The sequence below is a fragment of the Megascapheus bottae genome, chromosome 29 (genome assembly GCF_031878675.1).
Source record: "Megascapheus bottae isolate mThoBot1 chromosome 29, mThoBot2.hap1, whole genome shotgun sequence".
NCBI lineage: Eukaryota > Metazoa > Chordata > Mammalia > Rodentia > Geomyidae > Megascapheus > Megascapheus bottae.
The window spans coordinates 488,153-549,100 of record NC_143537.1 but is presented as its reverse complement, the minus strand read 5'-3'; the positions used below and the strand labels follow the sequence as shown (position 1 = coordinate 549,100).

The following is a 60,948-nucleotide window of genomic DNA, read 5'->3' as shown; positions in this document are numbered from 1 at the left end:
GCCACTCAAAAGCTGCAGCTTCAACCCAGGCACCATGCCGTGTGGATGATGATGGAGGCGGGGCTGTCACCATGCTGTGTGGATGGTGATGGAGGCGGGGCTGTCACCGTGCCCTGTGGATGGTGATGGAGGCGGGGCTGTCTCTGTGCTGTGTGGATGATGATGGAGGCGGGGCTATCTCTGTGCTGTGTGGATGGTGATGGAGGGGGGGCTGTCACCTTGCTGTGTGGATGGTGATGGAGGCGGGGCTGTCACCATGCTGTTTGGATGGTGATGGAGGCAGGGCTGTCACCATGCTGTGTGGATGGTGATGGAGGAGGGGCTGTCACCATGCCCTGTGGATGATGATGGAGGCGGGGCTGTCACCCTGCTGTGTGGATGGTGATGGAGGCGGGGCTGTCTCTGTGCTGTGTGGATGGTGATGGAGGCGGGGCTGTCACCCTGCCGTGTGGATGATGATGGAGGCGGGGCTGTCACCATGCTATGTGGATGATGATGGAGGTGGGGCTGTCTCTGTGCTGTGTGGATGATGATGGAGGTGGGGCTGTCACCATGCCCTGTGGATGATGATGGAGGCGGGCTGTCACCATGCTGTGTGGATGATGATGGAGGCGGGGCTGTCTCTGTGCTGTGTGGATGATGATGGAGGCGGGGCTGTCACCATGCCGTGTGGATGATGATGGAGGCGGGGCTGTCACCATGCCATGTGGATGATGATGGAGGCGGGGCTGTCTCTGTGCTGTGTGGATGATGATGGAGGCGGGGCTGTCTCTGTGCTGTGTGGATGATGATGGAGGCGGGGCTGTTACCATGCCGTGTGGATGATGATGGAGGCGGGGCGGCTGTCACCATGCCATGTGGATGATGATGGAGGCGGGGCTGTCACCATGCCATGTGGATGATGATGGAGGCGGGGCTGTCACCATGCCGTGTGGATGATGATGGAGGCGGGGCTGTCACCATGCTTTGTGGATGGTGATGGAGGCAGGGCTGTCACCATGCCATGTGGATGATGATGGAGGCGGGGCTGTCACCATGCCATGTGGATGATGATGGAGGAGGGGCTGTCGCTATGCTGTGTGGATGAGGATGGAGGCGGAGCTGTCACCATGCTGTGAGGCGTCACTTCTGGGCCTGTTGCTGGCCTGACCTCTTTAGTGCCTGTGTCTCAGGTAAGCCAGATGGGGTTTTCCAGTGGACTGATGCCCAGCAGACGTTCCTGGAGCCCGTAGGGCAGGGCCGCACTGACAGGTGCCTCCGTGGATGGCCATGGTTGTTCTAAATAACTTCTGGTAAGGCCTGGCACAGCATTGCAGAGGCAGGAGTGGGCTCCGGCGTCCCCCAGTCAACTCTGCACCCTGTCCACCGTCACACCCAGGGCTCGCGGGGTCCTCTCTGCACTGCACAAAGAACCCTCACACCAAGAATGCTCAGAAGCGGAGGCCCTGGAGGCCGTGGGCCATTGTCACGCACGGTGCAGTCACCACAGCCCAGCTCAGAAGCCCTGTCCTTCTGTTTGAACTTGGCCCACTACAATTCTGGTTTTTGGTCATCTGGGTTGGAAAGCAGGATCTGGAGCATCCTGAGCAGCACAGGAATGGGTCCCAAATCCCAGACTCCCAGGAACATCCCTCCCCAGACAGGCTGAGGCCTGATTTGCACAGCCCACACTGCTGCCCTCCTGGGACTGCTTAGTCCCTCTCAGCTCCCCTTAACTGCACTTTTGGCACACAGATTGGAGTGGCAAGGAAAGCCTGGGCTAGCTTGGTGGCTCTGTCACCCTGTGACTGGGTCTGGGTCTGGGCTTGGCAGGTCTGTTCACCCCGTGACTGGCTCTGGGTCTGGGCCTGGCCTGGTGGGTCTGTCACCCTGTGACTGGGTCTGGGTCTGGGCCTGGTGGGTCTGTCCACCCCGTGACTGGGTCTCGGCCTGGCCTAGTGGGTCTGTCACCCCGTGACTGGGTCTGGGTCTGGGCTTGGCAGGTCTGTTCACCCCGTGACTGGGCCTGGGCCTGGCCTGGTGAGTCTGTCCACCCCATGACTGGGTCTGGGTCTGGGCCTGGTGGGTCTGTCCACCCTGTGACTGGGTCTGGGCCTGGCCTGGTGGGTCTGTCCACCCTGTGACTGGGTCTGGGTCTGGGTCTGGGCCTGGTGGGTGTGTCCACCCTGTGACTGGGTCTGGGTCTGGGCCTGGCCTGGTGTATCTGTCGCCCCTGTGACTAGGTCTGGGTCTGGGTCTGGTGGGTCTGTCCACCCCGTGACTGGGTCTGGGCCTGGCCTGGTGGGTCTGTCCACCCTGTGACTGGGTCTGGGCCTGGCCTGGTGGGTCTGTCCACCCCGTGACTGGGTCTGGGCCTGGCCTGGTGGGTCTGTCCACCCTGTGACTGGGTCTGGGCCTGGGCCTGATGAGTCTGTCCACCCCGTGACTGGCCCTGGGCCTGGCCTGGTGGGTCTGTCCACCCCGTGACTGGGTCTGGGCCTGGGCCTGATGAGTCTGTCCACCCCGTGACTGGCCCTGGGCCTGGCCTGGTGGGTCTGTCCACCCCGTGACTGGGTCTGGGCCTGGCCTGGTGGGTCTGTCCACCCCGTGACTGGGTCTGGGCCTGGCCTGGCCTGGTGTATCTGTCCACCCTGTGACTGGGTCTGGGTCTGGATCTGGGCCTGGTGCGTCTGTCCACCCTGTGACTGGCCCTGGGCCTGGCCTGGCGGGTCTGTCCACCCTGTGGCTGGGTGACACCTGGCTCCGGCCGGGAGGCCTGGTGCTCATTTACTCTGTAAGTGAAAAGGATATTTGCCCATTAATTTCAACTCCTGTGCTGCGGGCCCATGCAAGGCACAGCTAATATAATCTCACTGCCGACGACACTCAGAGGAGCAGAAAGGCAGTTTGTGGGGGGAGCAGGGTGGGAGGTAGGCACATTGAAGGGGATGTTAATATTCACTTTCTGCTGCTTGTCTGGTAGTCACTAAGTGGGGATTACATCTTCAATTAAGTAGCGGTAGAGGGGGAGTTGGTGATGTTTCACAGAGGAAAACTGCCGAAATCATACTTTAAAGAGAATAATTTTTTTTAAAAGCTACCAAAAAATTGAAAGAAAAGCCCAAGGGAAAAAAATAGAGGGAACATTTCTGTTCAGGGAATCCTAATATTTTGGCTGAACACATTATGTAAAATTAAATACTATTTTAAACCAAGGAGATATAATATCTAATTAAGTTTTTGTGGTTGATGGGCTTGGAGAGGATTGTGAATGTTACATCCATTGAACTGAAAGAAGCAGAAAAATTAAATAACGCTGTTCTATAGTGACTTTCAGCCAGACATGCAAGCAGATTTCCATGTTCTATATCCAGTCTGCCCCTACCTACAGCTCACTGAAGACATGCAGGAGAAAATGAGAATGTGCTCCATGAACTCATTATGCCTTAGAACCACCCCAAGGAACAGGTTTCAAGAGTTGACAGTCTCATTTCCGAGCTGTAACCACAGGCTCTGAGAGGCTCAGGGACTGTCACCCAGGGTCACCAGAGAGAAGAGTCATAAGAGCCATGGTCTTCAGGCGACCTGGAATGCTGGCCCCAGAATCCTCTCTGCAGTGAGACCAATGCTGGACTCTGAAAGAGGTACTGGGAATCGCCTCCCCCCCACCCCAGTGGCACCAACATGTTAAGGCTCTTTGGAATTTTAAGACTGTCCGTGGGAGGTACACACAAACCCTAGAAAGAAGATAACTTTTAAAAGAACATTTTTTATTAAAGAATTTATTAACATTGATTTTTATAAGAACATTGTTTTTTAAGGTTATCATATAAAAATATTTGAATGCACTTTATACGGCAATGTTTAAAGAGAAAGAAATCAAGAAACTTACTATATGCTAGGTATTGGTAGTGTGCCTGTAGTCTCAGCTATCTGGAAGGTGGAAGCAGAACTATCACCTGAGCCTACCAGTTTGGAATCATCCTGGGCAACATCACAAAATTCCATTAAAAAAAAAAAGAAAAAAGGAAAAAAGAAGAAAAAGAAAATCAGTGGGCAGACTGTTTGTTTGCTGGTACCCTGGCTTGAACTCGGGGCCCGGGCTCTGTCTCTGAGCCTCTCTGCACTCAAGTCTAGTGCTCTACCACTTTGAGCCACAGTGCCACTTCCAGCTTGTTCTGGATAGTTAATTGGAGATAAGAGTCTCACAGGCTTTCCTACCCCGGCTGCTGGCTTTGAACCAGGATGCTCAGATCTCAGATTCTTGAGTGGCTAGGATGACAGATGCCACTGCTCCTGGGATCAGAGGGCAGTTTGTTTTAAACCAATTATATCAAGAAGAACGTGAGTAAACCTAAAATACCCACAAGCAGCCACAGCAATACAGATGAAAGGGAAGACTTAAGATTCCTGTCATGTTTCCTTGGCTTTTCCCTTCAATGTCTGCAAGGGGCTATGCAGAGGAACAGCTACCCACTGCTTAAGACAAATTAAACTTCCATAATATCTACTTTGGTCCACAGCTTCTGACATTAAATAAAAAGAACTCCCCTGACATCTTCATACAGAGTGAAAAGAAATTTGGTCTAAAGGTTATTCAAAATGACAGTATTCAAATTATAATTTGGCAATAAGGAAGTGGTTTAAATAATTCAAAATGAAGCATGAGCTTCAAGAAGTTGTTCTTTGGTGGTCGCTTTTGTTTCAATCGCCACAAGCAAAAAGTCGATTTTAAAAATGGATCAGGGGCAGTGCTAGTGTTTCTGACAGGCATTTGCAGGCAGGATTCTAGAAATTGCAATCATTTAACAAAGTGTGCCATTAAAAGTCATAATAGGTCTAAGAGCCATTCTTGAAAGAACTTACTAAGTAATTTGACCTACATAATCATCTTGTTAAATTCATTTGATATCATGAGACAGTTTGTGAAATATGCATAGTACATTATATTAAAGAGAAAAGTACCCTTCAATTGGTATCTGATGTGCACTTTGCAATCACAGCTATTAGTTGTCTATAAAACTCCTAGACATGATTTGATTTGATTACTATTATATCATTTTACTTTGTAATGTATAGGGGGTGGAGATTGCTGGTCTGTTTTTGCTTACTAGGAAATACTTAATGAAGAATGTTTTATTTATGAACTTAAAGAGACACAGTAAATTGTTAGTGGCTAAACTGATGATTCTGCTGCCATACTTGTCAAAAATATAGCTTTACTTCAATAGCAGGGCGACTGTGGGTCTGTGAGTTGTATTTCCACAAGAAGTAAATACAGAAGAATCCTCAGAACAGAGCAAAGGAAGAAAGACACGAGCATTAAGAGAGTGCCTTCTGCCTACCAGGCTTTGGGTTCACAATACCACAGGCTGCACAAATACCACACGGCTATCTCGCTGAGTCCCACATAAAGCTGGACGTGACAGAAGAAAGCGGCCTGGGCTGCTAGGCTGAACACCCGGTTTCTGTCTAGCACTTTGCTTCCTCTGGGCCTCACCTCTGACGTCCTGGCAGCCACAGGCCACCACAGAGTCCATGCTTTCTCTAGTTTTAACCCTTTGAAGGGTATACTTGACCAGAATTTTACTGTGTATCCTGAGGCATAAAAACAATGGTCCTGGGGCCAGGAGTTTGGCCTACTGGTAGAGTGCGTGCCTAGCATGCATGAAGACCCCGGTTCGATTCCTTGGTACCACATACATAGAAAAAAGCTGGAAAGTGGTGCTGAGGCTCAAGTGGTAGAGCTCTATTTAGCATTTGTATTTGTATTATTTGCATTTCAGTTATATTTGCATTTTCTGATATTTCATGGTCAAATACTGAAGGTTCTAATTTAGGTTGCAGATGGAGCTATGGTTCGGGTGCTTCCTTTATTATTATTATTATTATTATTATTATTATTAATGTTAATCTGGGCACTGTCCCTAAGCTTTTTGCTCAAGGCTAGTGTTCTTCCTCTTAGAGTCACAGCTCCACTTCTGTTTTCTGGTGGTTAATTGGAGATAAGAATCTAACAGATTTTCCTGCCAGGGCTGGCTTACAGCTGTGATCCTAAGATCTCAGCTTCCAGAGTAGAAAGGGCGACAGGTGTGAGCCACGCCAGCTCTGCCCACCAGCCCTGGGCTTCCTTATTTTAATGCTTTGTAAGTTAGCGGATCTCAAACCTGGCAGAGCAGCTTGCTCGACAGTGCCCCCTGCTGTTGCTTGGTGAGTTTATCACTCCACTCCAAACAGCACGAACCAGGGCCTGAGCCGACCGTCAGCTTTTAGGGCTCTGAAATGAATGCAAGCAGACTGGTGCTCCCTGAACAGAACCCCAGGACTTCTCCTCCCACCTCCACTCCTTCTGGGCTCCCGGGAGGGCCTCTAGACAGCAACTGACCTCCTGTCCTCATGGGTCTAGGCACACCAGGTCCTGTCTTCCAGCCCCGTGCTGGGTGAACGGCTGGCCCTCCCTGGCTCAGCCGCTGACTCCAGGAGCAGCCTCCTCACTCGACCAGGAGTACTAACTCACCTCAGAACATGCCACCACTCACACTCCCCATGGCAGCCCTGCAAAGGCACAGGGCAGTGCCAGTGTGCGCCCCTGGCCCGCCTTCAGCCAGGGCTTCTTAGGTGTAATCCCATTCCCTCCCCAGGTCTTCAGGGCCCACGGCTCTGGCCTCTGCAGGGCAGCTGTTCTGCCCCAGGCCCAACATTCTGCAGCCTGGAGTACTCAGCTCAGGGCACCAGGAACGGAGTGTCTTACTAGACCACTCACTGTGGGCCATCTTCCCCTCCTCGAGTGACGCTCAGCCATCCACCGTTAGCTCTTAAACATGCTAATTAAAATATGCTTCAAGTACTTTCTAATTATCTCAGTTCCGTTCAGTTCAATTAGATTTTTTTTTTTTTGGTCAGTCCTAGAGCTTGAACTCAGGGCCTGAGCATTGTCCCTGAGCTTCTTATGCTCCAGGCTAGAATTCTACCACTTGAATCACGGCACCACTTCTGCTTTTTCTGCTTATGTGGTACTGAGTGAGGACCTAGGGCTTCATGCATGCAAGGCAAGCACTCTACCACTAAGCCATGCTCCCAGCCCTAGATACTAATCTTTTAAAATTATACACAGCACACATACTGACAGCCTACCAAATTAAAAAAAAACCACACTGAAAATATAGCTCAGTGGTAGAACATTGTGTACCTTTGGGAGGTTCTGAGTTCCACTCCTGCCCCCTTTCCCTCATCTCCCCAAACAAACAAAAACCCTTAGACTAATAGTACCTGCCAATCAAAGAAACTTTTAGTGTAACTTCGTGTCTTTCTTACGAGACCCTGGTAAGGCTCTTGTGAGCTTCTCTGTCTACCTTCCGCGTCTTTTTAAGATCTTCATTGAGGTTGGCAAGTTTAAAGACGTATCTATCTATCTGTAGTATACCACTTGACAATCTCATCAACATTTGCACTGAAGTGGATCAAGTGAGTTCACCTATCACTCACCCATCCCACTTACAGGGGGGTGTGCATGTACATGCGTGTATGCGTGATGTGCATGCAGTCACCGGGACTCAGTGACCTTCCTAGGAGAAAGCTCGCACCCTTTGGTCAGCATCTCCCCTCCACCTGTGGCTGCTGGTCCACTCCCTGCTTCTGTGCGATTCTGTGGTGTCCACTGTGTTGGATTCTTCTGCACGTGAAGGAAGCTTGTGCAGTATGTTGGTGTCTTCACACTGCTGCAAGAGGCAGGACTTCCTTCTCCTTAAAGGATGATTCTCCATTGTTTATTCACATCTCAGTTCATCCACTCCTGTTCCACACCTCAAATGACCTATCGAAAATTGTCTTTCAGATCCCATGCGAATATTTATCTTGGCCAATTTTAGCCCGGGCTTTCGGGAAGGCGACTCCAGAGGACACAGCTCCAGTGTTCCCAGCTCAGGGACTGGTAAAGCCCCGGGGGCTCCTCCGGCTCTGGGGACTGTCCCGACCTTCCAGATGAAGGCAACAGCGAGATGATGCCCGTGGCGGACGCATGAAAAGGCCTTAGATGTCTGTCACCGTGATCCACTGGTCACCAGCCACTCCAAAGCCCAGGATCAAGGCTGCGTGTTCTGGGGAAGTTCTTAGAGCAGAGCCTGCGAGGGGCTCTCCCCATCTGCAGGGAGATGGGACAAGATTCCTGCGGCGCCATTACTTTACCTGAGTGTCGGCCATGAGTGGGGAAGTGAGCAGTTCAAGGATAACAGATCCAGGTGGGCTTCTATCTGCGGTGCCCCCTCTCCTGGCCTTGGGGTGGGGTTCTACATCTACAGGGGGACCCCCATGTCCCCCGGCCTCGGGGTGGGGTTCTACCTCTCCGGGGGGGATCTCCCATGTCCCCTGGCCTCGGGGTGGGGTTCTACCTACCTCTCCGGGGAGGGGGTCACCCATGTCCCCCGGCCTCGGGGTGGGGTTCTACCTCTCCGGAGCGGGTCCTCCATGTCCCCCGGCCTCGGGGTGGGGTTCTACCTCTCCAGGGAGGGGGTCCCCATGTCCCCTGGCCTCGGGGTGGGGTTCTACTTCTACAGGGGGGTCCCCCATGTCCCCCGGCCTCGGGGTGGGGTTCTACCTCTCCGGGGAGGGGGTCCCTCATGTCCCCCGGCCTCGGGGTGGGGTTCTACCTCTCCAGGGAGGGGGTCCCCCATGTCCCCAGCCTCGGGGTGGGGTTCTACTTCTACAGGGGGGTCCCCCATGTCCTCCGGCCTCGGGGTGGAGTTCTACCTCTCCAGGGAGGGGGTCCCCCATGTCCCCCGGCCTCGGGGTGGGGTTCTACCTCTCCAGGGAGGGGGTCCCCCATGTCCCCCGGCCTCGGGGTGAGGTTCTACCTCTCCAGGGAGGGGGTCCCCCATGTCCTCAGCCTCGGGGTGGGGTTCTACCTCTCCAGGGAGGGGGTCCCCCATGTCCCCTGGCCTCGGGGTGAGGTTCTACCTCTCCAGGGAGGGGGTCCCCCATGTCCCCCGGCCTCGGAGTGGGGTTCTACCTCTCCGGGGAGGGGATCCCCCATGTCCCCCAGCCTCGGGGTGGGGTTCTACCTCTCCAGGGAGGGGGTCCCCATGTCCCCTGGCCTCGGGGTGGGGTTCTACTTCTACAGGGGGGTCCCCCATGTCCCCCGGCCTCGGGGTGGGGTTCTACCTCTCCGGGGAGGGGGTCCCTCATGTCCCCCGGCCTCGGGGTGGGGTTCTACCTCTCCAGGGAGGGGGTCCCTCATGTCCCCCGGCCTCGGGGTGGGGTTCTACCTCTCCAGGGAGGGGGTCCCCCATGTCCCCAGCCTCGGGGTGGGGTTCTACTTCTACAGGGGGGTCCCCCATGTCCTCCGGCCTCGGGGTGGAGTTCTACCTCTCCAGGGAGGGGGTCCCCCATGTCCCCCGGCCTCGGGGTGGGGTTCTACCTCTCCAGGGAGGGGGTCCCCCATGTCCCCCGGCCTCGGGGTGGGGTTCTACCTCTCCAGGGAGGGGGTCCCCCATGTCCCCCGGCCTCGGGGTGGGGTTCTACCTCTCCAGGGAGGGGGTCCCCCATGTCCCCCGGCCTCGGGGTGGGGTTCTACCTCTCTGGTGGGGGTCCCCCATGTCCCCCGGCCCGGTTGGAGGTGGGGTTCTGCCTCTCCCCGTCACAGCGGACTGGCCAGCAGCCGGGCGCGGGCCGAGGGCCGTGGCGGCCGAGCACCCCGCCCCGCGCGGGCTCGGCCCAGGCCCCGCAGGCCCCGCAGGCCCCGCAGGCCCCGCGCGCACGCGCACGCGCACGCGCACGCGGACGTGGACGTGGACCGGCCGGGGTCCCGGGCGCGCGGCGCCGGAGGGGTGTGGCCAGGGCGCGTGCGCGCGTGCGCAGAGGGAGATGCGGGGGTATCCGGGGGTGGGGGGGCGGCGGCGGGGAGGAAGTGCGCCTGCGCCGGCGCGCGGCGGGCCGCGGACCGGGCCCTCGGGAGCACGCGCGGGGGGGCGGGGCCGGGCCGGCTCTCGCGAGAGGTGCGCCGCCTTATAAAGGCGCAGGCAGCCCGCGTCCTTTCCTTGGCGTGATTCCGTCCTGCGTCTCGGCTAGTCCGCGGAGCCCGCTTCCCCGTCCGCCCTCGCCGCGCGCCGCCCATGGAGGACTCGATGGACATGGACATGAGCCCGCTGCGGCCCCAGAACTACCTGTTCGGTACCTGCCGGTGGCGGGCGGACGGCGCGGGGCCCGCGCTGCGGCCTGCGGTCGCGGGGCCCGGCTGGGGCCCGGCTGGGGCCTCCGGGCGCTCGGGCCTAGGCCGCGGGGAGCCGGGATGGGGCTTCAGGCCGCCGGGACTCGGGTTTGCGCGCTGCCTGAGGCCGGGCCCGCGCGGGAGCCCGCGGCGGCGCGGCTCCGCCGGGCAGGGAGCGCGCCCTCGGGTCCCGCCTCGGCCTCCAGGTCCTCCAGATCCGTGGCCGGGCCTTGCCCGAGGCCCCGAGCCTCCCCCGGGGCCCGGACGCCCGGGCGGCCGCGGGGAGGCGGGCGCGGCGGGGGGCCCGCGGCGCGGACCACGTGGGTGCCACGTGGTTGGGGGCAGGGAAGGGGGTGTGGGCTCCGCATCCGGGCCTCCACGCGCCCCGCCACCCCCGGAGGCGGGGGCCGTGGCTGGACGGAGGCTCCCGGGAGGCCGGGGCCTTTGTCCGGGCTGCGGACGGCCGAGGCCCTGCGCTGGGTGCCCGGGTCGCTTCGGCGCCTCGAAGCTGGGCCTCTGCACTAGAAGTCAGGGGCCACCCCTGCCCCCACTTTCTGTGCTAACTGAGCAGAGGCCTTCCTCTGCACCGGTACCTGAGCGGGCCACGGAATGGGTGTGTTTTAATGCTGGGTCTTCCATTCGCGGTGCCCTCGGGCCGCTTGGGTCAGAACTTACCCGTCAGCTGACGCGAATAACGAATAACCCTTCTTAGTAAAGTCTATTTTACGTTAAGGCATAGTGTTTAGTTCATGGAACCCGTTTCTGAGGCATCATTAGAAAGTTCAAGGCCATCTGTGTTGAGTTATTCTTACTTTTTTTGTGAAACAGGTTGTGAACTGAAGGCTGACAAAGATTATCACTTTAAGGTCGATAATGATGAAAATGAGCACCAGTTATCACTAAGAACGGTAAGTTCTAAAGGAAACATAAGCATTCTTTTTTTCTGTAACTGGGTGCCAGCTATACCTTATTTATGCACTCCTGACAGAGGTTGGCTTACAAATTGGCAATTGTTAAATCCAGTCAGTTGAAACTACAAAGCCCCCTAGTGTCAGGTGAGAACTGTTATTTATACATTGTTTAGTACAAGGCAGTGCTGGGATTGAACTAATGCTGTTTTTTTGTTCAGGTTAGTTTAGGGGCTGGTGCAAAAGATGAGTTACATATCGTCGAAGCAGAAGCGATGAATTATGAGGGAAGTCCAATTAAAGTTACACTGGCAACGTTGAAAATGTCTGTACAGCCAACGGTAAGAACACTTTGGGATTTTTGATGCTTTAGATCTCCTGAAATTGGTGCTAGTTGGGTTACGTACAGGTGGCAAAGGGGCTAGCGTGGTCTTTGTTCCAGTGCTCAGAGCTGCCCTGTGAGGGGAACAGGCACCACCTAGCGTGGTTTCTAGTGCTCTTTAGGGATGGTAAATAGGTTCTTGGAGTAGTTGAGGAGGTTTGCTGAGAAGTGCTTGTTACAGCATTTTCACCATGCTTACAATATTCTTTTAGGTTTCCCTGGGGGGCTTTGAAATAACACCACCTGTGGTGCTGAGGCTGAAGTGTGGCTCAGGACCTGTGCACATCAGTGGACAGCACTTGGTTGCTGTGGAGGAGGAAGCAGAGTCAGAAGAAGAGGAGGAAGAGGATGTGAAACTCCTGAGTGTGTCTGGAAAGCGGTCTGCCCCTGGAGGTGGCAGCAAGGTTCCACAGGTACAGATGTGTGCTACTGTCCCAGATTATGTTGTCGTCTTCCCTTTGGTGGTAACAACCGCTCTTACTCAAGTATGTTTGTCTTTAAGAAAAAGGTAAAACTTGCCGAGGAAGATGAGGATGATGATGAAGAAGATGATGATGAGGAGGAGGAGTAAGTAAAACAATCTTAACATATATTAAGTTAGACCTGGTAGCTACCTCCATTTCTGGGCCTTGGAAAATTTTTCTCTGAGAATTTAAAGTGTCATATTTGTGTTCTCCAGCTTATATGTAAAGCTTCAGGAATCAAGATCAAATCTATGCAGGGGGCAATGGTGGGTCCTTCTGGTCCCTCATAGCCAGCAGTTTACTACTTGAGCTATACCTCCAGCACAGCCGCCTTTTTTTTTTTTTTTTTTGCCAGTCCTGGGCTTCAGCTCAAGACTGGAAGCCTCAGCACCACTTCTGACTTTCCTATATATGTGGTACGCGAGGAATTGAGCCTTGGTCTTGGTGCATGCTAGGCAAGCAATCTACCACTAGGCCAAACTCCCAGCCGAACCTTTTTTTTTTTAATGGTGCTAGTTAGGATTGGCCTGAGCCTCACAGGATTCTCCAGAGTAGCGGAGGTTACAGGTTTGAGCCATTGGTTCCAAAGTAAGTTCAATATAAGGAGGTGTCTCGTCAGGGAGTCAAGTCAGGCCATAGAGGCCTGTGGGGGTACAGGTGTTAGCTGGAGTCTGTCCATTGAGACAAAGTGAGGAAAGACATACGGTAGCTCTGCCACCCACTCCGTCATTCTTCTCATTTTCCGTCATTCTTCTCATTTTCCCCTCTCCCATGCTTACCTTCAGGTTTCATAGTTTAATTTTTTGCATAATGCACACAGAAAGAGAAAGTGTTCCTTTTTTTTGCCCATTTCTGGGCCTTGAATTCGATCTGGCCACTGTCCTTGAGCACTTTTCCACAAGGCTGGCACTCTGCCACATGAGCCATGGTACCATTTCTGGCTTTTTCTGTGTATGAGGTACCAAGGAATAGAACCCAGGAGTCCATGCTACTAGGCAAGCACTCTTAAGCCATATTCCAGGCTGTAATCTTTTTTTTAAGGCTTAGACATCTATCATGGTCTGTTCCATAAGTCGTAATTCAAGATTCTAATTTCTGTTGGTACTGGGGAAATCAGGAGTTGGGTTTAGCAGGCGATGCTGTTGAGGGAGGCCATGTAATTTTGGTCTATAGTTTTCTTAATCCTGTGCAGATGTGCATATACATTTAGTCTTGTGTCAGGTGTACATCCGAGTTTGGCCACATGGACCGAATTGCTTACAGACTTCACTGTTTATATTTGCACTACCAGTACCGTGTTTTGTTTATTTTATTTGCAGTGATGATGATGATTTTGATGATGAGGAAGCAGAAGAAAAAGTTCCAGTGAAGAAAGTGAGTACATGTTACAGGTTTTGAAAAATAGCAAAAAGAAATGTACATGGTAAAAACTGGCTTAGGACATGCTAGACATTGATTTCTGAGGTTTGATTAAGACTTTTCTGCAGTATTTTGTCAGAATGAGTGTTTTGGTCATGACATAGGGTAATTTGCTTAAGTTGAGAGGAACTCTGATGATTAATTTCTAATTTCAGTCTATACGAGATACTCCAGCCAAAAATGCACAAAAATCAAACCAGAATGGAAAAGATTCAAAACCAGCAACACCAAGATCAAAAGTAAGTAGCATTACATAAAAAACTTGCTTCTGGTAGGATGTTTGGAGTTCTTTGGAAATGACAGGGCACAGTGGTACCAATCTATAGTCTCGGGAACATAGACTAGGTTATGGTGCAAGTGATAAGAGCCTGATTTAAGCCTCCACTGCCACCAAAAAGGTGACATGCACTTAAGGAAACACTGGGATTCACACCACACATACTGGATAAGAGGCTGTTGGGAATAGGACAATAGGAACTTTATGTGAGTAAATTTTACTGTATGTAGAAAATTATTTGACCTGTCAGATAATCCATTGTTTCTTTGTGAACCTTCTGTTGTATTTTATTAACTGAAATTTGCATTTAAAATTAACTGTAAAGAGGGGCCAGGAGTTTGGCCTGGTGGTAGAGTGCTTGTCTAGCATGTATGAAGACCCGGGTTCAATTCCTTGGTACCACATACATAGAAAAAAGCCAGGAGTGGTGATGTGGCTCAAGTGGTAGAGGACTAGCCTTGAGAAAGTCTTAAGGACATTGCTCAGGCCCTGAGCCCAAGCCCAGGACTGGTTAAAAAGAAAAATTAACTATAAAGAAAGAAGTCTGTTAATTCTCTTAAGTGCTTTTGTGTTGTGTGTACTTGACTGACTTGAATTCCTGGGGGCTTCCCTGTGTTTTGTTCAAGCTTAACCCTCTACCAATGAGCCATAGCTTGCTTCTGACTTTCTAGTGTTATTATAAGTCCCAGACTTTTCCAGCCAGTCCAGTTAATACATCATTTTCCTAAACAGCTAGGTTTATTGATTTGAGCCACAGGTGGCCCACTAAGAAATTAGTGCAACAATATAATTTATGTCTGGCTGCCATTTATGAATGCCAGGTGAAGAACTATTTTAATGCACTCATGGTAATCTTTTGAATTTTAAATTTTCCAGGGTCAAGAATCCTTCAAAAAACAGGAAAAAACTCCTAAAACACCAAAAGGACCTAGTTCAGTAGAAGACATTAAAGCAAAAATGCAAGCAAGTATAGAAAAAGTGAGTAAAATATTTCAGATAGATCTTTTTCTATTTCAAATTGTGTCAGATAAACCGTTCTTTGTGGTATGTGGCTTTTCCCCAAGTGGATTGCAAGAATTAGCTAATTTGCAATCTTGTGTGTTGGCCTTGCTTTTACATTAAAAGTACCAGCACATCAGGAAAGATAAAATGGAGCTCTGCCTGTTTTGAGCACTGTGGTGCAGAGCCAGCAGGGGGCGCAGGAGGCTAAGTGACTGAGAGAATGAAATGAGCTGTGTTACATAGTTGCAAGATAGACTAAACAAAATTGTTATATTTGCTTTTCCATATCCAAATGCTTCCTAAGTCAGTACTGGAGTCAATACCTTGGGTGCTTGTGTGGCTTACATCTAGTTTCCTTTTGCCTTCTGTATGCTAAGAGGGTTTAGCTTTTGTCTTGCATTTACTTATTTGGGTTCTAAAACTAGTGAAGGCTGGACAGAATACAGAATGATGGATGAGTTTAATGCCTAGAAATAGCAATTGAGAGTTTTGAGTTCTATGAGCACTTCTAGACCCCAGATGGTGAGCATGCGTAAGACAGATTGCCAGCTCTCCACTCCTGCCCCATCAGTGTCCCAGAGCTGTGGCTCTGCCACTTAGAGGGAGCTAGATGCCTTGTGCAGTGAGGAGTGCGTTAGGAACTTAGTACTGCAGTGCATTTGCTTTGCTGCAATGGCTGTTAAATATCACTGATTTATTTTATCCCTTGCATACAGTGCTAAAACGATGCCCCTCTCCCAGTTTTAATGTGGTCCTATCTCCTTGGTTTAATTGCAGGCACATTGAACAGTCCTGGGCACTACTGGTAAATTAAGCCCAAAGATGGGGAAAGAGGAAAAGGAGAAACAGATATAGTCCATACTGAGTATCATCAACAATCCAGACTGAATGAAGTCTTCTCTTAACCTCAGTCCCCTTTCCTGATTTGCCACCCATCCCCTTCCAGGCTGGAAGCAATCTTTTGGTTTCCTAACGCACTTCTGTTGTGACTGCTGTGATTGATTTCATAATCCTTGCGTATTGCTTTCTATTGTGCATATGCGCCATCTTTTTGACCATGCTTTAAGTCCACTTTGTATTTCCGTAGCTGCTCAATAAATGTTTGAATGAATCAAATAAGGATGTATGTGGCAATAATTTTGAAATGGAGATTATAGTGAGGTTTATTTTCTAGGCATTCTCTGGCAGAGGCAAAAATAACATCTATTCCTGGCATTTGGAAGCCATCACAATTTTAAGGTGCATAGACAATGCTAAGGATAGAAAGAAATTAACATTAATTTTAAGCAGGAAAGGTGATTAATATACTAAATGTAATTCCACAGGAATGATGGGTATATCTCAGTATTTACAGTAATTATGTCTTGCATTTTGGTGACAGTCTTAGGTATTGATAATGTGTTTTTTTTAGAGATTATACTGAGTCACTGTCAGTTTGTTCCCTCTTCAGCATGATGCCCCCAAACTTCCCAAACTTGTATTCATAATTAGTGCTCGCTGACGTGGGTAAAAAAAAGTTGCTGTTTTGGCTATTTGTGCATGGATCTCAGAAGGGGAACATATGTTCATTTGAATAGGATTCTGGATGGAGCTGACTTGTTACTTAATGCTACATTTTCATGCCTGGTCTTAAGTTGTTTGTGCAAAACAGCCTCACAGCAAGCAAAACTTAAAACACCATGGCCCTAATGTGCTGTCTAGAAATGTCTTTTAAAGACAGAGTTGGTGGGAATTGCACCATGCTCATTGTGAAGGAATTTCCTAATAGGGTCTGCAGTGTACATTTCTTTGCTTACCCTTAATATTTTTTTCTCAATAGGGTGGTTCTCTCCCCAAAGTGGAAGCCAAGTTCATCAACTACGTGAAGAATTGTTTCCGGATGACTGACCAGGAGGTAACTACATTTTCTGGGACATGACCAAATAAAAATCTCTCATTATGATTTATTATTTTCTCCTAGTCTCTTAAGTTGTTGGCTTCTTTTAAAAGGCTCCTAACCACAGACAATACTTAATATGTGGAAATTCTTAAGAATTTAGCTGGCAGAGACTGAAAAGATAACTTTTTTAGTGCATTTTTTCCCAGGTCTTATAAAGTATCTCTTGGTTACAGGCTTGGTTTTTCTTCTGGGTACTGTTTTGGCTGAAGAAATGGAGCTGTGGTTTTTCCTTGCTGCTCATTTTGGGTTGCTTTTGGCGGCCTTGTCTTTGGTTTTTTGAGCAATGGATAGAGAAGACTGCACAAGGTTAATAGGGAAAAACACTTGGCTGAAGTCAGGCTGAAGGGGTTTGCTTCAAGAGGGCATGTGGTTTACTGTCTGAGTTCAGTGTTGATTCTGTAGATATTACATGCAAAGGGATTTTGGTCCAGTGTCTTCCACAGGCTAGATGAGAGCATTGAGATAAACCCCAACTTCTGCATTATTTCCACTTCCAGACCTGGAGCAGGGTATTACAGTGAGGGTTCTTGTTCTCTGTGGGTTTCCTTTTCAGTGGATTGGGCAATTAGCTGTTAGGGCATGGCATTTTACGTGAGCACTAGATATATATTTCAGTTTCCAAGTTTGGAATCTGAGCAATTTGGTTTTGTGAAGTTGACAAACGTAATGTTTATTTTCTTTGCTATTTTTTTTTAAGATTTTTATCTTTTTTGTCAGTCCTGGGCCTTGAACTCAGGGCCTCAGCACCACTTTGGGCTTTTTTCTATGTATGTGGTTCATGCATGTTAGGCAAGCACTCTACCACTAGGCCGAACTCCCAGCCCTTTGCTATTTTTTGTGTGTGCATTTGGATTCTTAATGTCAAGATTTGCCAAATATGCAGGTTCTTTCATTTCATTGTACAGTTCCATTCCTCAGTACCACCTACACAGAAAAGAGCACCACTCCCAGTCTTTTCTGGACTGCTCCCAGACCCTAAAAAGTTTGATACAGTAAATACTCAACCAGCACGGGGTGGAAGAAGGAAGTAAAAAGCTTTAGTCATGAAGTGTGGTGAGGAGGGTCTTAGTTGATTGACCCCATAGGCTGAATCCTGTACAGAGAATGAATGGTCAAGGAAGGCTGTCACTGGGGAGACTGCCCTCCCCACTGCAAGCGATATTCGGTAAACAAAACCTTGGAGTACAGATGCTCACTCTGACAACCCTGAAGCTGGGTCTCTCTGCCTTGAGATTTAAACCATAGTAGCCCAATATAGTAGTCTTCATCTTTTGTTTAAGCATTAATTAATGCCTGTGTAATTGAAGCATGTCATGGCACTTGTGTATTGAAGTGAGTCAGTTAAATATGCTTTGGAATTCTTAATTATCTGGAGTGGACCTTTAGTGGTTGAATGAAAGGTAGATAAGCTTTATGGTCTCTAAAGTAGGGTTCCTTAACTAACTACTTTTTTCCCTTTTTTTCTTCAGGCTATTCAAGATCTCTGGCAATGGAGGAAGTCTCTTTAAGAAAGTAGTTTGAACAGTTTGTTGAAATTTTCCGTCTTATTTCCTTTCTGTAAGAGTTGATATCTGGCTGTCCTTTTTATAATGCGAAGTGAGAACTTTCCCTACACTGTGTTTAATAAATGTTGTTCAGGCTCTGCTGCCAAGAATGTGTTGTCCAAAATGCCTGTTTAGTTTTTAAAGACGGAACTCCACCCTGAGCTTGGATTTAAGTATGTATGGAATGTTATGATGGGCCATAGTAGAAGTGATGGTCAGATGTGCAGATGGTGGGGATACAAAATGTACATGTGAAATAAACTCAGTATTTTAATAAAGTAGCACTGTTTCTTTTTGTGAAACCATTAAGAGGCAGTGGCCTACCTAGAACACCTCTGCCTGAGGCTAGTGGCACGAGCCCATCTGACTCCTGTCCACTGTAGTAATTAGACTGTTCTCCAAGGCGCCGCTGCACTGTATTCATGGGACATGAATTCAGTCTGGATGCTGTCTGAGCTCTGCAGCTCAGGGCTAGCTAGCACTCTGCCCTTTGAGACAGTGTTTCACTGTGTATCTTAGAGGGATTACAATTACTTGAGTCAGTCAATGAGTACATTCCCTTGTGTGCAGTCTTCTGTTCTCTCATTCTCTTCTAGCCCGCAAGTTGTATAGGTCACTTTCACCGGATGTCTTAGTATGATTTGTTCTAGTTCCAACCATTTCCCTGCAAATGACATTCCAATGTCTACAAATTCAACTGTTAGGGTCCACCCATCTATCATGGGGCATCTGGGTGCTTTGCATATCCTGCCTATTGTAAATAGTGGATGTGCAGGTGTTCTTACAGCCTGGCTCCTGTTAAGGTTGGACACCTAGTAGTCGTGTTTTCCCGGGTGGTGGCCATGGATCTGTTAAAAAAGACTGGGAGTGCTTCCCTGGCTTGGCAATGAAACCCTGAGTTCAATTCCTTTGTTGCCACATACACAGAAAAAGCTGGAAGTGGTGTTATGGCTCAAGTGGTAGAGCGCTAGCCTTGGCAAAGCTCGAGGACTGCCCAGGCCCCGAGGAGATGCAGCACAAGTGCTAGTCCTCCAGCGAGGCCCAGGAACTGCTGGCACAGCAGTGTCGTGAGCCTCAAGGTGGTGCTGTGTTCTTGTGAGAGCTGGTTTGCACACCACTTTGTCCAGACCTTTTGGGAGCCATAGGGAAGCTGAGGGATGGGCAGTGAAGGTGATCCCATGCTCTGCAGGTTGGGCCTCCTTTCTGGGTCAAACCTGTCTTCTCATAGGGAAAAGCTGCCCTTGGTTGTGCTCATACGGTTTTGCCAGAGCTAGAACGCATGCTCAAGATGTTTGCGTTTAGAAGTATCTGGCTGGACGTTGGCTCACAATCACATCTGTAACCCTAGCTACTCAGGTAGCTCAGTCTTCACGACCAGCCCAGGCAGGAAACTCAAAATTTCTTCTCTCAATTGACTAGCTGTGACTCAGAAAGTGGTAGAGCACTAACCTTGAGTAAAAGCTTGGACAGCACCCAGCCCGAGTTCAGGACATCCCTGGGCAGAAAAGTCAGACTCCACCTGGCTCTTTAGCCAGGCTGGTGGCATCGCTCAAGTGGTGCGATGCCAGCTCAGCAAGCAAATGGAGAGCAAGGGCCTGAAATCAAACCCCAGTACTGAAAAATGAGGAAAAAACTTTCAGTCAGAAGACTAAGTTGGGGAACATTTCTGGTCACCTGTCATTTCCTCCCATCTCGGGCTCAGGTACCAGGAGCTTTTCACGAGCCTAGCTGACAACCATGGCATCTACGTGAATCCAGTTCAGTGTCCGGGGGGGTTGCGAGGGTTTCTGGCCGGCTCTGGTTTCCACAGCGGTTTAGCCTGAACTTTGAAAAGCTCCAGCTTGCTTGAATACTGGACTTCATGTCCGCTTGAGGAAGTTGCACGGTGGCCGCCTCTGGCCGGAGTTTCCCCATTCCTGCCTCCTGCACGCGTTCTCAGCTGCTCTCCAGCGAGACCCCCGCGCGCAGCTCCAGTCCAGGGCAGAGCCGGGCTCCGGAGGGGCTGATGGCGAAGGACTCGGGGCCAGCGGGCAGGGCCGGGGGTCCTGGCCCGGGGCCGAGCGGGGCGGCTCGCTTTCCAGGGCACTGGGCCGTCCCGACCAGAGTCCAGCCGGGGACGCCGGGCAGGGGCCGGGGACCTCGGGGCCGGGCCGGGCCGCCGCTAGGTGGCGGCCGCGCGCTGCTGGAGCTGCGGCCGGGACCTGCGGGGCGGCGCGGAGAGGAGAGGAGGAGAGGGCGCACCGCCCTGCGCCGGCCCCGCGCGCCGCGGAAAGCCGCTCGCGGGGAGAGCTCGGGCGGGAGGGGCCCCGGGGTGGGGCCGACCCCACGGCCGCCCCGGCTCCGCCTGACCCCACCGCCCCGCGCCCCGACCCCGAGCCGGGTGGAGCGCCGCCCGCGCCCGGCCCGCGTCCGCTCCCTCTCAGGCCCGGCCCACCCCGCGCCCCGGGCCCGAGCCTACCGCGTCCCGGGGGCCCGCCTTCCGCGGGGCTCGGCCGGCGCCTGCCCCGCGGCACCGTGCGGAGCTCCGACGGCTCGGCGGCCCCGCGGGCTCTGCCCTCCGTTCCGCCCTCGGAGCCGCCCGGGGCGGGGGCGGGAGCCGGAGCGGGAGGCGGCGTGGAGCCCGGCTGCCGCCTTTGATGTGGGCGCGGCGCACCGGGGCGAGCGGAGGAGCCCAGCGCCCGGCCGGCCGCGCCCCGAGGGGGGGCCCGGCCGCATCCTCATTGTGCGCCCGGCCCGGGCCCGCCCCCGGCCCCCGCCCCCCGCCGCCCGCGCGTAGAAAACGCCCCGGCCGCCGCCCGCGGAGGAGGCGGCGATGCGCACGGCCAGGGAGACGCGGAGGAGGAGACATGAGCCGGCGGGCGCCCGGACGGAGCGGCCGTGACGCGTCCGCGCTGCCACCGCGCGCCCCGGCCCCGGCCCCGGCCCCGACCTCGGCCCCGGGGCGCTGACCCCGCCGCGCGGCCCCGGCCCCGGACGCGGAGCGCTGACCCCGGCGCGCATGCCGCCGTCCCCGGACTGAGCCGACGGCCGGCCGCCCGCAGCCCCCGCGCCAGCCCCGCGGGCGCCGCCGATGCTGCAGGGCGCGCCGCGGGGCGCCCCGGAGCAGCCGCAGCAGCAGCCGGCCCGGACGAAGCGGCGGCGGAGGCGGCGGCGGCGGCGGCGGCGGAGGCGTCCGGCCCCGGCCGCGCGGAGAGGACATGTGCAGGAGGGGCTAGGAGCCGCCGCGCCCGCGCCCGCCCGCGCCCCGCCATGTATCCCGCGCCCGCCGCCTGCTCTGGCCTGTAAGCGCCCCGGCCCGCGCCCCGGTCCCCGGTCCCCGCCCGCGCCCCGCGCCCCGGTCCCCGCCCGCGCCCCGCGCCCCGCGCCCCGCGCCCCGCGCCGCCCTCGCCCTGACGCCCCGTCCTCTCCGCAGGTGTCTGCACGTCCTGCTGCTGTGCTTCCAGGTTCAGGTAGGTGGGCTTCGCCCCGCCCCGCCCCTCCGCGGGCTCCGGTCCGCCCCCTGCACCTGTTCCGGGCGGCGGCGGCCGGGCGGGGGCTCGGGGGCTCCGCGGCTCAGGGCTCCGGGGCTCCGGCTGTCCCGCCGGTCCCGCCGGCCACGCCCGCGCCCGGGCGCAGAGCTGGACCTGGAAGTCCGCTGGCCGCCCCTGCCCGCGGCTGAGCCCCAGACAACAAGTCGGGGCGCAGAGGGCGCCAGGTGCAGGGCGAGTGTGGGGTGTAAAAGTGGTGGGAGAGGACGAGGGGGAGAGGGGGAGAGGGAGGGAGAGGGCGAGGACGAGGGGGAGAGGCAGAGAGAGGGAGGGAGAGGGGGAGGACGAGGGGGAGAAGGGGAGAGGGAAACGGGGAGACCGGGAGAGAGGGATGGAGAGAGAGGTGGTGGGGACCCGGTGGTTCAGGCTTGCTCCTCTGCTCTGCTCTGCTCTGCTCTGCTCTGCTCGCCTCTGCTGTCCTCTCCTCTCCTCTGCTCTGCTCTCCTGTCCTTTGCTCTGCTCTCCTCTCCTCTGCTCTGCTCACCTCTCCTCTTCTCTGCCCTGCTCTCCTCTGCTCTCCTCTCCTCTCCTCTCCTCTGCTCTCCTCTCCTCTCCTTTGCTCTCCTCTGCTCTCCTCTCCTCTGCTCTCCTCTGCTCTCCTCTCCTCTGCTCTGCTCACCTCTCCTCTGCTCTGCTGTCCTCTCCTCTCCTCTTGTCTGCTCTGCTCTGCTTTCCTCTCCTCTACTCTCCTCTGCTCTGCTCTCCTCTCCTCTCCTCTGGTCTCCTCTCCTCTCCTCTGCTCTCCTCTCCTCTCCTCGCCTCTCCTCTCCTCTGCTCTCCTCTCCTCTGCTCTCCTCTGCTCTGCTCTGCTCTCCTCTCCTCTCCTCTGCTCTCCTCTCCTCTCCTCGCCTCTCCTCTCCTCTGCTCTGCTCTGCTCTGCTCTGCTCTGCTCTCCTCTGCTCTGCTCTCCACTCCTCTGCTCTCCTCTCCTCTCCTCGCCTCTCCTCTCTACTCTCCTCTGCTCTGCTCTCCTCTCCTCTCCTCTGCTCTCCTCTCCTCTGCTCTCCTCTCCTCTGCTCTCCTCTCCTCTCCTCTGCTCTCCTCTCCTCTGCTCTCCTCTCCTCTGCTCTGCTCTCCTCTCCTCTCCTCTCCTCTGCTCTCCTCTCCTCTGCTCCGTTCTCCTCTGCTCTGCTCTCCTCTGCTCTGCTCCGTTCTCCTCTGCTCTGCTCTCCTCTGCTCTGCTCTGCTCTCCTCTCCTCTCCTCTGCTCTGCTCTGCTCCGTTCTCCTCTCCTCTGCTCTCCTCTGCTCTGCTCTGCTCTCCTCTGCTCTGCTCTCCTCTCCTCTGCTCTGCTCCATTCTCCTCTCTTCTCCTCTCCTCTCCTCTCCTCTGCTCTCCTCTGCTCTGCTCTCCTCTGCTCTGCTCTCCATTCCTCTGCTCTGCTCTGCTCTCTTCTCTCCTCTGCTGCTCTGCTCTCTTCTCTCCTCTGCTCTGCTCTCCTCTGCTCTGCTCTGTTCTCCTCTCCTTTCCTCTCCTCTCCTCTGCTCTGCTCTCCTCTGCTCTACTCTCTTCTCTCCTCTGCTCTGCTCTCTTCTCTCCTCTCCTCTGCTCTGCTCTCCTCTCCTCTGCTCTGCTCCGTTCTCCTCTCCACTCCTCTGCTCTGCTCTCCTCTTCTCTGCTCTGCTCTCTTCTCTCCTCTGCTGCTCTGCTCTGCTCTCTTCTCTTCTCTCCTCTGCTCTGCTCTGCTCCGTTCTCCTCTCCTCTCCTCTGCTCTGCTTTCTTCTCTCCTCTCCTCTGCTCTGCTCTGCTCCGTTCTCCTCTCCACTCCTCTGCTCTGCTCTCCATTCCTCTGCTCTGCTCTGCTCTCTTCTCTCCTCTGCTGCTCTGCTCTCTTCTCTCCTCTGCTCTGCTCTCCTCTGCTCTGCTCTGTTCTCCTCTCCTTTCCTCTCCTCTCCTCTGCTCTGCTCTCCTCTGCTCTACTCTCTTCTCTCCTCTGCTCTGCTCTCTTCTCTCCTCTCCTCTGCTCTGCTCTCCTCTCCTCTCCTCTGCTCTCCTCTCCTCTCCTCGCCTCTCCTCTCCTCTGCTCTGCTCTGCTCTGCTCTGCTCTGCTCTCCTCTGCTCTGCTCTCCACTCCTCTGCTCTCCTCTCCTCTCCTCGCCTCTCCTCTGCTCTGCTCTGCTCTGCTCTCCTCTCCTCTCCTCTGCTCTCCTCTCCTCTGCTCTCCTCTCCTGTCCTCTCCTCTCCTCTGCTCTGCTCTCCTCTCCCGTCCTCTCCTCTCCTCTCCTCTGCTCTGCTCTGCTCTCCTCTGCTCTGCTCTGCTCTGCTCTGCTCTCCTCTGCTCTGCTCTCCTCTGCTCTGCTCTGCTCTCCTCTCCTCTGCTCTGCTCCGTTCTCCTCTCCTCTGCTCTCCTCTGCTCTGCTCTCCTCTGCTCTGCTCTCCTCTCCTCTGCTCTGCTCTCCTCTCCTCTTCTCTGCTCTGTTCTCCTCTGTTCTCCTCTGCTCTCCTCTGCTCTGCTGTCCTCTCCTCTCCTCTCCGCTCCTCTCCGCTCTCCTCTCCTCTGCTCTGCTCCTCTCTCCTCTGCTCTCCTCTCCTCTCCTCTGCTCTCCTCTCCTCTCCTCTGCTCTCCTCTCCTCTGCTGTCCTCTCCTCTGCTCTCCTCTGCTCTGCTCACCTCTCCTCTGCTCTCCTCTGCTCTGCTCTCCTCTCCTCTCGTCTGCTCTGCTCTCCTCTCCTCTGCTCTGCTGTCCTCTCTCTCCTCTGCTCTGCTTTCCTCTCCTCTGCTCTGCTCTGCTCTGTTCTCCTCTGCTCTGCTCACCTCTCCACTGCTCTCCTCTCCTCTGCTCTGCTCTCTTCTCTCCTCTGCTGCTCTGCTCTCCTCTCCTCTCCTCTCCTCTGCTCTGCTTTCCTCTCCTCTGCTCTGCTTTCCTCTCCTCTGCTCTGCTCTCCTCTCCTCTGCTCTGCTTTCCTCTCCTCTGCTCTGCTCTCCTCTCCTCTGCTCTGCTCTCCTCTCCTCTGCTCTGCTCTCCTCTCCTCTGCTCTCCTCTCCTCTCCGCTCTCCTCTCCTCTGCTCTGCTTTCCTCTCCTCTGCTCTGCTTTCCTCTCCTCTGCTCTGCTCTCCTCTCCTCTGCTCTGCTCTCCTCTCCTCTGCTCTGCTCTCCTCTCCTCTGCTCTCCTCTCCTCTCCGCTCTCCTCTCCTCTGCTCTGCTCTCCTCTCCTCTGCTCTGCTCTCCTCTCCTCTGCTCTGCTCTCCTCTGCTCTGCTCACCTCTCCTCTGCTCTGCTCTCCTCTCCTCTGCTCTGCTCTCCTCTCCTCTGCTCTGCTCTCCTCTCCTCTGCTCTGCTCTGCTCTCCTATCCTCTGCTCTGCTCTGCTCTCCTATCCTCTGCTCTCCTCTCCTCTCCTCTGCTCTGCTCTCTTCTCTCCTCTGCTGCTCTGCTCTGCTCTGCTCTCCTCTCCTCTGCTCTCCTCTGCTCTGCTCTCCTCTCCTCTCTACTCTCCTCTGCTCTGCTCTCCTCTCCTCTCCTCTGCTCTCCTCTCCTCTCCTTTCCTCTCCTCTGCTCTGCTCTCCTCTGCTCTCCTCTCCTCTGCTCTGCTCTCTTCTCTCCTCTGCTCTGCTCTCCTCTCCTCTGCTCTGCTCTGTTCTCCTCTCTACTCCTCTGCTCTGCTCTCCTCTCCTCTGCTCTGCTCTCCTCTCCTCTCCTCTGCTCTGCTCTCCTCTGCTCTCCTCTCCTCTGCTCTGCTCTCTTCTCTCCTCTGCTCTGCTCTCCTCTCCTCTGCTCTGCTCTGCTCTCTTCTCTCCTCTCCTCTCCTCTGCTCTGCTCTGCTCTCTTCTCTCCTCTCCTCTGCTCTGCTCCGTTCTCCTCTCCTCTCCTCTGCTCTGCTCTCCTCTGCTCTGCTCTCTTCTCTGCTCTGCTCTGCTCTGCTCCGTTCTCCTCTCCACTCCTCTGCTCTCCTCTTCTCTGCTCTGCTCTCCTCTCCTCTCCTCTCCTCTGCTCTGCTCTCCTCTGCTCTGCTCTGCTCTCCTCTCCTCTGCTCTGCTCTGCTCTGCTCTCCTCTCCTCTCCGCTCTCCTCTCCTCTCCTCTGCTCTGCTCTCTTCTGCTCTGCTCTGCTCTGCTCTCCTCTCCTCTCCTCTCCCCTCTCCTCTCCTCTGCTCTGCTCTCCTCTGCTCTGCTCTCCTCTCCTCTCCCCTCCTCTCCTCTGCTCTGCTCTCCTCTGCTCTACTCTCCTCTCCTCTCCGCTCTCCTCTCCTCTGCTCTCCTCTCCTCTGCCCTGCTCTGCTCTCCTCTACTCTGCTCTGCTCTCCTCTCCTCTGCTCTGCTCTCCTCTGCTCCTCTTTCCTCTCCTCTGCTCTCCTCTCCTCTCCTCTCCTTTCCTCTCCTCTGCTCTCCTCTGCTCTGCTCTCCTCTCCTCTCCTCTCCTCTCCTCTGCTCTCCTCTCCTCTGCTCTCCTCTCCTGTCCTCTCTTCCTGTCCTCTCTTCCTCTCCTCCTCTCCCTCTTCTCCTCTCCTCCTCTCCTCTCCGTTCTCCACTCGGCTCTGCTCTCTGCCCTTGCTCTGGGCTCTCGGAGAATCAGAAGAGGGCTTGGCGCCCAGCCTGGAAAGCACTTGCTAAAATCTGATCTGTTACTTCAGCAGCTTTCAGACGCGGGAAGGTCTTGGCATGCAGACAGTTGGAACGCACTGGCTTCCAAAGCCGTGGAAATGAAGGGAGAAGGGGGAGGAGGGAGCCGACTTCAGCCCGATTAGAACCAGACGAGGGCTGCCTCTGCTGGTGGGGGGGCGGAGGGGATAGGAAGAGCCAGCTTCCCCAGCCCGGGAGGGTGGGTCGTGGGAAGGGCTGGAGGCTGTCCCTTCTCCTCCTCATCGAGACAGGTGTCCCTGGAGGCCAGGGCAGATGCCCAGAAGCTCTGACTTGGGACCGGGTCCTACCCCCTCTTTTGCGTGGCGGGGAAGGCTCGGGACAGCCCTTCTCCTCACCTCCGGAGCGGGCAGCCAGGAGCTGGGCAGCCAGTCGGGACAGACTGATGTACTCCTTCCTTCTCGTAGCCGGGCAGTGTCCCCTGTGACTCTTTGAATCAATACAATTGGAGTCAGTAACTTAGGACTGGCTGGCTGCCAGAGCAGATGTGCTCGTGTGACCCGGGTGATGCAGGAGCGGGGACGGGGCAGGGAACGCCCGTGTCAGGACTCCGGCCTGCAGCCAGGCCGGGCCAGGGCAGGCCCTGCCGCTCTGCTTGTCTGGCCTGGACAGAGCTGTTTCCTAGAGGTTGCACTGAGAACCAGAGCCCAGGAAATGGGCTTGCAGCAGAGCGGGGCCCTCCACAGGCGTGGCCTCGGCCTGGGTGCCTGAGGGTGGAGAGCCTTCCTGACGGGGGCCCAGAGGGGCTGCTGGGAGGAAACCTGGACTCCATGTCCCAGCTCCACCTCCGGGCCAGAGCCAGCATCCTGGGAACGCGCTGGGTGGTCCTGGGTGGCCACTGGGTTTGTCCTGAGCAGCCTTCACACAGGTGAGGCCCCACCTGCCTCCACCTGCCCTTCCTCTGCTCCGTTTCCTGTCCTGCTCCCTTCCTCTGCCCTCTTCCTCCCCTCCTGCCCTTCCTCTCCTCCTCTTCCTCTCCCTCCTTCCTTCCTCTTCCTCTTCTTCCTGCCCTTCCTCTTCTCTTCCTCTCCCTTCTGCCCTCCCTCTTTCCTCTTCCTCTCCCTCCTTCCTTCCTCTCCCTCCTTCCTTCCTCTTCTCCTCTTCCTCTCCTGCCTGCCCTTCCTCTGCCCTCTTCCTCAGCATGCCTTCTCACACGAATACCTTCACAGGGCGGATATTTGAACCCCACTCCATGCTCTCTTGCGATATGACTCTGGGGTTTCGGGGAGGAGGTCTCTGAAACACTGCATAAACCCAGCATGTGCAGGTGCTGTGTCTGGAGGCTCTCGGCCCACAGCTCCCTCAAAGATGAAGAAATGGGACTCAGAGGAAACTCAGGCAAGGCTGGAGGGCTCATGTCTCCTTTTGCACACAAGGTGAAGGTGAGATGCCCAGTGGTGTCAGTGCCAGAGTCTGGAGTCTGATGCCCGTGGAGGCAGGGCTGGCAGATGGGGAGAGTGCTGCGTCTGGGCAGGGCAGGGTGTGGGCAGCTCTGTGTCCTCGCCAGGGTTTGTGGAGACTTCGGCACTTGGAGCATGCTGGGGCCCTTTCCCTTCCTGGTAGGAACTGCCCAGGGCTTGGTGACCAGTGCCCTTGGCCCAGGCCATTTGCAGAATGGAGACCCTGAGGTTAAAGTTATAAATGTTGGGAAATTCTCACCTTCCCAGGAAGGGTGCACCATATTCCTTCTTTCCACCTCTATCTTTCGGGGTTCTGCCCCCTTGCTCCCATCCTTCAGCCATCAGACCCCAGGAGGTCCCTGCTCAGGCCTTTGTCTTCCGCTCCCCTCCGTGAGGGGCCATCACTACTGGACACCCCTTCGTCCCTTCTCCACACGACTTGGGACATCATCGATAGCTGAAATTGGAAGCATTGTAAACATTTCCATGGCAAGCCAGTGGCGTGACCAGTAAATTGCTTTTCTGCACTTGGCTGAGCTCTGACAATGACACCGGGCTTTGGGACACCTGCCTGACCTCAGTCCTGCTGCCAGGCTCCACTAGGTCCTGGCCTGCACCGGGCCAGTCAGGCCTGGGGGGTTGGGGGTGGGAGGGGAAGGTGCTGCCGCCCCCCCTCTGTCCCACAGGGCCACTTCCTCTGCCCTCCCCAAGCTCCTCAGCAGGGATTGAGTGGGTCCTTCCTCACCTGCCAGGTGGGGTTAGTACCCTTTGGGGGGAACATGAGGGTGGGAGTTGTCTTAGTGCCTGGCATTGACGAGTGTGCGTGTGTGCGTGTGTGTGTGTGTGTGTGCATGTGCACACGGGGGTTTGAGTGGGCCCTCATGCTGTCAGTTGTCTTGCTTTGCTCATGGCTGGTACTCTACCACTTGAGCCGCACTTCAGCCTGGAGTTTGTGTTGGATAATTGGAGGTGGACTCTTGCAGGCTTTTCTACCTTGCCTGATTTCACACTGGTTTTAGACTCCTAAGTAAGTAGGATTAGAAGTGTGAGCCCCTGGCTCTTGGCTCCTTGTGAATTTCAATTTTCCCACTCAAGCCCTTCCTTGCTGGAGCCTGTGTCTCCATGGGCTGGGCTGGGAGCACATCAGTCTCTGGACTCAGTGAGTCTCCACTGCCAAGTTTCTAGGAGTAAATGATTGCCATGGTGTGAAGTGGTAGAGACAAATTGTCTCTTCCTCTCCTTGGAGAGGAAAAACCTGAGTCTGAGGAAGGTGTGAGCTGGATGGCTCACACCTTTAATCTTAGCTACACTGGAGGTGTAAATAGGAGGATGGTGGTTCAATGTCAGTCCAGAGAAAAGTGTAAGCTCTTACCTGAAAAATAAGCTAAAGCAAAAAAAAAAGGGCTTAGGCATGGCCCAAGTGGCAAAGCACCTGCCTGAGGCCCTGAGTTTAAACCCCAATACTGGGAAAGAATGAAAAGAAAGAAGGAAGGAAGTAAATAAACATAATTCCTCTGTAGTAGGGAGGCAGGCAAAATGAGCTTGTGCCCCTTGGTCCACCTGGAGAGAGCCAGGGGCTGAGCAGCGGCTTGTCTGAAGTCATACCTGGGGCTCTGGATTCAGGTCTTGTATTCATCGCTTCCCATCAATCTGACTTTTCTAGAAGGAATCCTGAAGTTATTCAGAAAGCATCCTGGGAATGGGGAGCCAAGCCACGAGGTGTGTGGGGGGAGGTCTTTAGTGGTTGTTCCTGTGTGGGGACCAGCTTGGAGGCATGGCTCTGGTCTCCTGGAATGTGCTGACTTGGGGTGCTGACTTGGGGTGGCTGCAGGGCGGGGGCTTCTGCACTCTCCTTCCAGCCACTTTCCCGGGGCAGAGGGGAGAGGCCGCCTCCCTGCCAGCATTCCTGCCGCCCAGAGTGTCACCATGCACTCTGTGATAAGGAGGTGGATTTTTAAAATTTCTTGTGGTTGGCACCGCCCGTGTCGGCAGGCTGGAGCAGTGTCAGGGTGCGGCTTCCGCCAGGCGGAGGGCATGGGTCCAGCCCTGTGGACATGGGTCCCCTGAGGTGGTCATGGTAACACAGTAGCCACAGCCTTTGAGGCTCACGCTGGCCAGCTCTGGGTCCTGAGAACTGTGTTTGGGGATTTGGGTGGTGGCACAGCCTCTGCTGCGATGGTGTGGGGGAGCCTGCTGTCTGCACAGTGCTCTGGAGCTGGGGACGAGGGAGGCACAGGGCTGAGAAGTGGAGGCTTGGCACCCCAGGTCTGCCTTGGTCACATGCAGGAGAGGCCAGACTTGGTCAACTTGTCACCTGCCTGCCTGGCTTTTGCAGCTGGGTATAGTGGAAGGTGTCAGGAGGCTGAGAGGCAGCTGGCGGCTCTCTAACTGTGGCTCCCCTTTTGTGTTTGCTCTTTGGTGACTCACCTAACCTGTGTGGGTCTCACCCTCTGCATATATAAAATTGCCAAAGCAAAACAAACCCACAAAAACCAAACAACACATCATACAGCTTCAGTGTGCTAGGGGCTTGTGTAGCTGTGCTTGTTTGCAGTCTGCCTGGCTCTGGTGTCACCGCGGGGGTCCTTGCCTCTCCTCACTCCAACCCAACCCTGCCAGAGCCAGCAGCTCTGTTGCCCCCCTCAGTACCCATTTCCCACTCTGGAACCTCCGTGTGATGGGCCAGCCCTGCCCTGTGTCCAGGGCGGAGGGAGAGGGCCAGCGGGCCTCAGCGAGCTCTGGTGTTCCTCTGAGTACGGGGCTCTTTCTGAAACATCGACAGGTAAATGGCCCCCGGGTGCAGGTGGGCTGTAATTCCTAGGCCTCAGATCCATGTAGGGTGCCCTTGTGTGAAGGGTTGCAGAGACGGTGGGGGTCCTGGCCCCATGCAGGCTGGCTCACCCCCTGAGGATCGGCCTCTGGGGGTCCTGGCAGGGAAAATACCAAGGTTTCAATCCTAACAGCTGTTCAGCAAATGTGCTTTTCCATACCTCACCTTCCGATCTGTAAAATGGGAAATGAGAAGCGCCGTCTTCTTAGGGGTGACTGTGAGGAGTAAAGGGCCCTGTACAAAGAGCCTCTTGCCCAGCTCGTTCGGCAGATAGCCTAGTGCTGGTAATGCCAGGGTCCGGAGTGTGCTGTGGGCGGGAAGCTGGGAGGGACATGCTCCGGAGCGGGAACAGCAGCCCTGCACGCCATCACAGCCCATGCTTTAGGCTTGGGTCTGCAGCCCAAGGGGATCCAGGCCCATCACAGCCTTTGGGATTTGGGAGTGGCAGCTCCAAGTTCCCAAGAGTAGGGCATGCAGGGGAAGGAGCTGATCACGGAAGAGATGCTGCTCTTGTGAGCCGGGGCATGGCTCTGGATGCACCTGTAGGTGTGTAAAAGATGCCGTAGGTCCGTGGGACAGTTCTGCTTCCAATCAGGGAACAGGGATTGTGGAAGGGGACAGGGAGGGGGCTGGAGTGCCGTGTGCAGAGGGGCTGGCCTCCTACCTTGTTGGACCCAAAGAGTTCTTTATCTCAGACATAGAGTGTACTCTTTCTACCCAAGTGCTTCAGGAAAGACACCAAGTGATGCTGAGGCTGGCTGATGGGAAAGGGAGGAGGGCAGGAAGCTCAGGTCTCAGCCAGTAGGGGCCGGCCACCTGACTCCAGGGCTGGCTGCCCAAGCCTGTAGAGCCCCAGGCCATCTGTACGGAGAAGGCCAATGTGTGAGGGGGGGCAGGATGTCGAGCTTCAGCTCAGCCCGACCTAGCAGTGCCCTCTCTCCACTGATGGCCCTGCCAATCAATATGTGGATGGTCTGGGGAGCTTAATGGAGAGGCTGGGGTGGGGAAAACCCTCTGCGCCTCCCCCATGCTGTGTGGTGGTGGGAGTGTGGCCAGAAAGGGCTGAAGGAAGGGCAGGTGCTGTTTACAAGACAGGGCACTTATTGGCTTTGAGGTGGCATTGTCTCTTGCTTTCTGACCGAGTCACACTTTCTGTGGCTCGTGGGCCCAGTGTCACCGGAGCAAACGGTGCCTGGCCAGTGCTCAGCCGGCTCCTGCAGAAAATGGAGCCTGAAAGTGAGCAGGGGCTGAGTGCCCCGAGAGGGCTCCAGTGCTGGCTTTGCTCTCTGGTAGTAGCACTCTCCAGGCTGCTCCAGGAAGGATTTGAGGGCCACCATGGGTGGAGATGGAGGCTGACTTCCTTGGGGACCCTCCCTGGGAGAGGGTGAAGGCGTGGGGGAGTATGGAGGGAGGGACATGGCCATGGGTCATGGCGGGGGGCGGGGTTGGAGTTGGGGACATGAGGAATGTGGCCTCTAGCTGTTGGCCTCTGCTCCTGGGATCCCCCCCACACTTCTGGGCAGGCTGCAGATAGGGCATGGATGGTGCAAGACCTAAAGGACTGAGGACCTGGATAGGAAGGGTGGCAGAACCCATTCTTTGCTGCTGGAGGAGCTGAAGTCATAGGCCCTTGGGGAACGATATCCCTCCTGTGCCGGCCTGGAAAGCTGGCCTCCCTTCATCCTTGGAGATGAATCCCAAGGCCCCAGTGGATGCCTGGGGGAAGGGCAGTGCTGAGCTCTGAGTGGGATGTGGTGATGGGGGTGGGGTGGAGTAGACACTCAGCCTAGAGACAGCATGGGGTTCATCCTGCTACTTGAGTGGAGAGAAGGGGGAACGGGGGCAGGGGGTTTGAGGAAGCAATGGGCAAGAGCCTCGAAGGTGTGAAGGTGTGGAGACAGCTCACTCCAGAGGGGCTCTGCCCAGATTGCAGCAGTTGTGTTTGTTTTCTTGGTAGCTATGCATCTGGGAGGTGAGCAGGGCACAGCAGGCTCCAGGCAGGGCCCCTTCCCAAGCTGAGGCCTGAGCAACCTGTCCTCGCCTGGCAGAAGGAGCGTCTGCCTTGTGTCTGTCTGCTCCAGCGCAAGCCTGGAGCTTGGTGGCTCCAGAGTCGGGCAGGAGGTCCCCTCCATGGAGCGGACTCTCCCTGACTCTGCAGCTCCGTCAGGGAAGTTCGATGGCTTCTCAAGCTTCTTTCACAGCTTCTTAGAAAGCATGGTCCTCTCCCGTTTCTAGTGTCCTTGGCTGACCCTTTGTTGGGCAGGGAGAGAAGGCTCTCTGCCCCTCAGGCAGGTGCTCCTCACCACAGCCATTTTCTGGTTGCCTCCTGGGGCAGAACTGAGACCCCATAGTGATGTGGAGGAGCTGGGCAGGGGACAGCAGGGTCCAGGCCTTCCTGGGACGAGAGCTAGGAAGGCCTTCAGAGTGGATGTGGGAGGGCAGGTGATGGCTGGGCAGGAGGAGCAGGCCCCTGAGCTCACCACCGACCCTGCCAGCAGTCAGGGCCCTGGCCTGCTTCCGAGGACATGCTTCGTGTGTGGCAGAGGCTGCCCCGGCCTCCCTGCAGACTGCTTTGGTCACAGAGCGTGGCCTAAATGGTGGAAGCAGGGCAAGACGGATTGCACCTCTGTATTCTGGGAAAAGGCCACCTGGTCACTCCTGCTGACCCTGGCTCACCCATGCAGCCTCTGTCCAGTGGGCCAGGGCGAAAGTCATTAATGAGACGCGGCTCCCGGCTGTGGTAGCTCCCCTCGGGGCCTGGGGAGAGGAGATTGGTTTGACCTCTGATCAATAAGGTCTCGTGTGAGCAGAGGGGAGGATGGGGGATGCTAGCGCCTGCCCTTGGGGGAGGGGACAGATCCAGGCAGCCTCCGACCTCATTCCAGGAGGGTCAGAGGCCCTGGGGTGGGGTCTTCGGGATCAATGTCCAGCAGGTGTGGTCTGGTGCCCTGGGATGTGGACAGGTCCAGGTGGCGGGTCCAGGCTGTGTGCCACGTGCCACCATGGCAGGGCCGTGGGTGTGCCAACCAATACGCCAGGCACTGGCTGTGGGTGGCTCTGTGGCTCTGAGAATGGACTGACATCTTCTTGGTGGTGGTGGTGGTGGGGCTTGAACTCCGGGTCTGGGCACCGTCCCTGATCTCTTAATTGCTCAAGACCAGTGCTGTACCACTTTGAGCCACAGCACCACTTCCAGTTTTCTGGCTGTTACCTAGAGATAAGAGTCTCACGGACTTTCCTTTCCTGGATGGCTTTGAACCACAATCCTCAGATCTCATCTTCCTGAGTTGCCAGGATTACAGGCGTGAGCCACTTGTGGCCAGCTAGGCTGACCTTTTCCAGCCTCCGTTTCTGCAGCTGCCTTCCCATGGCACTGAGTTGAAGTACCACACCTTCTCAGACTGGCCTGGACGGCTGTGTTTTGTCTGGGGCCTTCAGAAGAGCCTCTGATTTTTCCTCGGCAGCCGTGCTGGGTGCCGTCGTACCTTCAGGCCAGCCAGAGAGCACTTGGTGCAGCCCATGAAGTGAATGATTCATCACGCTTCCATCCTAGGTAGGGAACCGAGGCACAGAGCTGCAGTGGAGAGCGCAGTCTCGGCCGGGGCTACATTTAGCTGGGTGGTTAGCACGCCGGGCCTTCACCTGGAGCCACTGCTGATGGCCTGGGGAGAGGAAGGCAGAAGCCACAGGGCCCAGAAAGTGGTGGTCCACATTGTCCTACAAGGGGTGTGTGAAGATATGGTCTCAGGAATCCAAAGTCTGGGGTCAGTCTGCACGGGCAGCTTGTGACTGCTCAGAGGAGCTGCCTCAGTTTCCTTACCGTAGAGGAGGACGAGGTTTCCAACCAGAGGACAAGTGTGAGGCTTGATAGTTGGCCACAGTGTAGCCTGTAGGGGAGGTTTCGGGTAGGAGAACAGGCCAGGGTGGGACAGAGGTGCACACGGAAGGCAAGGCCCCTGCCCTCAGCCATCCACGGCCGAGGACTGAGCTGAACTCCACAGTGGTGGTATGGGGGCTGTGAGGGTGCAGGAATGGGTGTCTAGCATTGTGCCAGACTTCGTGGGTGCACACAACAAATCCAGAATGCTTCAGGACCTGCCTGGCTCCATGGTTAAGCTAGGACTGGTCCAGTTAGCAGGGCTCAGGAGACACCAATGGCACAGGGCCTCCATCTGTTCACTCACTGGCCAGTCATCTGAGTGGTTCTGTCAGGTGCTAGGGGAACAGCTGCACGCAGGAAGCCCAGCATTGGTCACCTGTGTTTGGGGGCCCATCAAGGAGTCAGGCATGTCAGTGGAACAGTGGTGGAACGTATGTGAATAGCAGGAATGTGACACATGGAGGTGGCAGAGGCAGGGTATCTGAGGGCCACCAGGGTATATCGGAGTGAGAGGAGGCCCAGTGCCGTGGAGGACAGGCAAAGGCTCTGAGGCTTGGAGGCCTGGACAGTGATGGGCATGGCTGGCCAAGAGGGGCCCTGGGGCTCCCTGGCAGAGTCTGGTTCAGTGGGAGGCTGGGAACACTGCGAGAGGGCTGTGTTGGTGGGAGGGGAATTGGCAGGAGGCAGGAGGCTAGGGAGAAGGCAGGACGCACTGTCCAGATGAGGCCACGTAGTGGGAAAGTGGATCCGTTTGTGCTCTCGAGATAGCTGCCTGGAGAGAGTGCGTGGTGAGAGCGACGCGGGGCAGGGGCAGGGCATTTCCACGGCGATGTGGAATGGAGGCTCTTCAAGAGGGCCTGGTACCTGGGCCACCTTGTAGGTGCCAGTGAGTGCCCGCTGGCAGTGGGTAGCCAGAGGGGTCACCTGTGAAGGTCTGAGGAAGAGGCAGGGTGGATGGACTGTGGCCTGGTCCTTGCTGGCCCGCTGACCACGAGGCCACTCCCCTGCCACATGCCGAGACCCTCATTCACAAGGACACTGGACTGTCTCCCCGAGCTCGTCCAGGGTGGGGGCTTTGCTCTACCACTCTTTCTATGCCAGTCCTAGGGCTTAAACTCAGGGTCTGGGTGCTGACACTCTGCTTTTGTGCTTAAGGCCGGTACTCTACCACTTGAGCCATGGCTGGCTTTTTGGTGGCTACGTGGAGATCAGAGTCCCTCAGGCTTTCCTGCCTGGGCTGGCTCTGAACCACAGCTCTTAGATCTCAGCCTCCTGCTGGAATTACAGGTGTGAGCCACTGGCGCCTGTTGTCTGCTGGCACATTTACCAGAAGGGTCCTTCCTACGGCGGGTGCACTGTGTGCCAAGGCCACAGGTCAGAAGCTGCGCCCCTGTCCGGTTGTCCTTCCATCTGTCACACTTTCCTGTGGCCCCAGCTTTGTGCTTTGCAGCTCCTCCCTTGGGCAGGGTGCTGTGCCCCTTCCCGCCTCAGTGGCGGGGCCTGTGAAATGCAGTTGTTCTGAGCATGTGTGAGGCCTGCCGGGCCCTGCTGTTTGCTGTGGACATGGTGGCCTCACCATTTCTCCCCTCCCTGCTCAGGTGCTGGCGGCTGAGGAGAACGTGGACTTCCGCATCCACGTAGAGAACCAGACGCGGGCCCGGGACGACGTGAGCCGGAAGCAGCTGCGGCTCTACCAGCTCTACAGTCGGACCAGCGGGAAGCACATTCAGGTTCAGGGCCGGAGGATCAGTGCCCGAGGCGAGGACGGGGACAAGTATGGTATGTGCCAGCCCCCCACCCTGTGCCAGCCCCCCACCCTGTGCACGGAGGCCGCGCACCCTGCCTAGGGACGGCGTGCCGGCTGTGTGACTGGGTCTAGTGTTCCCTTCTCCGGGCCTCAGTGTTCTGATCTGTCGTGGTGAGCGCCCAGGGCTTCTTAGGGGACTCACTCGGGCGTGAACACCAAGTGCTTGGGCTGGTGAGTGGTGTGGCAGCCTCTCGGGTCAGTGGCTTGCTCCGTGGTGACCGCTCCCGGGCTGCAGGCCTCATCAGCCTCCGGTTTTGGCACTTGGCCTCGTGGCACCAGCCATCGTGGGTGGGAATCAGCCTGGGGTTTGTGTCTGTGCGTGTGGAGGTGCACAAGTGTGTGCGTGTTCATGTGCAAGTGGCTTTCCAATTTTGGACTATGACCCCCTGAAAAGTGGATGCGCCCTGGACCTTTGGCCAAGTCCTCTGACCTGCCCGTGACCCCCAGTTACCCAGCCTCGTGGGGTCCACTTCTCTTCCCACGCCCCGCCCCTCCGCCGTGGGCAGCACGGCCAGCACCCGGCCCCCTCCCCACAAGGCTGCAGCCATGCTCAGCGCAGTTAGTTCTTTATCGTTGCTGGGCAGGAAAGGCTGCCAGGAGCTTGCCCCTGGCTCCCTGGGGAAGTGCCTGCCTTGCCTTGCAGCCTTGCCAGGCCCAAGCTGTAGCAAGCGCTCTGGCTCCAGAGCGGGGCAGCGGCTGGCCCAGCAGAGGCTGGGCAGGGGTCTCGCGGCCAGCCCTGTTTGGGAGGAAGCTCCGCCAGCGTGCGATCACCTCCGTCAGGACGCGACAAGACAAATCATTTCTTGGCTCCTTTGCCCTGGACACCATTTATTTCCCCGTGTCCTCAGGGCAGGTCTGACCTTGTGGTAGGGCCCGAGTGTGGCAGCTGGGGCTGGGCCCAGGCTGGCCAGAGGCTCCTGTACCTCTAGGCCAGCTGCTCCCCTACTTTCTTGGCCCTGTGGCTCCTTCTGCCTCCCTGGCCCTGTCCTCTCTTCCCTTCTTCTGTTCCTGCCTTTGTGGCTGTCCATCGTTCTTCCTCCCTCCCCACGCCCCTGTCCTCTTGGTTCCTCTTGGTCCTCTCCAGCCTCAGCCTTCTCCACCAGCACCGGCTGTGCCGGGCAGAGCAGCTGGTAGCTTTCCCTGGGATCCTCCATCCAGTTGCTGCCAGGGAAGGGGCAGCTGCTGGCCGGGAGGGAGGACGTGCCCTCCCGGGGGTCCTGGGGGCCCTTGCTGGCCCCTCCAGGCTGGGAGGGCACAGGAGGGGGGTTGTCAGGCGGTGGTTGAACCATCTGTCCATGCCCTGAGATGGGGGCAGGAGCTGGGGGGGGAGCCCACAAGCAGTGGGTCTCTCCTGGCGGCAGCCACTCCACCTCTGCTTCCTGCACTGTGTGACCCATGACCAGCTGGCGGCCTTCTCTGTGCTTTGACAAGGAGATGGGGCTACACTGGGTGGTATCTTAAATGTTGATTTGTCCCTGCACCGCTGAGGGCCTCCACTGATTCCAGGATAGGGTGAGGTCTGAGTGGTGGGTTGCTAACAGCAGACAGGTGCTGCTCCCTGGCCCCTGCTTTGGGTCTCTTCCCTGTATCTTCCCACCACCCCAACTTCTAGGATTGGGGGTACATGTTCTGGCACCCAGGCAGCAGAGAGCCTAGTGGGCCTCTTCTGTTCCATTCAGAGGTCCCATTAGAAAGGCAGATGAGCCCAGGGCCCATCTGTGAGCCCTGGGGGAGACAATGAGACTTCCAATCTAGATAATCAATACAAATATTATTGGGAGGGTGATTTATGTGACCAGGGGTGGGGGGAGGGGGTCACTCGACCTGTGGAGGCCCCCGGCAGCTTGGAAACCTGGTTCTTTCCTCCCTGGTTAGGGTCAGACTGCCTAAAACCTGCGGAAGTTCAGCTGGAGCTGTATGGACATGGGGGTAGGGCTCGGAAAGCTCTAGGCTCCACCAGGCTGGTCTCTGGAGGGCGGGCCTGAGGCCTGGCCCCCTGCCCTGACCCGGGAGGCCCGGCTGTCTGGGACCCCTCCAGGAGCCCCAGTGGGCCTTGTGCCTTGGTGTTCTGCAGGAGGGTGTCTTTTTTTTGTCCCCACGCCTCCTGAGCCCTGCAGGGTGAGAGTTGGGCTGTGGCAGAGACCAGAGTCCCCCTCTCCTCATTGTTTGCAGTCTGTTTTTCTTCCTAGAGTTTGCCACTGTCTGAGACTCCGTTATGTACTTGGCTGTGAAGGTGCAGTCAGCCGCCCTCTCTCCTGCGGGGTGTAGAGGCCCAAAGGGTGGGGACCCCGCTGCCTCCTCACGCACAGAGCAGCGATGGCTTGGTAGGGTACTCCCCTGGGCTCCAGGGTGAGGGTGGGGCTCCAAAGTAAGGAGGCTCCTGTCACAGTGCTCCTCACCGAGTAGGTGTGCTCCGCAAATAGGGTCCCCATCCTCTCCCCTCCCTCCTCCTCAGTCCCCTCTCCTTCCCTCCCTTTTTCTCCCCCCCCCCCCCAGCCCTGCTCCTCTTTCCTAACAGATTCAACTTGGCTCAGCTGGGGAGAAGCCTCCACACCCATCGTCCTAGCTCTCCCCACCCCACGGCCTCCTGGGTCCCCTGACACCGTGGCCACCTACGTCCACCCCGCCCCACATTGACAGGAGCACACCGGAGCTACAGAAAGGCTTAAAGATAGGGTCTAATCGATAGTATTGATTTTCTCTCTCTCTCTTTCTGGGGAGCCCACATGGCCTGAAAATCTCCTCTGGGACTTAGGAGAAGAGAACTTTGGAGAAAGCCAGTGTGTGTGGGGGGGAGCATGGGGAGGGAAGGGAGGTGCCCACCTGTCTGCCACTTTCTCTCCATCAGCCTACCCACCTTTGGAGGCAGGGAGGCAGGGTGTGGGGGGCACTTTTCCTCTGGAAGAGGTGGCTCAGGGAAGGGGCAGCCCTGGCCGTCCAGCCCTCACAGGCTCCAGCTTCCAGTTTGGTTCTCAGCTGCCTCTTTGGGCGTCTGCTGTGTCTCTGACTCACCTCTCTCTGGATCTCTGGCTGTCTCTGCCTTTCCTTATTATTTCCTTCCCTTCAGCCCAAGGTCTTAAGGGAGGGGAGCCCAGCCCCAGGACTCTGCTGTGGTCACTCAGAAGTCAGTCCATCCATCAGTGACACTGCTCTTTCCACGGCGCTGCCAGCTGGCTGTCTGTCCTCACGCAGCCGGCAGAGCTTGCTGGCGTTCTGCCTGTTTCAGAGGAGCCTGTCCTCAGCCTTAGCCCTACTGTGTGACTCTGGGCAGGAGCCTTGCTGGGTTGTGGGCCTCAGTACCTTAACATGGCATCGATCGTTCTGTGAATAAGATTGAGGATTCGCTAGGCCATCCATTGTGCGTTCAAACGCAATCCAGAAACAGGCACACAAAGGTGCTCAGAGAGTTTCTAGCTGTTAGAATTCTCTCCTCTCGACCCCCACACCCGAGACTGGGCCTTGAGCTTGGTCCCTGACAGGTTCATTGGTTCGTGCTCTACCGTAGAAGCCGTACCTCCAGCCCTCTTCCCCCATCCCCCACTCCTCAACAGAGCCTTGAACTTGGATGCCACTGCCCCAGCCTCCAGAGCTGGGGTTATGGGGTTACAGGCATGGCCCCTGTACTGGTAGGTGCCAGGCTCTTGCTGGGTGCTGGGCTCTGTGGCTTTTCCTTCAGGGAGCTGTGGGATAAAGTGGGGTTCCCTACCTTGACACCCCTGCTTTGGACTTGGGGAGCTCTTTTGCATGTCCAGCTTGGAAGCATCTTTCTCTCCTCTGGTGCTGGGATCTGAGCCTGGTATGGTTCTCCATCTCTTAGTGTTGGCTAGAAGGTGCCTTTCTCGGGCCCAGAAACCCTTCTTCCCTCAAGGTCGTTCAGAAGTGGAGTCTGGGGACGATGGGCCTTGCTTTTCACCCCTGGACATCCCATTTCCTGAGTTCTGTCCCCAGTGAGAGGCCAGCTAGGCACAGGGCACACCTGCCGTCCCAGCTACTCAGGAGGCTGAGATCTGAGGCTTGGGGTTCAAAGGCAGCCTGGGAAGGAAAGTCTGTGAGACTTTTATCTCCACGGAACTAGCAGAAAGCCAGTGGTAGAGTGGTGGCTCAAGTGGTAGAGTGTTAGCCTTGAGCAAAAAAAGAAAAAAAATAGAAAGCTCAAGGGCAGTACCAGGCCCTGAGTTCAAGCTCCGGGACTAGCAGAAAGCAAAACAAAGCCTTCCCATCCCAGCTAAGAGTGAAGCAGGGGGATGGGGTCATGGGTCCAGGCAGGACCAGCATCTCAGCCTCAGCCTGCCTGCTCTGGCACTGGTGGTTTCTGGGGCTCAGTTTCCCCGCCTGTGATAGGAGGTGATATCAGGCGTGCTAGGCCTGTTCGTAGCTGGTAAGCGCTAGCTGTGTCCAAGGAGCAGTGCAGGGGCCTACCCCTTTACTCCAGAATCTCTTTGGCTCTTAAATGCCATCAGTCACAAGCCAGTCTGGATACTCCTTAAAATTCACTGGCCACTCACCGAGCTGGGCCTGGCCCCATAGCCGATAGGCAAGCTGGCCACCTTGCCGGTGAGTGGAGACTGGCTGGGAGCCATCTTTCTGTCACGCTAACGAATAGCTGAGGCAGTCCACTCACCCAGGAAAGGCTTCTGTGGCTCAGGGTTTGGAGTTTCCTCTCTATGGCTGACCTGCTGCTTTGCATGGTAAAAATGTGAGACAGGAAGAGACGCATGCACCAGTGACCAGAAAGCACAGAGACAGAGGACAGACAGGAGGGCTGGGTGGAGCAGGGTGGAGAGCTTGCCTAGCTCACACACAGCCCTGCGCTCCGTCCCCAGCACTGCAGAGGGAGGAAGGGGCCAGGGCCTCCCCTGGATTGGGAGCATGCCCTCCTCACTCCATCCTTCCAGCCTGTCCCCACGGGGCTCCGCCCCCAGGAAGTTCCCTCACCTCTGAATGGCACCTGAGACCCGTGGCCAGACCCAGGGAAGTCTAAGATGAGAAGAGCACAGCCCTGTCTTAGAACTCTAAGGAGCAGGTGCTGGGGACTGAGGTGGCCAGGGCGTGGCCAGGGCGTGAGGAGGCCTGCGGGGAGATGAGACACCACTGTTTGAAGCTCTGAGCCAGGCAACCCCCAGACGGAGAAATCCAATACAAAGGCTCCCATGTGCCATGTGCAGAGGGACGACAGCAGTGGCCAAGTGGCCTGGGAAGGGACAATGGGACCAGATGCTGTGGGTCCCAGCAAAGAGTTTTGATTTGCTTCTAAATAACTTGAGGTCTCCAGGAGGCCTTGTGGCAGCCATAACCGAATTGGTATTTTGGGAGACGGATGGGGCAAGCGTGGCCAAGGGAGGTGGTGCCATGCTCGTCCCTCCTCCCCGTGGCAGCTGAGATGAGTCTCTGGCTCCTGAGAGCTGTGTTTTGGGGTACGGGTGGGCGATGGGGATCTGGCTCCTGAGAGCTTTGTGTGGGGGAGCAGGGTGGGGTGGGGAGGGGGAGGATGCAGACCAGCTCTGGAGCAGGCCTCCAGGTGGAGTCTGTCCCTGAGAACGGCTGCTCTGCTATTGCTCCCCAAAGGATTCTACATAATTTGGCTGGCTCGCTCCTTGTTACGTCAAGCCAGAGTAGTCTAAGTTCTTCTGTTGTGTGCTGTGGTGGGGTGGGAGGGAAGAGCAGACACCCTCCCCCGTTAGGGGCCAGGCGCAGACCCTCTGCAGGCCTGCAGACGGGGTGAGGGGGGGCAGCCCAGCCCAGCCCAGCCCCTCAGACAGCCCACAAGGCTGCGGCTGGAGGGCTTGTGCTGGAGACTGGCCAGCGCTGGGGCAGAGAGGGGCTGGCAGCCCTCCGGGGCTCCATTGCACTATATTGGAAATGGGGATGATACAGCCAGGCCAGGAGCCTGGGCTCCAAAGACTTCCCCACAGCTGGATGGGCACGGCAGGGGCTGACCCAGGCACAGGCCCACCTGCATGCTGGGAGCTGACAGAGCGGACTGACGTGAGTGTCCTGGGCTCAATCCAGTGCTTCTCCCCTTTTCTGAGCCCACGGCCTCTTCTGGACCCCACGCCCCCACCAGGAAGAAGTAGAGCAGGGTGGATCCCACTTGTGCTGGTGACAGCCCACTGTCACCTTCTCGGCTGACAGTGCAGACAGGAGTGGAGGTCTCCGTAGTGCCCCCAGATGCAGCCTGTGGAATGGAGGTCTGTCTGCCACATGAGCACAGGTCAGTGGTGATGGTCCTCACCGTGGTGCAAGCACAGCTCACAGTGTGGACACCTGTCACAGTGTGGACACCTGTCATAGTGTGGATATGTGTCATAGTGTGGACACCTGTCACAGTGTGGACACCTGTCATGGTGTGGACACCTGTCACGGTGTAGACACCTGTCACGGTGCGGACACCTGTCATAGTGTGGACACCTGTGATAGTGTGGACACCTGTCATAGTGTGGATATGTGTCACAATGTGGACACCTGTCACAGTGTGGACACCTGTCACGGTGTGGACACCTGTCATGGTGCGGACACCTGTCACGGTGCGGACACCTGTCATAGTGTGGACACCTGTGATAGTGTGGACACCTGTCATAGTGTGGATACCTGTCATGGTGTGGACACCTGTCATGGTGTGGATACCTGTACCTGTCATAGTGTGGATACCTGTCTAATGTGGATACCTATCACAGTGTAGACACCTGTCACAGTGTGGACACCTGTCATAGTATATGTGGACACCTGTCGTAGTGTGGATACTTGTCGTAGTGTGGATACCTGTCATAGTGTGGACACCTGTCATGGTGTGGATACCTGTCATAGTGTGGACACCTGTCATAGTGTGGACACCTGTCATAGTATATGTGGACACCTGTCATGGTGTGGATACCTATCATAGTGTGGATACCTGTCATGGTGTGGACACCTGTCACAGTGTGGATACCTGTCACGGTGTGGATACCTGTCACGGTGTGGACACCTGTCACGGTGTGGATACCTGTCACGGTGTGGACACCTGTCACGGTGTGGACACCTGTCATAGTGTGGACACCTGTCATAGTGTGGACACCTGTCATAGTATATGTGGACACCTGTCATGGTGTGGATACCTATCATAGTGTGGATACCTGTCATGGTGTGGACACCTGTCACAGTGTGGATACCTGTCACGGTGTGGATACCTGTCACGGTGTGGACACCTGTCACGGTGTGGATACCTGTCACGGTGTGGACACCTGTCACGGTGTGGACACCTGTCATAGTGTGGACACCTGTCATAGTGTGGACATCTGTCATGGTGTGGATACCTGTCATAGTGTGGACACCTGTCATGGTGTGGATACCTGTCATAGTGTGGACACCTGTCATAGTGTGGACACCTGTCACGGTGTGGATACCTGTCACGGTGTGGATACCTGTCACGGTGTGGACACCTGTCATAGTGTGGACACCTGTCATAGTGTGGACACCTGTCACGGTGTGGATACCTGTCACGGTGTAGATACCTGTCACGGTGTGGACACCTGTCATAGTGTGGACACCTGTCATGGTGTGGATACCTGTCACGGTGTGGACACCTGTCATATTGTGGACACCTGTCATAGTGTGGACACCTGTCATGGTGTGGATACCTGTCACGATGTGGGTACCTGTCACAGTGTGGATACCTGTCATACTGTGGACACCTGTCACAGTGTGGACACCTGTCATAGTGTGGTCACCTGTCATAGTGAGGATACCTGTCACGGTGTGGACACCTGTCATAGTGTGGTCACCTGTCATAGTGTGGACACCTGTCATAGTGTAGATACCTGTCATAGTGTGGACACCTGTCATAGTGTGGACACCGGTCACGGTGTGGATACCTGTCACGGTGTGGACACCTGTCATATTGTGGATACCTGTCACAGTGTGGACACCTGTCACGTGTGGATACCTGTCATAGTGTGGACACCTGTCATAGTATATGTGGACACCTGTCGTAGTGTGGATACCTGTCATAGTGTGGACACCTGTCATAGTGTGGACACCTGTCACGGTGTGGATACCTGTCATAGTGTGGATACCTGTCATGGTGTGGACACCTGTCATGGTGTGGATACCTGTCACGGTGTGGACACCTGTCACGGTGTGGATACCTGTCACGGTGTGGACACCTGTCACGGTGTGGACACCTGTCATAGTGTGGACACCTGTCATAGTGTGGACACCTGTCACGGTGTGAATACCTGTCACGGTGTGGACACCTGTCACGGTGTGGATACCTGTCATGGTGTGGACACCTGTCACGGTGTGGATACCTGTCACTGTGTGGACACCTGTCACGGTGTGGACACCTGTCACGGTGTGGACACCTGTCACGGTGTGGACACCTGTCATAGTGTGGACACCTGTCATAGTGTGGGCACCTGTCATAGTGTGGATACCTGTCACGGTGTGGACACCTGTCACGGTGTGGACACCTGTCACGGTGAGGACACCTGTCACGGTGTGGACACCTGTCACAGTGTGGACACCTGTCATGGTGTGGACACCTGTCATGGTGTGGATACCTGTCATGGTGTGGACACCTGTCACGGTGTGGAAACCTGTCATACTGTAGATACCTGTCACGGTGTGGATACCTGTCACGGTGTGGACACCTGTCATAGTGTGGATACCTGTCACAGTGAGGACACCTGTCACAGTGAGGACACCTGTCACAGTGTGGACACCTGTCACAGTGAGGACACCTGTCACAGTGAGGACACCTGTCACAGTGTGGACACCTGTCATAGTGTGGATACCTGTCATAGTGTGGACACCTGTCATGGTGTGGATACCTGTCATGGTGTGGACACCTGTCACGGTGTGGAAACCTGTCATACTGTAGATACCTGTCATGGTGTGCATACCTGTCACAGTGTGGATACCTGTCATAGTGTGGATATCTGTCATGGTGTGGATAGCTGTCACAGTGTGGATACCTGTCATGGTGTGGACACCTGTCATAGTGTGGATACCTGTCATAGTGTGGGCACCTGTCACGGTGTGGAAACCTGTCATACTGTAGATACCTGTCACGGTGTGGATACCTGTCACGGTGTGGACACCTGTCATGGTGTGGATACCTGTCACAGTGTGGATACCTGTGATAGTGTAGATACCTGTTATGGTGTGGATACCTGTCATGGTGTGGACACCTGTCACACTGTGGACACCTATATTGGTGTGGATACCTGTCACAGTGTGGACACCTGTCACGGCGTGGACACCTGTCATGGCGTGGACAGCTGTCATGGTGTGGACACCTGTCACACTGTGGACACCTATATTGGTGTGGATACCTGTCACAGTGTGGACACCTGTCACGGTGTGGACACCTGTCATGGTGTGGACAGCTGTCATGGTGTGGATACCTGTCAGAGTGTGAACACCTGTCACACTGTGGACACCAGTCACGGTGTGGATACCTGTCACGGTGTGGACACCTATCATGGTGTGGACACCTGTCACGGTGTGGATACCTGTCACTGTGTGGACACTTGTCATGGTGTGGACACCTGTCATGGTGTGGATACCTGTCACGGTGTGGATATCTGTCACGGTGTGGACACCTGTCACGGTGTGAACCTGTGTTGTGGTGTAGACGCCTATCCCAGTGCTGATACCTGCCACAGTGCAAACCCCTGTCATGGTGTAGATGCTTGTCAGTGCGGATGCCTGTTGTGGTATGGATGCTTATTTTGGGTGGTCACAGCAGTGGCGCTGATCCTTCTCTTTGTGGTGTGATCACTGGTCTCACAGTGGGGCCCTGATCCCTGGAAGATGCCAGAGCGTTGAGAGCACCGGATAGCGTCTGAGGAAGCAGTTCAGGCCCCCCTTGTCTGCATCTGCTTTCCCACTCTTTTTCTCTTTTAGGAGAATAGTTTTGTTCTGCAGTGGGTGAAGCGTCAGGAAGCTTCTCTCCAATTTACCGAGAAGAGATGAAGGCCCATGGCCAGGCCTTCCAAGCCCTCCCTCTCCACAGAGACTCTGGACATTCTTGGGGTTCTGATCCTCCATCTGTTGCCCAAGAGCAAGACCAGAGCTTCCTGAAGAGAGGCTAAATCAGGGCCCACAGGCTGTGATGTCCTGAGCAGAGCTACAGGGGCTTGAATGAAGGGAAAGTGAGGCTCAAGGCTGTACCCCACCCGCCTCTATTACATAACTGGTTCACACCCCTGACTCAGTGTTTACTGGAGACAAGGGAGGTGGGGGGAAATGTGCCTACCTTCTTTCCAGAATTACAGAATTCTTGTTAGATCTTTAAATTTTATGTAAATTCTTCTTTTTCCCCTTGGAAGGATGAGGACTGTGTTTTAATTAGTAGTGGTGTCAAAGGAGGGCTAGATTAATTATCAAAATCTCCAGCTCCACATGGTTTCAATTTTCTTCGCAGGGCACTGGGGTCTATATTTGTAAATTTTTTTATTAAAATCATACCAGTGCATTTTAGGGGCACTGAGGTGCACTTTCTGAAGTTCTGAGGGTATGGTACTCAGGCATTTGGGTCTGTAATTTTTGTTATGGAGAAGCAAGTCCCTTGTCACTGAAATTAAAATTCTGTAGATGAAGGAGGGGCAGGTCCTGGGAAGTGGGTCAGGAAGGCAGTGTGAGACATGGAAGGGTCAAAACCAGAGAACTGCTGCTGTGTGTGTGTGGTGGAGGAAGGAGGGGAGCCAGACACAGAAGTTCAAGACCAGAGGAGGGAGTCAGACAGAGAGCATGCTCATTGAACACCACACAGAGCACTGTTGGAGCACCATGTGCTGGCTAGCAGAGGGAGAGAAAGGCCTGGACACAGCATGCCTAATCAGAGGACGGCTCTCCTTTGACCTTCGGTACCCTTGTTCAGTCAGGACTTGAGGATGGGCTCTGGTCATCTTGTCTTGGAGTCTAGCCTGGGACGTCGCACCTAGAGAGGGAAGGTTTAGCCTAGGGGAGGCCTACCTGGAGAAGGCAGAGTCTAGCCTGGGATGTCCCATCTGGAGGCGGCATAGTTGGGTCCTGACTGGTCTTCTGGCCTTTGGCAGTGACTCCTCCACTTTGATGGCCTCGGTGAAGGAGAGGTGAACATATCATGACCCCTTTCCCAGGGCCTTGCACTGTGTTCCCGTGTCTTCCAATGTCTTGCAAGTGACGGAGATGCCAAGGGCAAAGGCAGGGGCTCGGACTTGACTGTGGAGGAAATACCTTGATGTCTCATTAGCAAGAAGTACACGTGTGTTTATGTGCAAACATGGGTATGCGCGTGTGTGAACATGCATGTGTGAACATGTGTGCTTTTCTGTCCCTTCCTCTGGAGGTGGCCACGTTTCTGGGATCTGAGTGTTTGACCATCCTGCTTGACAGTGGGTGGTGAGGGCAGGGCACTCCAGTCTCACCTCTGACTGGAGTCGTTGGGTCTTGAGGGGAACTGGGGCTCCTGGGTATGGGGGTTGGTGTCAGGCTGAATGGGGGAACCTCATGCCAGACCACAGGGGAGCCGGGTCAGACCTGGGACCTGATGCCAACTGAGACGCACATGTTATTTTCTGCCCTTAAAGCCCAGCTCCTTGTGGAGACGGACACGTTTGGAAGCCAGGTCCGGATCAAGGGCAAGGAGACAGAGTTCTACCTGTGCATGAACCGCAAAGGCAAGCTCGTGGGAAAGGTGAGTGACGGCCTTGGACCCTGGGCATGAAGAGGGGCGGGGGGCTGGGATGGGGCCTCAGCCCCAAGGGAGAAAGTAGGTGAGCAAGGGTGTGAGTGTGAGTGAGGTCAGGGCCCACCAAGTCTCTTCTTCTGCTCCCCCTTCTCTTCCCTGCACCTGCAGCCTTCAGCCATGCTGGCTGCACACAGGGCCCTGGCCGGGCTGGTACCTGGGATCGCCGCCTGCTGAGGCTCCGGGGCATGCTATCCTGCTTGAGTGCAAGGGAGAGAACAGGGAACTCGTGGCCAAGGTTGTGAAAGTCATTTTAACCATCACACCACAGCAGCCCCTGTCTGTGTCTGCATCGGCATCATAGTTCTAGTGTTTCAGAAAGATTTCATTACGTTGGAAGCTTCATGTAACCCATGAGAGTGGGGAGGGGCCTGGTGCAGCTCTGGGCTCCTCAGCGCTGCTCCGGGTGCTGGGTGGTCACACACTTGCTTCCTCTGGGCACCCTGGGGTCATGTCGCCCCTGTCCTTTTCAGCTCTGTGGTGACCTTGTGCCCTCTATAATATCTCTCCTCACCACTCTATGTTTTTTCTTTTTTTTCTCAAAATTATCTTTCCATCGTTGTACAAAAGTATTTCAGTTCAAAGTGTGGATTTCTGTGTCCGGTGCATCTCAGTCTCTCAATCAGGGTCACCTCATGTTCAACTGAGTCACCGAGGCTCTGCCCGGGCAGCCGGGGGCCCACGACACTGTTGGAACAAGAGGTGATGGTCGGTCTCATTGAGGCTGGTTTGGGTTTCTCGAATCCCCTCCTGTCATCCTCCCCCACTCCCTACCATTTAAATGTGCTTCCAGACGTGGAGCCAAGAATCTTTCCAGACAGTCCTGGTGGATCGGTAGTGCTCTGCCCCCGTTCCTCCGAAGGAAACGTTGATCTGTGGTTGTGGGGAAGCCCTCATTCCAGGACCTGCACCAGAGCCAGGCAGGATGCAAAGCCGGGTAGAAGGAAAAGACTCCAGCTGCTCTGCCCACCCCAGCCCACTCTGCAGAAAGAGCAAAATCATAGTAATCCGAAGAGCAGCCTGGGTGCCGACAAGTGGTTTTCATTAGTGATTCACTTTCCACCGTCCAGGCGAGGCGGTGAGGGGGTCGGCCACGGCTGGGCGGGTGCGGGTCTCCTGCCTGCCCCGCCCCTCCCAAGCCCAGCCTGTGTGGAGCTTGGGGCTCCTTCTCCCTTCTGTGTAGAGGCCAGGAGGCAGCACCTAACAGTGCGCCAGGGTACACCCTGCCCAGAGCCTGGACCCGAGGGGGCTGGGAGAGGCTAGGTTCCCCTGCCCGTTCTTCCCCCGCTGAGTCACATCCACGGGAGCCGGCTCTGATTTCCTGCCCTCGCCTCCCCAGCATTAATGCTGGTGACTGTTCAGCTGGCTCTGCAGCCCAACTCACCCCTCCTTCCCGCCTCTGCCTCCTGCAGCTCCCACCCCTCCCTGGCCCCTCTCTTCCAGAAGGGGCTGCGGGCTCCCAGTCCACCTGGCCAGATGGCCTGGCCTGATGCCAACCTCGTCACCACAGGCCTGCAGCGGGGCTCTTGGACCTGTCTGGTCTTGGGCTCTGGCCCCAGACTTCCCAACTCCTCATCACTGCTTGTGCTGCAGCCTCGCGTTTTCTCCATGCACCCTCTAAAGCCACACCAGCCCGGCTTGTGGACAGGGTGCAGGGGCCCCCAGGCCCTGCCAATTCCTTGGGCTCTGCCACTGGGCCCTGCCAACCTCGCAGCCCTGCATAAGGTGGGGAGACGGTCCCCAGCTTTTCCCGTGCTGTGTGCTCTTCACTAGCCTCCATCTGCATGTCCTGCATCCCCTCTCACCTTCCACAGCTTCCCTGGCCTGTGGCCAGCCTGTCACCCTCTCTCTGTCCCCTCTGTCCCTCTGCGCACTTGGAGGGTCACTCTCCACCCTGGTGCCTGCATCCGTCACCATCCCAGGGGCCAGGCAAGGGTTCATTCCAGAGCCCACCCACCCAGGCCTCTGGCCGAAGCCCTGAAGAAGACCAAGAAACAGAAACCCAGCTTGGGCTTCCTGAGAGCCTCTCTGCTTCCCACAGCCTGGCTTCCTCACCCCAGGAACCTCACACAGGCCGGGGAGCCTGGCTCCTCACCAGAACAGCCATGTCACCATCTGAGGAGCCACTCCTTTAATGTCACTCTTTTGCCTTTGGGGTGTGCTGGTCTCCGCTCCTTTGGGGTTTGTTGCAGCTTCCTTGCCCTGTCCTGTCCCGGCTCTGGGTGCCCCCCCTGACATATTGCTGGCAAGAGCAGAGGACTCAGCCAGAGGGACGAGCACTGGGTCCTCTCAGAGCGGGTGCCAAGGCCCCAGCACTCTGGGTGCTCTTTCGGTTGCATCATGCCCGCCATCCCCCTGCTGCCCCAGAGCCCGCATGCCCAGCTCAGCTTCCTCAGCTCTCTGGTGCCTTTGAACCCTCACCCTCCAGGTCCCTGGGGGTTGTGCATCCTTCCATCTCGTCATGGGTTGCTGAAGCCTGGTGTGGAGGCTCTGGGAGGTAGAGATAGCAGGATTGCGGTTTGGAGTTAGCCCAGCAGTGCGTTCCTGAGATCCTGTGTCAAAGCTGCCAGGTGTCGTGAGCGGCTTCTGTTTGTAACACCAGCCATGGCATAGGTAGGAGGATCTAGGTCCTCGGCTGTGCCCGGGCAAAAGCGAGGCTCTAGTTAGAAATAGCTAAAGCCAGCTAGCACACAGTCCCAGCTCCCTGCACCTCAGCGCGCTTTGCCCTCCAGGGGTGGGCTGTGGGCTGGGACGTCTCAGGGACATTGGTAAAGCATCCGAGCAGCGGGGTCTCCTCTGCACAGGGTCCCCACTTAGTCATCCACAAACGCGTGGCACGCCCTGCCCTGGCGCGTCCACGGGAGTGCGTAAATGGAAAGCTCGGGAGGAGGTTGATGGTCACTGCTGGGTGTGAGGTGGCAGAGGGCAGAGACCCAGGAGTTCAGAAGGCAGAGTGCGAGCCCAGGAAACGTCCAGGCGTGAGTGGAGTCTGGCGGGAGTGGAAGATGCCTGGGGAGAGGAGCAGTGGCCAGCGCTTCACCCTGGGCTCCTGGGGAGGAGAAGCAGGTGCTGGACACTTATTCTGGTTGCTTTAATTCTTGTCTAAGAACCTGGATTTAGGAAGGTTCCAGAACTTTCCGTGGAGGACCCATGTCCAGCTGCCTAGCATGTGTTCCCCACCCACACTGCCTTTGGGTCCCCAGGCCCCTGCGCCTGTCCCCTTCCCATTCGACAGCCGTCTTGATGTCACAGGCCGGTGCTGGCCCCTTTCTGCAGAGTTCAGCCCTGTCCGCGGGGCTCGGCTTGCCCTCTGCGCCAAGGTGAGTGTTCCTGGAAACGCTCGCCCGTTTTCCACTTCAAACAAAAGGCTGGAGCCTGCACTCTGCCTCCACACATAGCCGACTGCTGGGCTTCCAGCTTGGCTGGGCAGCCGCCTGGAACCAGGAGTGGGCCCGGCCTACATTTGGAGATGTTAGTTGGAAACTCAGTGCTGCTAATTCAGGCCTTCCAACTGCGTGTTTCCCACTCGAGCAACTCTGTTGGCTGATCCCTTCCTTCCACCACCCTGGGTCCAGGGCAGGCCCAGGGAGGCCGGCCAGCCCTGCCAGAGCCACCTGCTTTCCGGAAACAACTTAGCAGCTTCCTCCTGTGCGTCACGCTCACTCAGTGAGGTCCATCCCTCCTCGCGGCTCTGCCACGCAGAAGCCATGGTTTCTGTTGGCTGGGGAGGAATTCTGGGCGTGGAGCGTGGAACTGGCCTGCCAGAACTAGTCGCACAGGAAGTGTGAGGATTCATTCTGTTTCTGGCTCCAAGTCCAGTGCTCCCTGAGGAAGTCCCCACATCTGCTTGGCAGCCTGAGACCCCAGAACCAGTGGCCCAGACTTTGGTACTAGACTGTGCTGTCTTTTATTTTACTTCATACCAAGTATTAAGACGTGCCAGCTTGCACACCAGACACAACTCCTGTTCAACAGCGTCACTTTGGGGTCAGGCGGCACTTGGGTAGCTGACTTGACATTAGATTTTGTGCAAATCTGTTGCAACTCATTCCTGGTGCAAGTGGCAGTGCAAAGTAGGCACCAGCGTCCGGGAAATGAGCTGGCCTTGCTCGGGTCTGGAGTCCTGAATGTCTGGCATGGCTGCATCCAGAGCCCACAAGGTGTAACCAGGGCTTGGTTTCCCCTGCTTGGCTCTGCTTCCTTGGTGCTGGCCTCACCGTCAGACAGGATTTCCTCCTGGGGTGGTAAAATGGCTGCCCCTGCTCCAGCCTTACAAACCCCTCCAGTTTGAAGTGTGTGCTTGCTGAGACCCTTTGTCCACTCGGATGGCTTGGGCCCCATGCTAAGCGACGAGCCAGTCATGGAGGCCTGTGGGAAAACGGTGTTGTGAGTGGCCAGGCCCAGGGCTCTGGCTCCAGTCGGAACGCAGTGGGGCCCCGGCTCCACAAGGGGACACTGCGAATGGAGTGGACTCTTGAGTGGCAGTGGGAGTCTGTTACCCAACAAGTTAACTAGGTCTTCCGTACTGCCGGCCCAGCCCCCATCATCTGCCCAAGGCCCCACAGTCTTATCCCTCTCGCCGGCCTTCTCTGCCACGGCCTCTTCAACAAAGACGCTTTCTGGAGGCAGAGTCATGCTCCTGAAGCTTCTCTGAGGCTCAGCTGGGTGCCTCCCTGTAAATTCCAGCTTTATCCAGAACCCTGGATCAGGCTAGCCCAACCTCTGCAGCCCTGCCCTGATACCAGATTCTCCACCCCCAAATGACGTCCACCCAGACCACCTGTCCTGCCAGAGCCCCTTCCCTGAGTCTCCACCCCCCCCACGCCCCTGCTCACCCATGCTCTGTGGGACAAGCCGGGCTCTCTGCCTTGGTGCTATGCACTGAGCCCGGCTCTTCCCTCAGGGGTGCATAGCCTGCTTTGGCGCCCTTAGACAGGGCCCGTGGAGTCATTCTCTTAATGTGCCTTCTTCCTCCCCTGCAGCCTGACGGCACCAGCAAGGAGTGCGTGTTCATTGAGAAGGTTCTGGAGAACAACTACACTGCTCTGATGTCTGCCAAGTACTCCGGGTGGTACGTGGGCTTCACCAAGAAGGGCCGTCCCCGCAAGGGCCCCCGGACCCGTGAGAACCAGCAGGATGTGCACTTCATGAAGCGCTACCCCCGGGGCCAGGCCGAGCTGCAGAAGCCCTTCAAGTACACCACCGTGACCAAGCGGTCCCGGCGCGTCCGCCCCACACACCCCGGTTAGGCCTCGCGCCCTGAGCCGCAGCACCACTTACCCCTACAGAACTGCATCAGAGGAATATTTTTACACGAAAAATAAGGAAGAAGCTCTATTTTTGTACATTGTGTTTAAAAGAAGAGACTGAACCAAAGCTCTCCGGGGGGGGGGGGGGGTGCCGAGGGTGCCGCTGCTGACGGGAAGGGGCTGGCCAGGCCCACGGGCTCCTCTCTGGGAAGAGGTGGTTCTGTCGCCCCACGTGGGGGCTTGGCCAACCAAAGTCCTTTTTCCCAAAGGTTCTGAAAACAAAAAACAACAAAAAAACCCCAATGCAAACCCAGAACGGGAGTAGTGCCCTGCCCCAGTGAGCTCTCCCCATGCCCAGGCCCCCTTTCTCGCCCTAGACTCCAACAAAAATCGCTCTCTGGTTTGCAGCCATTTATTTATTGCCCGCTGCAAGCTGACCCGAGACACCGCGCAGGGAAGGCGCACGCTGGGAATTCTGCGCCTCAGCCTTCGACGACAGACGCCCTCGTCCAATCATGGTGACCGCACTGCAGCGTTTCTGGAGGTGCCGCAGAGGCCCTTCTGTGACCCTTGACACCAATGATAAGGGAATATTTTAAAACCAGCTATATTATATATATATTATATATATGAGCTATTTATTTCACCTCTCTGTATATTGCAGTTTCATGAACCAAGTATTACTGCCTCAACCATTAAAAACAACAGACAAATTATTTAAAAACAAAACCAGAGGCCAGTGGTAGTGGGGGCAACTTCTTTATGTCTGCATCTCGATCTGTGGTGCTTGCACTAAGGACTGGAATCTTGCTCACTCATTCATTCATTCATTCATTCATTCATTCATTCATTCATCAGTCCCCTTCCTCTCTCCATCCCTTCATCCGCCCCTCCTTCATGCATCCGTGGATCTGATCCTTCATCCATGGGTTGAGTTAACATTTCATGAGACCAGGCACATTTGCTTTAGTAAGATTAAAATCCTTGGCTTCGGAGATTTCATTCTGCTACGTTGTTGGTTCTCAGGGGTTGACTCACCGTTCATTCACATGTATGTAGCCAGCACCTTTTCTGTGCCAGGTTTCTATTTCTAGGCTCTGAGGACATCGCAGCCCCTGGGAACCTTCTCTTCTAGTAGTTCATTTTTCTACTGATTCATTGCTTTGTTCACTGACTTAGCAACGGTTCATTCACTCCACCTGTTTTTACTGAGCACCTTCTGGGGGCTGGAAATCCACTGAAATGCCCAGAGCTAGCCTACCTGATTTATGGAGGTTGGCGGGTAGGCTTTGGTTGAGTCGTTGGTATATTTGCCAAACATAGGCTGGATAGGGAAATACAGTGGGCGTTCCCAGGTCAGTGTGATTTCTGGAATTTCCATTCATCCATCTGTCCATCTTCCCCTTGTGTCTCGGGATCTAAAGAAGTGGAGGGTAGAGAGGGTGGTGGGGTCTCCATCTCAGCCCCTGCCACCTGCCTGCGCCCTCACTTGGCTTGGTGGTGGAGGGAGGTTGGGGGAGAGGAGGTAGACCGGCCTCCGCATCTCAAGAGCGGTCGGTGAGCGGCCCTGTGCTGTGACAGAGCAAAGCACGCATCTGAGAGCAGGGGCGCCCAAGCAGACGCCCCGCTGGCTGTGGGACCAGCTGGACTCCTGCCAGGCTAGGCTGGGATGCAGGGGGGGGGGGAGGCTTGAACATCCCATAAACACACAGAACCTTCTCTCCCCAGCAGGAGGGGGGCTCACAATGAAACAATAGTGAATGACGTGCTAGAGATGGGAGGGCAGTGCCCCAACCATGCAATTAGCCAGTGGGTCTGCTGCAAACATTAGACCAGGCCGGGACCAGATGGCGGCAAGGCTCAGCCTAGGTCCCAGACTGGCCTGGCTTCCTGGCTGAGGTTTCCAGCGTGCTGAGGTAGGGAGGTGGGAGCTGGCCCAGTGCGTGGCCTCCTGTGGGGCAGACGGGCCATTAACCAGGCCTTGCCTCCCCTCGTGGGCAGCCCGAGGACCTAATTAGCACTTGCTGGAGTTCCTGCCCAGCACACTGGGCAGGGGCAGCTGCCCAGACGGAGGGAGCTGCAGCTGCAGCCCTCCCTCGAGTCACCGCTGGAGCCAGTCTCAAGTTCTGGTCACTCTCAGAAGATGGCCCTTTGTCCACCCCTTGCCTGGCCACTGTCACCCCCTGCGGGATTTCCCCTCAATCTGTCATTTAATTCCTACCAACTTCCCTCAGAAACTTCTTTTTTTCTTTTTTTCATCTGCTTCCTACTCACAAAGAAACTAAGGCTGGGGAGGGAGTCTCCCGCTCAGGATGGCTGGAGAGACCTCCAAATCCTGCATGTGCCGAGGACCCCACCCCAGTCCAAGAAGCCGGCAGAAGTTCAGAGAGGCAGAGAGACTGCCTCAAAGGCACAGAGTCGGCAAGTGGGAAAGCCAGGATTCGGAGCGACATCCTGGCATCTCCTCTCCCCCACGCCTGCACTCCTCCTGTCTGCCATCCAGGAGTCTTTAGGTTGTGTACGTGGTAGAGGAACATGGAAATGGATTGACTCAGGGAAACGTATTGGCTTGTGTAAGAGAAATGTGCACCGGTGTCTGTCTGGCTTCCGGTAGCGCTGGGGTTGGATCATGTTTTCTTTCCTTGCTTTCTCCTCTGATTTGTTTCTTTCTCAGGAGGGCTTTCCCTGTCGTTCTGGGTTTACTTTATACCCTACTGGATTAATAACTTAGAGAATGTATATTTCCGTGTGCGTGTGTGTGTGTGTGTGTGTGTGTGTGCGTGCGTGTGCATATGTGTGTGTGTGCATGTGTGTGTGCATGCATGTGTGCGTGCGTGTGTGCATGTGGGTGTGTGCATGTGCATGTGTGTGTGTATGTGCGTGTGTACTAGGGCTTGAACTCAGGGCCTCATGCTCTCACTTGGCGTTTAGCTCAAGACTGGTGCTTTACCATTTGAACCATCCCTCCACACTCCAGATGCAAGTCTCCTGACTGGCTAGGATTACAGGCGTGAGCCAGCAGTGCCCGGCTTAACCCATTCTACTTTTTCTTTTTAAAATTCATTTTATTTTTTATCAGTCTTGGGGACTGACTCAGGGCCTGAGCACTGTCCTTGGGCTTTCTCAAGGCTGGGGTTCTACCACTTGAGCCACACAGCACCTCTTCCAGCTTTTTCTTCTTCTTTTTTTTTTTTTTTTTTTTTTTTTTGCCAGTCCTGGGCTTGAGCTCAGCGCCTGAGCACAGTCCTTGGACTTTCTCAAGGCTAGAGCTCTACCACTTGAGCCTCAGCACCACTTCTGGCTTTTTTCTATGTATGTGGTACCGAGGAATCGAACCCGGGTCTTCATGCATGCTAGGCAAGCACTTTAACCACTAGGCCAAACTCCCAGCCCCACTCTTCCAGCTTTTTCTACGTATGTGGTACTGAGAAATCAAACGCAGGTCTTCGTGCATGCTAGGCTACTCTCCCAGCCTCGACTCTTACATGTCCTTGAACAAGTCTCTATGGCCAGGGAGGCAGAGTAGTTTAACTGATTGGGTGTAGGTCATGGCGGGTCCCTGGAGCGGGGTTAAGGGAGGAGCAAACCCCATGTGTGACCAGAGCCGGGGCTGCTCCTGGAGGAGCACAGAGGCAGCCCAAGTGCCCTGCCAGGTGACAGCAGCTTCTAGGCTCTCCCCACAGCTCAGCTTCTCCGGGCAGCACAGGCCTGAGAACTCGCATCTCAACAGCTCCCAGGGCCACCGCCACAGCCCATCTGAGGGCCAGACTTTCAGGGCTACTCGTCTGCAGTTTCCTCTTAACCTCAAACCCAGTCTTCATTGTGTGGGCCAGGCCACAGGAGCTGCGTTCAGATCACAGCTCTGAACCCCAGACTGGGGCGCCTCAGGAGGTGGCTGGCTTTCCAAAGGGGGCAGGTCCTGCCACTGCCCAGTACCACGCACAGGCGTTCCAGCCTCCTCCTTTCCCCCCTTCTACACCCCTCTCATCGCACCTCAGAATTCTGTAGCTCCCCATCCTGCATTCCCTGCATGCTTCCCTACGTGTCTCCAGATCACAGAAGATGAGATGATCTTCTACTCACAGCCCCCTCCAGCCTCTGTCTTAGGAAGGGCAAAACATGGCTCCTGTCTTGGTAGAGGTCAGGCCATGTTAGATGGTAGGAATATTGACATTTTTTCTTTAATTATCTTGTTTCTTTTAGACTTGGAGAACTATTTAATACCCTGGAATGTCGTCACCGTGATGGATAGTATAGTGGTGGCAAGGAAAGCTTGGGAGGAGTAACTTCCTTTGTTCTGGGGACACCAACTCATGGCAAACTCCATGCCTGTTCCAAGTTTCCACTTCTAACCTGGTGCTGGAAGCTCTGCTTCCATGCTGGGGTTCCTGTAACTAGATATCAAGACTTCTGAGGCTGAAGGACTAGCTCACACTCAGGGCCCCTGGCACTGAGCAGTTTAGATGCTCAGGCAGTGTGGTGACCTCCAGGACAGAGTCAAACCACCCAAGTTGCTTCGCCCCTTCTCTCTGTACTTTCAGCCTGGCTGGGGAGGGGACCTGGGAACCAGGAATGGGACTGGGCTGTGGTCAGCCTGGAGAGGGCTGGGAGCAGGCCTCAAGGGGCAGGGGGGCTGGGCGGAGGGCGCTTTCATTAGCAATGAAGTCTAGCCTGCCTGCAGAGGAAAGGAGCAATTAGCTCATTCAGAAGTCTGGGACTGCTTTGATTTCCTGGAGATTTTAATCTGACAGTAACCTCTGACCTGAGCCTTGGGGTGATTAGAGCCCTGCAAGTGAAGCTGCAGTGGGTTTGAATTTCCCCAGCCTGGAGGTACTGCCTTTGTAATTCAGGTAAAAGGCTTCACTTAAGCTAACAAATGATTGTGTCCCACAATTGGCAGGGCAGGTTTGAGAAGTGGCTCCTCTAGGACTGGAGTTTAGACAGAAGCACAAGTGTCACGAGGGCCTGGCCCTCTCCTCCTCACCCCCCCCCGGCCCCCCCCTGTGCTGTCCCGCTCAGAAGGATCTTCTGTCTGGGGAGAGGGAGGCAGCAGGCAGGTCGGAGCGATGATTTCAGATTTCTGGGACGCCACTGTCCGGCACTTGTCTAGGACACACGAGGTCCTGGGTTCCATCTCCAGCTCTGCAAGAGAAAAGGGGCTTGGTGTGACAAGTGCAAGGCCATCCAGTTCCAGCAGAGAGAGGAGCCAGGAGGCTGGCGCGGTGGTGAATGGCTGTAACCTTGCCTACTTGAGAGTCACAGCCTGGGGGATCACGAGCCCAGGTCAGCCTGGCTATCAGAGTTGGCAGGATCTGAGAAAGGTGTGAGTGAACCCTGTTGGTCTGTCTAGCATCTAGCTGTACAGCTGTTACCTGTCTCTTCTATTTAATTCTCTCTTATCTGTCGATCCCCCGTCTACCTATCATCCTGCCTGCCTGCCCTGCCTGCCTGCCTTGCCTGCCTGCCTGCCTGCCTTGCCTGCCTGCCTGCCTGCCTGCCTGCCTGCCTCCCTGCCTGTCTGCCTGCCTGCCTCCCTGCCTGCCTGCTCTGCCTGCCTGCCTGCCTGCCTGCCTGCCTCCTGCCTGTCTGCCTGCCTGCCTGCCTGCCTGCCTGCCTGCTCTGCCTGCCTGCCTGCCTGCCTGCCTTGCCTGCCTGCCTGCCTGCCTGCCTGCCTGCCTGCCTGCCTGCCTGCCTGCCTCCTTTGACTGCCTCACCCCATGGTGTTTGAGTTGCTCGCTGTAGCTGTCTCTCTGTTCTTCCTCGGGTTTGGACATTCAGTCTTTCTTTTATCTACGACTTCAATATCCTACACTCCCTCCTTTTGTTTTCTCCTAGATTCCATGTGGTTTCATTGCTAATGACGCACAGCAGGTCTGACTTCGTGCAGAAAGGAGTGTTGTAGGGCCTGAGTATGGGGGCCCTCTCCCCCCTCCAATGCAGGGCTGGCTAAAGGTTGCCAGTCACAGACAAGCCGTGGAGAGGGACTGGGGCTGTATTAAAAATAAGATGTTGTGTTTCTGACTCTTCCTTTTGCACTCAGTGTCAGCGCAGGTTGTTTCTTGCCAAGTTCCTGTACAGATGGAAAAGCCACCAAATTACAAACCCAGTTGTAGGCTATTTTTGGTGGAGTTATACGTGTGTGTGTGTGTGTGTGTGTGTGGAGTTGTGTGTATGTGTAGTAGAGTTGTGTGTGTGTAGTAGAGTTTGTGTGTGTAGTAGAGTTGTGTGTGTGTAGTAGAGTTTGTGTGTATAGTAGAGTTTGTGTTTGTATGTTTAGTAGAAGTGTATGTATAGTAGAGTTGTGTGTATAGTAGAGTTGTGTGTGTGTAGTAGAGTTGTGTGTGTATGTTTAGTAGAAGTGTATGTATAGTAGAGTTGTGTGTATAGTAGAGTTGTGTGTGTGTAGTAGATTGTGTGTGTAGTAGAGTTGTGTGTGTGTATGTTTAGTAGAAGTGTGTGTGTAGTAGAGTTGTGTGTGTGTAGTAGAGTTTGTGTGTGTAGTAGAGTTTGTGTGTGTATGTTTAGTAGAAGTGTGTATATAGTAGAGTTGTGTGTGTATAGTAGTTGTGTGTGTAGTAGAGTTGTGTGTGTGTAGTAGAAGTGTGTGTATAGTAGAGTTGTGTGTGTAGTAGAGTTGTGTGTGTATGTTTAGTAGAAGTGTGTATATAGTAGAGTTGTGTGTGTATAGTAGAGTTGTGTGTGTATAGTAGAGTTGTGTGTATGTGTAGTAGAAGTGTGTGTATAGTAGAGTTGTGTGTATAGTAGAGTTGTGTGTGTAGTAGAGTTGTGTGTGTATGTTTAGTAGAAGTGTGTGTATAGTAGAGTTGTGTGTGTGTAGTAGAGTTGTGTGTGTATGTGTAGTAGAAGTGTGTGTATAGTAGAGTTGTGTGTGTATAGTAGAGTTGTGTGTATAGTAGAGTTGTGTGTGTATGTGTAGTAGAAGTGTGTGTATGTGTGTGTGTGCACGCGCATGTGCACGTGTGGGTGTTGGGATTCTTGGCCACAGCTTCTGTTTGTATCAGCTGTCAGCAAATGAGAGGCACCATCCATGATTGTCCTAATTCATTACATTAATTAGCCATGTTAAAGAACTGGGCATAGGCCAGTGGGGGCGAAGGGGCTGGGGAGAGCAGTCCGGCAGCCGCCACTTTGTTGTGTCTCAGCTTCTCGGGTCAGGATTTCCACGGTTTGATGGGCTGCCATGGCCTGCACATGGCCTCCTGACACAGGACTCTGATGAAACCATCGTGTTTATGTCTCTGCACGTTCTCTGCAGAGGATGCCTGGGGCGGGAGCCAGTGGCCCTCCGCACTCCAGAGCTTGGCTCCAGAGACTCCACTCTGTACCCAGATTGTGGGATCACCCCAATGTCTGATACAATCTGGGTGGTGACCCTCCCTGGCCAGCCTCAGGGCTGCTGCCTGGCCTGGCCTTGTGTGGGACAAGTGGTAGCCCTGTCCTTGCTCCACTTGAGACCTGCTGGAGGACACAGAGCTTCCTCCATGGCGCCGTTCCAGCAGGCGGGGTCGTTGTCTGGCTAGTGACACAGAGGGCCCACATCCTCTGCTTCTCTTTGTGAGCACATCTTGCATCTGGGGCCTGAGCATCCAGCCCCCCCCCCCCCCGCCACCTCACACACCTGGATCCCAGAAGCAGCCTCACCCTCTCCTCTCCTGTCTCCCTGTCTGCCCTCTGTCTCCCCCGCAGAGGGTGGTCATCTCAGGGGGCCATCTGGGATGCGAAAGCAGCTCCCTCTCTTGCTTTCCCATCACTTGGAGACTGTGCTCTTACAAGACTCTTTTGGACACTGCTCTGCCACTCATCTATTTATTTTCTCACCTTGTTTCCAGCCTCAGAT

At 55.5% G+C, this 60,948-nt stretch overlaps 2 protein-coding genes across 2 annotated transcripts; both read left to right on the top strand.

Moving 5' to 3' along the window:
- Nucleotides 1–10,004: 10,004 nt before the first annotated feature.
- Nucleotides 10,005–18,396, top strand: Npm1 (nucleophosmin 1). The gene is given in 11 exon segments (XM_090321258.1): nucleotides 10,005–10,143; nucleotides 11,009–11,088; nucleotides 11,310–11,429; nucleotides 11,683–11,883; nucleotides 11,973–12,037; nucleotides 13,254–13,308; nucleotides 13,509–13,592; nucleotides 14,507–14,608; nucleotides 16,452–16,526; nucleotides 18,041–18,053; nucleotides 18,056–18,396. Coding segments are annotated over 11 exon segments (885 nt in total). The 5' UTR covers nucleotides 10,005–10,085; the 3' UTR covers nucleotides 18,088–18,396.
- Nucleotides 18,397–21,364: 2,968 nt separating this feature from the next.
- On the top strand, nucleotides 21,365–53,231 carry Fgf18 (fibroblast growth factor 18). Its single transcript, XM_090320792.1, has 5 exons — nucleotides 21,365–21,396; nucleotides 21,528–21,564; nucleotides 35,926–36,106; nucleotides 47,684–47,790; nucleotides 52,824–53,231. The coding sequence occupies exons 1-5, from the start codon at nucleotides 21,365–21,367 to the stop codon at nucleotides 53,088–53,090; spliced, it is 624 nt and encodes a 207-aa protein (XP_090176918.1). The 3' UTR covers nucleotides 53,091–53,231.
- The last annotated feature ends 7,717 nt before the right edge of the window (nucleotides 53,232–60,948 follow it).

Bases quoted from the DNA above. Each gene is read 5' to 3' on its own strand.
- Fgf18 (XM_090320792.1), top strand. From the start codon at position 21,365: ATGTATCCCGCGCCCGCCGCCTGCTCTGGCCT. The intron at 21,397-21,527 runs GTAAGCGCCCCG...TCCTCTCCGCAG, and splicing joins CCCGCCGCCTGCTCTGGCCT to GTGTCTGCACGTCCTGCTGC. The intron at 47,791-52,823 runs GTGAGTGACGGC...CCTCCCCTGCAG, and splicing joins AAGGCAAGCTCGTGGGAAAG to CCTGACGGCACCAGCAAGGA.